Raw genomic sequence first — 64,928 nt, 5'->3', positions numbered from 1 at the left:
AAAGTTATTTACTTCATACACATAGACAAGGTTTGAGGGAAACACACACACACACAGGCAGGAAGGCACACACACAAACAGACAGATGCACCACGTGAGAGCGGTGGGATCCTTCCCAGGCTCATAGACTCCCCTCCTGTTTCAGCATCTGAAGGCTACCAGTAGATTGGACAGAGAGGATGTTTATGCAGTATTTAAATGTAACCAACTGTGTTTTTCAATCTATATCTACCCCTGTAGTTATCCTCTTACTTCAATGATAAGCACCTCTAGTGCCCATTTATGTCACTGTCATACCTAAAGATGTACACTGTAATTGTGGCAAACTTTGTAAAAACCTTCAACATGACATGTTTACTCAATCTGTGACCTTTAAGAGACATTCAGCGAGCCATCTGTGTGACATTTCAAGGAAGAAGTTGAGTGCTTCAGGTGTGGCATATCAAGAAGCTGATTAAACAGCATGATCATTACACAGGTGCACCTTGTGCTGGGGGTCAAAAGGCCACTCTAAAATGTGTAGTTTTTTCACACAACACAATGCCACAGATGTCTCAAGTTTTCAAGGAGGGTGCAATTGGCATGTTGACTGCAGGAATGTCCACCAGAGCTGTTGCCAGAGAATGTAATGTTAATTTCTCTACCATAGTCATTTTAGATCATTTGACAGGACATCCAACTGGCCTCACAACCGCAGACCACGTGTATGGTGTTGTGTCGACAAGCGGTTTGCTGATGTCAACGTTGTGAACAGAGTACCCCATGTTGGCAATTTGGTTATGGTATGGGCAGGCATAAACTATAGACAACAAACACAATTGCACTTTATCGATGACAATTTGAATGCACAAAAATACCGTAACGAGAGCCTGAGGCCCATTGTTTTGTAAAGTTATCTATGACCAACAGATGCATATCTGTATTCCCAGCTATGTGGCATCAATAGAATAGTGAATTTATAAATATGTCTTGCTCTTGCTGTCTATCACATTAGCTGGCTGTCAATGGTTGTTGCAGTCAACTGTGGGCCACACCCTCTCCTCGCTCACTTTCTGCTTTGTGCACCAAAACACCACTCTTCTCCGTATTGTTAGTCTGGCTATTTCAGCTTGAATGTACGATAGCTAGCCACAACTATTGACATTGCTAGCTAGCTAACCACGTACTGCACTTGTGATTAGCTAAAATAGTAGCTAGCTAGCTTGAAAAAACATAATCAGTTTCCAGAATTGCCATAGAGCACATGCAGATGGGTATCAACCTGTAAATTCCACCAATGTGTGCAGACGAAGTTAGAATAGTGCCAGAGTTGACTTCTCTAAACAGGCTACCCATCCTGAGGTCTATGAGGTAAATAAGCAATAAAGCCCGAGGAGGTGTGGTATATGACCAATATACCACTGCTAAGGGCTGTTCTTATGCACGACTCTTAGGTGTGGTATATTGGCCATCTATCACAAACCCCCGAGGAGCCTTATTGTTATTATAAACTGGTTACCAATGTAATTAGAGCAGTAAAACTAAATGTTTTGTCATACCTGTGGTATACAGTCTGATATACCACGGCTGTAGGCCAATCAGCATTCAGGGCTCGAACCACCCAGTTTCTAATAAAAAATATATCACAAATGCATAAATCTGTTAATTTTACAAGATTTCTTATAATATGGAATATGATGCTCCATCATGGCAAGTAAACATGACAACAGATTTATAGATCACTGAAACAAATGCAAGTTTCAGAAGGAGCGCACCTTTGATGAAGGCAATAGCATCTACTATTGGCTAATAAGAAGTACATGAACGAATATGATTCGCTCTTTGAAACGTTTTTCAAAATAGTGTTTATTTTGTCATTGTGTGCTAAATTATATTGTTTTATACACATATGCGTATGTTATATTATTCTGTTTTTATTGTAATGTATACATGGCTCTCTTGTAAAATAGATGTTTAATCTCAATATGACTCCGTTTAAATAAAAATACAATTGTTCCGTTTCGCCGTGGAGGCAAACGTGCAGCACGTTAGTATTTGTTTTATTTGACCTTTATTTGACTTGGTAAGTCATGAACAAATTCTTATTTTCAATGACGGCCTATGAACAGTGGGTTAACTGATTTCAGTTAGTAGTCCAACGCTCTATAACCACCAGGCTCCCTGCCGTCCCAGTATGTATTACAGGAGCGCAGTGGGACAGTCTCCTCCTTGTACAGTAGACTGTCGATAGACTAGTGACGAGCGGTATAGTAATCAACCTTCCTGCGATTTATGAAAATCTATGTTTGAATAGTGGAATTATTATAAATGCGAGGAAAACCTATTTTGAGAGCATGTATTTCATATGTATTTAGACAATGAAATAGGCAGTGCTATAATACAATTATGGGTAGCCAATACAGCCTAATTATGAGAGGCATCGCCATTGTTTAAAAAAATTATAATAATAAATAAAAAAATGTGCACTGTGGCCTACTACAAAACGAAACGTCATCGTGGGTGGAGTTATCACATGATATGAGTAACCACAAAAACTTTCCTGCAACGATTTACCTTGTCGCACCTGTCAAACAACTCAACCTTACTCGAGTTTCACATTACGACACAAATCTGAAAAACACTTCCTGGGCCAATTCCATGTTTTTACTATTTTAATCTTATGGAGCAGCATGCAGCCTAGACGTCGGGTAAGTCAGTCTAACTACGACTAACTAAGTACATCAGTTCAAAGTCCCTTATGTCATGGATTTAATGGCAGTGGATAGGTAGGATAAGGTCCAGTATCTGGAGACCAGAGACCCACAAAAACGTTTTTGCGATATGGACATAGTGCGGAAACGGAGAACGCAATGTTGTCGCAAAATCAGATACTCTAAACCAGACCCACAAAACAAGTTATTGCGACATTGCTTATTTTTAAAGTAATCCGTTTCCGTACTACGCCTATATTAAAGTAGGAATAGGTTTTTCATTATTAAAGAACTGCATCTCATTGGTAGGCTACTAGTAGTAGACTATAAATCAATGTCTCTCGTGCGTGCAGTGGGCTTTAGAATGTTGATAAATCGCATTCCGTAGAGGAAGGTACACTTCATCCATTTTAAAGATCCAAAGTTCAATGCTCACTGATGACTCTCAGCTCATTAACTTATCAAATGGATTGTTTTACTGTGTGCCTGCAAACCATTGTTTTATCACTCCTCCCTTTCAGGTGAATGAATAGAACTTGACCTTATGAGAATGAGGTTTGGCACCAACTTGTTTTATGGAATATAATTGTAAATCTTGAAAAAGAAAAGTAAATAGTCACTTTGCAGGAAGACACACTGGCCAATAATTGCACACACAACACAGCCCAGACAGGAATATCATACAGATAAAGACAGGTGAGAAGCAGTGATGTCCGTGCACCTGACTTTAAATCCAGATGAAGACAGAGCCGGAGGGCCTTCTAAAACTAGTGGGTCTACTGCTGCAGGACCTCAAACACCTGGAACGGAACAACAGGGCCTAGAGCACAGGGGGATGGAAAAAGAGAAGGGGGAAGAGGAGCAAGAGAAGAAGCAAGAGGCGAAAAAGGAAACCAGCTCCGCTGCCTTGGAGCCTAGCACTTTGCTGTGGCTGGGAGACGGAGAGGGGGAGAAAGGAGGTGTGGTGTCCGAGAGCGAGGGAGCTGAAGATGAGGAGGAGGAGTGGGAGGCAGAGAGAATAGGAGGGAGCACAGAGCTTCTGGAGGGACAGGAGAGCCAGCCAGAGAGTGAGCAAAAGGCCAAATGGAGAGAGAGCATGCCAGAGGGAGAGAGATGGAGAGATGATGAGTTGGAGGGAGGCCAAGGTGAGGAAATGGATGGTTCGCTTGCAGATGATGAAGAAGAGGGGGAGGAAGGCCCAGTGAATTGGATGCCAGAGAAGGTTGCGCAGGTCTTCACTCCGACAGTGATAGTGCGTCCATCTAGCAACCGGGAGGAATTCCCACTCGAAAATAGCAAATATGGAGAGATGGATACTGAGAAGAGACCTTTCTTAGAGCCCCAGACACCAACGGCCCCACCAGTACTCTACTACCCACAGTGGACAGAGGAGCCGGACAACTACACACGTATGTACCAGTGCTGGACCAATACCATTAATACTAATTGGGGTCAGTTCCATTTAAGTTCTAATCAGTGTAGGGATTCAAGTACATTCCTATGAAGAAAAAAAACATTTGTCATCATGTAAAATGTTCAATAAACGGTATATCAACACAACTGGATTCTAAAAAAATGTAGGTTACATAATCATTTTATCTCATCTTTTCCCCTCTGATTAGACATGTGTTTAGCTCTAATGACACCCTAATGGTGGAACCAGCTTCCCCCTGAAGCTAGGACAACAGAGTTCCTGCCCATCTCCCGAAAACATCTGAAAAACTAACTCTTCAAAAGAGTATCTGAAATATTCCCACAGCACCCTCTCCTCACCCCTGATAGCTACTTTATTGTGGGAAAAAGTACTTACTGTGATATGTGGTTGTCCCACCTTGCTATCTTAAGATGAAAGTCGCTCTGGATATGAGTGTCAGCTAAGTGAATAAAATGTAAAAATGAATCTCTTTCCTGTTGTGAGAAATTGGTATGAAAATTGTCATGTAAAATTTGAGGCAGCATAATAAGAAATCTACATATACTTCCTATCGTCATCGACCAAAAAGATGGCTGTTTAATTTTTTTAATTAATACTTTGAGTTATTGTATTTTACAAACACAATTTTCCCCAGGTTTGGCTGTAGTTTTATTGAACCCAGATTTCTCTGTTATTTAGATATGTGTGGTGGTAGTTGTGGGGATGTTCTGAAACTTGGCCTAGGCATTGGTGCTGCAGCTGTTCTCTTCCCTCTACTTGTGTGGGGCGGCTATGCCCTTTTGCCGTTTGATGCCCCACCCTGGACAGCGCCCCTCTCAGGCTGGTATACACACTGCGCTGCTCCTTCTTTGCTGTCATACCCATTATGCTAGGTAAGACTGTGGACTATTAGGGTTGGGCTGTGATATGTTATCACCTATTAGAGATTAATGAATAAACTAAATGTGTGTTACTACTTTGCTCTGGGCAATGCTAATGTTTGTATCACTTTTTTTGGTACTCTCCCAATCTTCCTCTTTCTTGGTCCCCCCCCCCCTGCACTGTCTTCCTCTTCCCTCCACCCATCTCTTCTCCTCCCTCCCCTTCCACCCCCTCTCCCAGGTGTGCTGGTGCAGGGGTTGGCGCGGCTGCGCTACGGCGCCCTAACACCCCTCTATGAGGCCAAGGTGGGGGAGGAGAGCCGGGAGGTGGCAGTCCACCGGCACTACGTGGGCGACTCGCTCTCCCTCTTCCTACTCTACTTCCTGCAGCTGGCCGTCATGGCCACCTACATCAGCCAGGACCTGCTCAAGATGGTGCCCCTGCTCACCATCGTCTTTGCCTTCGAGTGCCTGTGACTGCCTGTGTGTGTGTGTGTGTGTGTGTGTGTGTGTGTGTGTGTGTGTGTGTGTGTGTGTGTGTGTGTGTGTGTGTGTGTGTGTGTGTGTGTGTGTGTGTGTGTGTGTGTGTGTGTGTGTGTGTTCACTACTTAGTCTCAGTGGTAGCAGTGCGTTCTGCGTTGTATGTTTATTACAATGAAATCTCTTGCAAAGTTTTTTGTTTCAGTATGTTGCATTGAAAGTGGCTAATATTCCGTTGATTAGATCACAACTACCACAGTAAAGGGAAACGTTGATAGTGTTAACAGGGAAAACTCTAGAACAGTGGTCACCAAACTTTTCTGAGTCGAGATCACTTTCTGAGTCAAAATGCCACTCAGATAATTTTTTACACATGACTTAAATGTACGCCTGTGTAACATTAACCAATTAAAAAGAGTACTGAAGCAATGAGTTGCCCTGCCAATGCATTGTTGTTCAGGCCATTTAAAAAATATAAAAAAGTATATTTTAAAATTTGAGGTAGGCTATATGATAACACCTGTAATAGATCTGTTGTATTACTTGTAAGGCACAACTAAATAATTAGCTTTTTATTTGTATTTTACTGGGCTTGATTGTGCCTACGTCTGATGGTCAGCAGAGGGAGAGCGCAGCAGACTGAGGGTCCGCCTGTCAACATCCCTCTGCTCTCCCTTTCCTCCACTGACACTGACCAAAAAGGGACACCTTCTTCTAGCTGATGGCAAAGCTCGAGTCGCACCGCATAATTTTTGCCTCATGCATAAATTCATGTTACTCCTATGAACAGAGAAAGTGAGATATTTCTCGATACTAAAAATGACCCAATCCGCTAATTATAATAACAACAACGCAAGTCTATAGGTACACTTTCCTACTCATTCATTGCTGCTGTGGTGCTTGTTGGAGCACTGAGTGGAAATGGGAAGAATGTGCATTTTATGGCTTACAAGTGTTGACGGTGCTGAGTAAGAATTTAAACATGAACTCACTCATAAAAAAACAGCAGCTCTATGTGTTGAGTCTCTCTCTAGTCATGGTTTTACACATTTCTTTAAAATCCCACAGTATAAACTTTGTGGTAGCTTTCTTTTTTTGCCTGCTACGTTACTGCAGAATCTGTAATCTGAGCCATCCGATTGGCCAGCGGTAGGCCTATAGTGCAATTGATTTGCTCTCGGGGCCCGCCAGGAAGGCAGAGTTTGTACCTTTAGACACCATGAAATGGTGCGGTTGTTTTTTTTTTCCTGAAATGTTTGACTAGGAATGCCTTGGATTGACCAGTAGGTGACCACTACTCTAGAGTGAAGTTCAATCTCATGCTTCTCTCTGTGGGCTAATATTTATTCTGGGTGCCAGTCCCAGAGGGAACATTGCTTATCACCGATCCATACTTTCACCCGACATTGTTATCCTTGTCTTTTCTAACCTAATGATGTTTGTAAACACTTACAGTGCCAGTCAAAGTTTGGACACACCTACTTATTCCAGGGTTTTCCTTTATTTTTTACTGTTTTATACATTGTAGAATAATAGTGAAGACATCCAAACGATCTAATAACACATGGAATCATGTAGTAACCAAAGAAGCGTTAAACAAATAAAAATATGAGATTCTTCAAAGTAGCCACCCTTTGCCTTGACAGCTTTGCACACTATTGGCATTATCTCAACCTGCTTCATGAGGTAGTCACCTGGAATGCATTTCAATTAACAGGTGTGCCTTGTTAAGTTAATTTGTGGAATTTCTTTCCTTAATGAGTTTGAGCCAATCAGTTGTGTTGTGACAAGACAGTCATATTTGTTAAAAGATAAAGTCCATATTGGGGCAAGAACAGCTCAAATAAGCAAAGAGAATCAACAGTCCATCATTACTTGAAGACCTGAAGGTCAGTCAATCCTGAACATTTCAAGAACTTTGAAAGTTTCTTCAAGTGCCTTCGCAAAAACCATCAAGCGCTATGATGAAACTGGCTCTCATGAGGACAGCCACAGGAAAGGAAGACCCCAGAGTTACCTCTGCTGCAGAGGATGAGATTAACTGCACCTCAGATTGTAGCCCAAATAAATGCTTCACAGAGTTCAAGTAACAGACACATCTCAACATCAACAGTTCAGAGGAGATGGCGTGACTCAGGCCATTATTATTGAATTTCTGCAAAGAAACCACTACTAAAGGACACCAATAAGAAGAGACTTGCTTAGGCTAACAATCATGAGCAATGGACATTAGACAGGTGGAAATTTGTCCTTTGGTCTGATGAGTCCAAATTTGAGACGCAGAGCAGGTGAACAGATGATCTCTGCAAATGTGGTTCCCACCGTGAAGCATGGAGGCGTGATGGTGTTTTGCTGGTGACACCCTGATTTATTTAGAATTCAAGGCACACTTATACCAGCATGGCTACCACAGCATTCTGTAGTGATACGCCTTCCCGTTTGTGTTTAGTGGGACTATCATTCATTTTTAACAGGACAATGATGTGAAACACACCTCCAGGCTATGTAAGGGCTATTTGACCAAGGAGAGTGATGGAGTGCTGCATCCGATGACCCTGCCTCCACAATCACCCGACATCAACCCAATTGAGATGGTTTGGGATGAGTTGGACTGCAGAGTGAAGGAAAAGCAGCCAACAAGTGCTCCACATATGTGGGAACTCCTTCAAGACTGTTGGAAAAGCATTCCTCATGAAGTTGGTTGAGAGAATGCCTAGCGTGTGCAAAGCTGTCAAGGCAACGGGTGGCTACTTACACTATTTTTTTATTTTTTTTAACACTTTTGTTGTTGTTGGTTACAACATGATTCCATATGTGTTCTTTCATAGTTTTGATGTCTTCACTATTCTACAATGTAGAAAATAGTAAAAATAAAGAAATCCTTGAATGAGTAGGTGTGTCCAAACCTTTAACTGGTTCTATACGTGTTCACATACCTTCTCCGTATATTATCTCCATGGACCATGCAAAACAAACTCGCCCAATGTCACTTCTTCTATAGGCTGATCTCCTGGGTTTGTGTGACCCAATTGGCTGATCTTGTTGTGATCTCTCACCCTACAGGCTGATCTACTGGGTGTGTGTGACCCTAGGCAGCACCGTGAGAGGTTTGGGCTTCGGCCTCTCCTTCCTGCCCATACTGGTCATGTTGGGTGCCAACCTCTACTTTGTGTGCTCGTCAGTCAGTGAAGGGGCTGTCTTTGATGTGGCCCCGCCCACCACCACCCCACCTCCCAGGCAGAGTTGGTGGGGCTAGGAGGAAGAGGAGTCGATACGCCCAATCCTGAAGATTAAATGCACCCCTAGACACGTAGACCTGAAAGGATTAGATATTACCATGTAACTTATACAGTATCATATGCACACTTTGCCTTCTGAAAGATCAGAGGCACGTTCCTTAGGCAAACGTTGTGCAACCTTGCAGATAGAAATGTATTCCTTACTTTACATGCTGAGATGCAAGTCTGTTCTCAACAATATAACACACGAGTTCCTCAGTGTTTTGCCCTACTGAATCATTTGAGTGAATAGTTAAATTGTTGGCACCCACTCATTGTCATGATGTTTGTTTGGAAGGAGCGAGGGAGAAGAATTAAGTTCCTCAGTTTGGATTTCATGTCCTTCATCTGGAACATATTGGATCACATTGAACAATGGTTTATGGAGAGCTGGACAATGCATTAAGATGACGTGGGGCTAGTAACAGTTAGCCACCCCAATGAAGTTACCTGTAGTAGAATGATTGTGATATAAAGTGTCTTATGCCGTACATACGCCAAAGAGGAATGGACCATCCATAAAATAAGACATTTAAGGCCTGGGTTGTGTTCATTAGGCACAAAATGTTTTTAAAAAGTTAACGTATCAAAGGAAAATTAGCGTTAAAAAAATATTATTGGACAAGCCCAGGTTGTTCTTCCCTGTCTGTTTTCCTCCGTTTGTTGCCTAAAACACAACTTTGTGCAGTATATCCTTACTAACTAGAATTGTGTTTTATTCTAATCTCATGGCTTTGGTGAAGGATGGTCCAGAGCTTCACTGGAAGGTTTCATAATGAGCTATGACGACATGACTAGTCAGCACTATACAGTACATCCTGAAGGGGGTGGTCTTCCCCAAGTTATTAAAATGTATGAAGACTTAAGTGCCAACATTGAAGTATAAACCTAGGGCGGAGTTGACTTATTTGAATGCATATAACATAAAATCAATGTGGATATTTTATTTCTGCAACTGTGCCATGTTTACATTTATTTCCTTTCTACAATAGTACAACATTTACTACCACAATGAATGGGAATGAAGAATATGTTGATAATTGACAGCTATTTAAGAATGCGTTATGTTAATTATGTCTGTACAGTACCATAACCAATGCACATACATTGTCCTGTTTGTATATGGCAGACAGCTCATAATCGTTGTATTTCTTTTGGGCATTCTTTTTCAATGTTTACACTATCTTAATGGAATGATGTGATTCACATAATAAAGTAGCTACTAATCTTGCATTTTGTCATGACATCATGAAGCCAAAGGATTGCCAGTAACTAGTTCAAAAGCAGTGGTGTGTATTCTTGGATGCCAAGGGAAGCCAGGCTTCCCCAAGGAATTAACCAAGAAAAACATACAAAATGACATGTCTTTAGTGTCAGTGTTTCATACATTTCCTTCGATTTGCAAGAGGCTGAATGTATGTCACTGGAGAAAGCGTACGAAACAGCACCCCTCTCAGTATGCGTAGCATATGATGCTGTCTGGTCAAACAGAGCATGACATTGTTGCAGCCCATAGCACTGAATGCAAGGGAAGTCAACAAGCATTTGCCCCCCCCTTGATAAAAGTATAAAATAATAGCCAATCAGTGTTGAGCTAAACTGAGTGAGCTCAGCAGTGAATGCTCCTTGCACGCCAAAACAAAAGTGTTAAGGGAAGCCAGTTTGGATTTGGCTTCAGACCAATCACATCAGAAAACAAACGTCATTGACAAAAGTCAAACTTGAATTTTTGCATCTCGTTGTCCTCCGATGGCTATCTAGATAAAATTGGCCCTTTCCTTAATTATCCATGGATGGAGATGGGGATTTGGACTTGTGGTTTTACTTAATTCTCAATACTGGCCAATGATAATAGTGATTCTGATCCAACCATAAATCAATACATTGTACCCCTGGCCTGAGAGGATGGAAGTTCAACATTTTTATTTATTTAACCTTTAAGATGGTTAAGAACAAATTCTTATTTACAACGACGTCCTACCAAAAGGCAAAAGTCCTTTTACAGGGACGGGAGCTGGGAATAAAAAAATTAAAAACTACCGTTCAAAAGTTAGGGGTCACTTAGAAATGTCCTTGTTTTTTGAAGAAATGCAACTTTTTTGTCCATCAAATTGATCCGAAATACAGTGTAGACAATGTTGTAAATGACTATTGTAGCTGGAAACAGCTGAATGTTTTTTTTTCTACATCGGGATAGAGGCCCATTATCGGCAACCATCAATCCTGTGTTCCAATGGCACGTTGTGTTAGCTAATCCAAGTTTATCATTTTAAAAGGCTAATTGATCATTAGAAAACCCTTTGCAATTGTTAGCACAGCTGAAAACTGTTGTCCTGATGAATGAAGCAATAAAACTGACTAGTTGAGTATCTGGAGCATCAGCATTTGTGGGTTCGATTACAGGCTCAAAATGGCCAGAAACAAAGACCTTCTGAAACGTATCAGTCTATTCTTGTTCTGAGAAATTAAGGCTATTCCATGCGAGAAATTTCCAAGAACCTGAAGATCTCGTAAAACGCTGTGTACTATTCCCTTCACAGAACAGCGCAAACTGTCTCTAACCAGAATAGAAAGAGTGGAAGGCACCGGTGCACAACTGAGCAAGAGGACAAGTGCATTAGTGACACCTCACAAGTCCTCAACTGGCAGCTTCATTAAATAGTACCCGCAAAACACAAGTCTCAACGTCAACAGTGAAAAGGCGACTCCGGGATGCTGGCCTTCTAGGCAGAGTTGCAAAGAAAAAAAAAACATATCACAGACTGGCCAATAAAATCAAATATTAAGATGGGCAAAAGAACACAGACACTGGACAGAGGAACTCTGCCTAGAATGCCAGCGTCCCGGAGTCGCTTCTTCACTGTTGACGTTGAGACTGGTGTTTTGCGGTTATTTTTGCCTAAAATTATATACCTAAATCTAACTGCCTGTAGCTCGGTTCCTGAAGCAAAGAAATGCATATTCTTGGTACCATTTGAAAGGAAACACTTTGAAGTTTGTGGAAATGTGAAAGAAATGTAGGTGAATAACACAGATCTGGTAAAAGATAATACAAAGACAAAAACAACCGTTCTTTTGTATTTGTTGTACCATCATCTTTAAAATGAAAGAGAAAGGCCATAATGTATCATTCCATCCCAGGTGCAATTTAGATTTTGATGTATTTGATTAGATTTTGGTGTATTTTCAAAGTTTTAGACTGATCCAATAAACCATTTAATTTCTGTTCAAAATGTTGTATTATCAAGACTGCCCAAATGTGCCTAAATGGTTTATTAATGACTTTACATGTTCAAAATTGTGCACTGGTATTCTTTCACTAATACATACTGGAAATTGAACAGTACAGTTAGATGAAGAATTTAAGCTTTCTGACAATATCAGATGGGTCTATGTCCTGGGAAATTTTATTGTGACTTACAACCTTATGCTAATACCATTAGCCAACATTAGCTCAACCATCCCGTGGAAAGGACACGGATCGAGAAGAAGTTAATGAAGCTGCCAGTTGAGGACTTGTGAGGTGTCTGTTTCTCAAACTAGACACTAATGTACTTGTCCTCTTGCGCAGTTGTGCACCGGGGCCTCCCACTCCTTTCTATTCTGGTTAGAGTCCGTTTACACTGTTCTGTGAAGGGAGTAGTACACAGCATAGTACGAGATCCTCAGTTTCTTGGCAATTTCTCGCATGGGATAGCCTTCATTTCTCAGAACAAGAATAAACTGACAAGTTTCAGATGAAAGTTCTTTGTTTCTGGTCATTTTGAGCATGTAATCGAACACAAATGCTGATGCTCCAGATACTCAACTAGTCAGTTTTATTGCTTCTTTCATCAGGACAACAGTTTTCAGCTGTGCTAACAATTGCAAAGGGTTTTCTATTGAGCCTTTTAAAATTATAAACTAACACAACGTGCCCTTGGAACACAGCAATGATGGTTGCTGATAATGGGCCCCTGTACGTCTATGTAGATATTCCATTAAAAAATCTGCCGTTTCCAGCTACAATAGTCATTTACAACATTAAATGTCTACACTGTATTTCTGATAAATTTGTTATTTTAAAATGGACAAAAAGTTGCTTTTCTTTCAAAAACAAAGACATTTCTAAGTGACCCCAAACTTTTGAACGGTAGTGTGTATATATATACAGTTGAAGTCAGAAGTTTACATATACCTTAGCCAAAAACATTTAAACTCAGTTTTTCACAATTCCTGACATTTAATCCTAGTAAAAATTCCCCATCTTAGGTCAGTGAGGATCACCACTTTGTTTTAAGAATATGAAATGTCAGAATAGAGTGATTTATTTCATCACTTTCCCAGTGGGTCAGAAGTTTACATACACTCAATTAGTATTTGGTAGCATTAACTTTAAAACTTGTGTCAAACATTTTGGCTAGCCTTCCACAAACTTCCCACAATAAGTTGGGTGAATTTTGGCCTATTCCTCCTGACAGAGCTGGTGTAACTGCATCAGGTTTGCAGGCCTCCTTGCTTGCACATGCTTTTTCAGTTCTGCCCACAAATCTTATGGGATTTAGGTCAGGGATTTGTGATGGCTACTACAATACCTTGATTTTGATGTCCTTAAGCCATTTTGCAACAACTTTGGCAAAATGGTTGGGGTCATTGTCCATTTGGAAGACCCATTTGCGACCAAGCTTTAACTTCCCGACTGATGTCTTGAGATGTTGCTTCAATATATCCACATCATTTTCCTACCTCATGATGCCATCTATTTTGTGAAGTGCACCAGTCCCTCCTGCAGCAAAGCACCCCCACAACATCATGCTGCCACCCCCGTGCTTCACGGTTGGGATGGTGTTCTTCGGCTTGCAAGCCTCCCCCTTGTTCCTCCAAACATAACGATGTCATTATGGCCAAACAGATCTATTTTTGTTTCATCAGACCAGAGGAAATCTCTCCAAAAAGTATGATCTTTGTCCCCATGTGCAGTTGCAAACCGTAATCTGGCTTTTTTATGGCAAGTTTGGAGCAGTGGCTTCTTCCTTGCTGAGCGGCCTTTCAGGTTATGTCGATATAGGACTTGTTTTACTGTGGATATAGATACTTCTGTACCGGTTTCCTCCAGCATCTTCACTTTCTGTTGTTCTGGAATTGATTTGCACTTTTTGCACCAAAGTACATTCATCTCTAGGAGACAGAACGCGTCTCCTTCCTGAGCGGTATGACAGCTACGTGGTCCCATGGTGTTTATACTTGCGTACTGTTGTTTGTACAGATAAATGTGTTACCTTCAGGCGTTTGGAAATTGCTCCCAAGGATGAACCAGACTTGTGGTCTACAAACAAAAAAAAATTCTGAGGTTTTGTTTTTCCCATGATGTCAAGCAAAGAGGCACTACGTTTGAAGGTAGGCCTTGAAATACATCCACAGATCACATCCAATTGATGTCAATTAGCCTATCGAAGCTTCTGAAGCCATGACAATTTTCTGGAAATTTCCAAGCCATTTAAAGGCACAGTCAACTCAGTACATGTAATCATCTGACCCACTGGAATTGTGATACAGTAAAATAATCTGAACAACTGTTGGAAAAATTACTTGTCATGCACGAGGTAGATGTCCTAACCAACTTGCCAAAACTATAGTTTGTTAACAAGAAATGTGTGGAGTGGTTGAAAAATGAGTTAATGCACTACAACCTAAGTGTATGTAAACTTCCGACTTCAACTGTATATGACAAAAAACACATAGACATGTAGCATGCTAATGTTAACTAGCTGGCCTGGCACATCGTTGCCCATGAAAGAAAGTTAGGCTAGAGCTCAAGCATTTTAGCCAGGTAGCCTAGGACAAACTAGAAGCGTGTAACCGACAGACCGTTTAGGAGGATGGCATTGATGTAGGGTGAGTCAACATGTTTTTTTCTACTTGCAGACAGACACAAAAATCCATACCATTCCACAGCCACATACAGTGCCTTGCGAAAGTATTCGGCCCCCTTGAACTTTGCGACCTTTTGCCACATTTCAGGCTTCAAACAAAGATATAAAACTGTATTTTTTTGTGAAGAATCAACAACAAGAATAATTTTGCACGCCCAATTTCAGTTTTTGATTTGTTAAAAAAAAAAAAAAATATCCAATAAATGTCGTTCCACTTCATGATTGTGTCCCACTTGTTGTTGATTCTTCAAAAAATAGTTTTATATCTTAATGTTTGAAGCCTGAAATGTGGCAAAAGGTCGCAAAGTTCAAGGGGGCCGAATACTTTCGCAAGGCACTGTATGTACCTTAAGTTGATTAAACTAAATAGTTTTTGGTATATTTTTAGTTGTCACTGTATTTATCACCTAAGCTTAGTATATGTTGAAATGTTGCTTCAATAGTGGAGGCGGCTCCTGTTTTCGTTTCGACTTGCAGTAACTCAGTGGTTCCAAAATCAGTTGTCCAAAAATGTCAGAAACTTACAGTAAAAAGTCAAGCAACGGTTTGTTACAGGCAACATGTTTTGTGGACTTCACCAGATAGAGGTTGCTCTCCGGTTTTGTAATGAAACAAATGTGTGGTTGAATTTATTCTGCCACCATGTCTTGTCTCAGCGATATATCGCTATCTCAGCGTCAAGCCATATGAACTAACAGGTTATAGTACAAACAATTATCAAAGCATGTGTGATAACAGGTTGCAATTTGGCTTTTTTCCCCCTGGGTTGGCTTCCCCTTTGATTTTACCCACGCACCATTGCTGTTCAAAACAGATACGCTTTTTCACTCAATTTGTCTATTTAATATATAAAATACGGTAAAACATACACAAAAAGGATAAGGTTAAGGGACTTGGGATACTTTGGTACAACAAAACACTTGTAAAAGCGGTATAGAATGTTCATAACATATCAGTGCATACATTGCATATGAAAATATACACAAAATGTATATAATTCTCAAACAAGTCTTTACAACAAAAAACCCAAAGCAGACTAACTGAACACAATATATTATCAATCATTTTCATATATTTGACTTATGCTACATTTTTACGAGGTTGTCTTACTCATTTGTGATGCATTTTGTTAATGTTGTATGTAACATGAGCAGTTCGTATAATCCCATGCATTTACATTTTGTAATTCGTTTTAATTGCTCATCAGGTTCCCCCACATAAATATTTTAATATCTTAAAAATCAATATTGCAGCATTTAACTGGTCTTCTCCTTCATTGCATTTGCTATATCACAATAACTGAGCGTGCAATTTTAGCAAGTTGTTTCAAGAAAGGAAACCAGTTTCATATCATGTATATAAGGGCGATAAAAAAAAAAAAAAAGGTTGAATATCCTACACAAAATACCAAAAAAAATAAACGCTCCACAATACAACAATAATAAGTAACTGTCACCAGCACAAATTAACACTTGAAAAATAAGATCTAGAAAACATTTTACACAAGAAAAAAAGGATGCAGGTTTTTCATTTAACATAGATTGTCGAGACTACATTGCTAGAACATTTTATACATGAGTGACCTGCAATAGACAGGGTGTTAAAACCAATCAAAGTGTGGTGTGAAATGTCTCATAAACCAAAGAGGGACCTCTCCCTCAGACCGAGGTGGGTGTGACGACAAGTTCAGACAAAAAATGTAGTGTGTAGAAAAGAAAGCCCCTTTGAAGAACAACAGGCCCAATTCGTTGACATTCCATTTCTACGTGAAATGTTGCACCCCACTAGATAAGTCACTGGTGCCAGCCATACGCACTGAACCCTGGGATTCACCTGAGCAGGCAATGAAACTAAATCCGTGTTGCATAATGGACGGCAGTTACATTTGTAGAAATCAACACCACCTACTTACATTGTTAAATAGGACGAGTCCATTTGACCAAGCTCACGGCAGAGTGTGAAGCATATGAAAACATGATTTCATATTGGAGAAAAAGTTGTTTCAAAATCAGCAAATTACTTTATTTAAAGTCGCTTAGTGTATACTGTAGTTCAAAGTTAGATCGTTTTAAGACTGAATGCCATGATTCAATGCAAATGTCACGTTGTGCTCCTTTCAATAGTAGAATCCATTTCATTTCTATAACTTGTGTTATAGTGGTCTATCATTTGACTTTGATAATAGGGGATTGGGTTCAGAGCGTGAGGCCAAAGGACATGTTGACACTGTAGCCAAGCAGGCCTCTAAAGAGCGAGTGAGAAAACGTGCACACCATCAACACTAGCATTGTATTAGGATACTGAAACAAACTCCCCGGGCTACTGCTGCAGGACTCCTGCATCGTAGCTCGAAATTACAATCACACTCATATGCAAACAGATCCACTGAGAGAATGACCACATTGTTTGTTTTAGGGATACCTAGCAAAGTCTATGCAAATATATTCATATTTACACACATCGTCCGTATTGAAAAGCCAACTGAAGCTATAGAAATATAGAATATGTGTTTTTGAATTCTGCTGTAACAGCTCTTTTGAAACATTGCAAAGAGTTGCAGAAAGCTAAGGGAACATCTAACGCTTTTGTATAATGGCTGATTTTATACAAAGTTTAACTCGTCATCCCCCAAAACGATCTACAGTTAAAACAGTTTTAACCTTTAACAGCAGGTCTAAAATGCCAACATACCAAATACTTCCCTAAAGAGAGCAACCAGAAGTCCAAAATAAAAAACATAAAATGTGCATTGCATTGGGGTCTTCTACTAGTAGAATGAGCCTTTAGAAGTCCTCTGATGCGTATCCCTGCATCTAACCTCATTTCTGGAGCAACAAAGATTTCAACAATTCCTTCAATATCAGAATGGAAACAGGTGATGATGACTCCAAATGCATCTGAGCAGAGAGAGGGCAGACAAAGGCTATGAGTGTTTACTGTTGTTTCATAGAGGCTGTCAGTCATAACTGAACAATATTCTTCAGTGTCCCTCTACCCGCGTCCGAGGCATTTTAGGAGAAGAGGTTGATATCGGCACTCTGGCAAGGGGCTCATTTTGGCCTTGGCTGACAGTGCCAGTTGACCGCAGAGTGCCACCACCTGAGGCTTGGGCGTTGGAAATTGGTGGCAGCGGTAGGATCCATTCCTGTGTATCCCTGACCGACCGGACATCCTGTTTTTGCCCGTCTGGGTCTCTTCTCTCAGTGCCACCGATGAAGCGAGCCAGCAATCGTCGCAAACAGCGCTCGTCAAAACAGAGTCATTCCCAAAGTGCATTTTGAAGGGGGAGGAGGGGGGTGGGGGCTTCCTGGAAAACAGACTAACTGCTAATTATATCTAACAGAACTGAACAATCAATATGGCAGTAAGTCCCACGGTGAAAACAACCAACACTTGTTGAGCAAACACAGCATAAAGCCATCCATCATACTGTTACCGATACAGTCGTGCTCAAACTAAATACGTGACGTGTCGACTGTCGTCCAACGAATCTAGTCCCTTTTACAAGTGGCATAAAACAGCAACGAGCAGTAGAAACGTTTGAGAATGTTCCATTTTAAATCCATCCACTTTCCTCAAATCCCGATTGTTTTTTTCATGGGAATTGACACTTGCGCAAAACTCAGTTTGAGCAAGACTGCGTGGAGATTCTTTGAGCCCCCATATTCATTGCGCCGCCCCATACAGAATCCAACACACTACACCATCCTCCCTTCAGGTGGAACGCAAGCCCATACCGTTCTCTCTGCTGAGTCCTGGGCAGCTGGGTAAGTGGTTGGATAGGAGCCAGGGAAGGTGTGGTGGTGGGTGGCAAATGTCAGTGGGGGGGTTCAGTGTGTGTTGGGGGAGGGGGTCTGTGTTCGGGGTGCTTCAGGGGGTCGATGACATTGGCGGCGTGGCCTCTATGTGACCCACGCATCGAGTCTCATGCGTTTGCTGTTGGCTCCCTCCTGCTCCACCTCATTCTGGCCCCGCAGGAGCTCCACCGAAGGGCTGAAGTCAGGAGGCAGGGAACGGCCACGGTTGCCCGCTGCACTGCCGCCGCCTGCCCCAGGGTCATCCCGGTCATTGCCCTCATAGGAGCTGCCGTTGCTGCTGAGGCTGTGGGCGGGGGAACGGCCGGTTGGTGGCTCCAGGCACAGTAGGGAACCAGGGTACTGTGGCGGGGGCACGGTCGTCTGGATGCCCCCTCCAGAGGAGGACGGCGGGGGGCACGGTGAGCGACGGTCTCGGCCGGGCGAGATGGGTTCAGACTTGATGCTCACATTGGAGTTGGTGTTGACAGTCAGCATGGCGCCCTGAGGTATGTGGCCCACCGGCCTGAGCATCAGAGAGAGAAGTGCAGGAGATGGGAGGGGAAACATGGACAATGAGCCACAGCACAGAGATGGAAATTAAGAAAGAGAAGGAAGACAAGATGGATGAGAGTCAGTGTCAGCTGACAATCAATTGCAAAACAAGCATAGTGACAGGCTTCTGATGTGAAGTTTCAGACACAAAGAGCACCAACAAGGCATAGTGGTAGCAACACCATTTGAGTCAATGATCAAATCCATTCCAAGCAATTGACAAGCAAAATTCAACTTCAAGCTCCCAAAATCCATACAAAAACAAGCAACAGCATTAAAAAAAAGCATGAAATTGCCTGTGTATGAAGGCAGGTGATTTGGCAAAGGGATCGTGGCGGCTATCGAAAATTATCATCCAGAAACTGGGTTTTTCAGAAATTCCGGTTGGAGGATTCCCGATTCCAGAATTTCTGAAAAACCTGGGAACTGTGGTAAAGTTTCCAGACTTTTGTAACCTTACACCAGTTTAAGAAAAAGGTGGAAACCACCATCACAGAAATGACATGCCGGGGCAGCCAAAAGCGCACAGACATTACACAGTACGGACAAATACAGTACCGGCCCAACCACTCATCTCTACCCAAGAGGAGGTTGGACTGCGAGGCGCTGTGGGGAGAAAGAAACATTGGAGACACTTGCAAAAGGAAATGACAGTATGTAGCTATGCATGTGAAAGGTGTGCAAGGGGTGTATGGCTATTCACCAATCTACCTATCCATCTATACAGCAATTTAAACAAGCATAGATGGATAATACATTTATGGAGAGATCATAAATAGATTGAAGTTGAGCCCAATCCCATTTCTTCAAATATAGGAGCATGAAAAACATTTGCAGGTGCAGAAAATTACATTTCATGATTTTCACAAGTGGTCTCTGGACAGTGTTGCCAGATTCAATGTTGGACAGTCCTATGGTTAAAGCTAATATGCCAATATGTCACCCTGTGGAAAAGGCAACTCCCCTCCCTTTATAATACCAGACTTTGTGCACAGTATAATTGACATTGTCCTGAAAAGGGATTGTGTGAAAACATAGAATAGAGAACAGTCCCCAACCACCCGAAGGTACACATTCACCTCAGATTGGCTGCCAGACTGGAGATCTGGCTAGACAATTCCCCACTCTGTTTGTCCATGCCCCACATGCTGTGGACAAGAGAGAACACTCAGTCACACAGGCTACTGAGGCTGAGTGTGTGTGTGTGTGTGTGTGTGTGCGCGGCTGGGCTGGGCTATTGGTTCTAGCAGCGGGATCCATTTTCACCTCTGCCGTTTGGGACAAACCGTGACTTCTCTCCTTAAGGCCTGGAAGACGCGCCCGTTAACAGCTTTGCAGGTTCTAAGGAAATACGCTTTCCTGTATGCTGCCATCGTAAAGCGGTGTGTGGAGTAAGAACGCAGCACAATAGGACAGTCCATATCGGTGCCCCGTCAGAGGAAAGGAATACAGTGCATTTGGAAAGTATTCAGACCTTGACTTTTTCCACATTTTGTTACGTTAAAGCCTTGTTCTAAAATGGATTCAATTGTTTTTTCCCCCTCATCAATCTACACACAATAACCCATAATGACGAAGAAAAAACAGTTTATATACGTTTGCAATTTTATTAAAAGACTAAAACAGAAATACCTCATTTACATAAGTATTCAGACCCTTTGCTATGAGACTAAATTGAGCTCAGGTGCATCTGGTTTCCATTGATCATCCTTGAGATGTTTCTACAACTTTGAGTCCATCGGTGGTAAATTCAATTGATTGGACATGATTTGGAAATGCACACCTGTCTATATAAAACAGTTGACAGTGCATGTCAGAGCAAAAACCAAGCCATAAGGTCGAAGGAATTGTCCGTAGAGCGCAGAGACAGGATTGTGTAGAGGCACCGATCTGGGGAAGGATTCCAAAACATTTCTGTAGCATTGAAGGTCCCCAAGAACACAGTGGCCTCTATCGTTCTTAAAATGGAAGAAGTTTGGAACCACCAAGACTCTTCCTAGAAAAACTGAGAAATCGGGGGAGAAGGGCCTTGGGTCAGGAAGGTGACCAAGAACCCAATGGTCACTGACAGACAGAGCTCCAGAGTTTCTCTGGAGCAAAGTAGAGAGAGAGATCCTTGATGAACGTACTCCAGAGTGCTCAGGACATCCGACTGGAGCGCAGGATCACCTTCCGATAGGACAACAACCCTAATCACACAGCCAAGACAGCGCAGGAATGGCTTTGGGACAAGTCTCTGAATGTCCCTGAGTGGCCCAGCCAGAGCCTATACTTGAACCCGATCGAACATTCCTGGAGAAGAAATGGGAGAAACTCCCCAAATACAGGTGTGCCCATCGTCATATCCAAGAAGACTCCAGGCTATAACCGCTGCTAAAGGGGCTTCAACAAAGTACTGAGTAAAAACTTGTAAAATGTGATATCCCATAATGACAAAAAAAACTGACACTGTAAATTGTTGAGGGGAAAAAAAACAATCCATTTTAGAATAAGATATAATAATAATAAGATGTGGAAAAAGTCCGGGAAAAAAGTCAAGACCAATTCACAGACCCCTTCCAAAGAATGTGAATTGCTTGCAGCTACAAATGACACGGGGACACTTGCTACATGACAGGAATGGTCAGTTATAGTGTTTTTGATGTACAGGTCGACAGTCGTCATTTGGTTTGTAGAGAACGGAGGAGGGCTTCATGGTTGCTTTGTGACGTGGCAATGCAAGGATGGACTTACACCAAGTTGCTAAGCGACGCCAGACTAAGTTGTTGCTGTTGTTGCTGCTGGGATAAAGACTGTTGCCATGGCGCGTTGCCTTGCAGCAGGCCGCCTGGTGACGCCAGGGCGTGGAGAGCGGTGATGTCAGCGCTCGTCAGCTGGTATTCTGAGGGAAGCGGAAAACAGAGGGAAAACTGTTGCACATTTCCGTACATGTGCTGTCATTTTTTTATTAAATCAAACTTAATCTACTGTATATAGGAACTCAAACTCTCTGTGCAGCTGTGGTGCATTCTGCAGCTCGTTGTTACTCGCTCTTTGCTACTCTGAAACTACTGATCTTCTATAACATCAAATGTCAGGGAGAAATGAAAAACAGAAGGACTGTGTACAGAGTTGTGCAATCCTGACCTACAGTGTGTGTGCAGTATATATCAGTGGAGGCTGCCGAGGGGAGGACGGCTCATAATAATGTCTGGAATGGAGTCAATGGAATTATATCAACCACATGGGTTTGATGCCATTCCATTGACTGCATTCCAGACATTATGAGCCGTCCTCCGCTGGTATATACACAATACAAGCATGTATAAGCATTTGTAGCTATCTGCTCATGCTTCAGGTAACCTGTGTTGTAAGCTGTCGGCATGGCAGAGAAGGGCATCCCCTGCGCCAGGAGGCTGGGCGTTGTCACGGAGACCACCGGTGTGGTGAGCATCTGGGTCACTTGTGCACCGGCCAAACGCTGGGCATTCTGGGATGAAAGGAGATGAGAGAGAGACTGTTAGACCAACTAAACAAAGAATTTCAACCTTGGTGTTGGACAGAACTGAGCGACATGTTTAAAACCCCTGTGTATTCAATGAATGGAACTATTGACATGCTTGAATGTCAACACGGTGGGATTCATGACAAGCTACGACTTTCAAAATGTCTCTCGTATTAGGTAGATGTGGTGTTGGGAGACATCTTGTGACATCATGCATCAACACACATAATAGTAGTGGTGGCATTGCCAGGTGAACGCGAGCCTTAACGTTATAGTTCACTTAACATTTCTAGCTGGAAATAAGCAAACTTCAAAAAGTGAACTATCCCTTTCAATGTGTGCCATTCATCGTTTGGGTAACCCAATGCAGTTTCCAGATGGACAGGGAACGTGCTGCGAGGTGGTGGCAAACTGCCAAGGGAAATGACACCCGTCATGCTACCCAATGGTGTCAGGGTTTGACGGAAGAAAATGGGCCTACAAACAATGTCGATGAGCCGAATGATGTGTGCGGCGAAAAATCGTCCAAAGTTGCTGCTAACATTCCCACTGATAGATGCTAGCGTTGCTTGAAAGCTACCTTGATTTCCCCCCTTAAAATACACAAACTGATCATAGTTGAATGACGATATGCAGTCCTGCTGGAATCCCATAACCTCGACCCTAAAGCCACATGCAGTCAGATGGCAACCATAAACTCACGACCATACCGCCACATGCCATTGGACTAAAGACAGAGACCATCTATACTTTGGGCTTAAATGACGAGTTGCGTTGCACACTTGTGACCATGTGAATGGAGGGGGGGTCAACAGTCATCGACACATGCGAGTGACGGGAGAGAAAGATTCACCTCGCTCACCATCTCCAGCTCATCATCTGTCTGCAAAGGGACGGGAGCGGAGATAATTACACCACTGACCTTTCTCTGAACTCAAAACACAGTCATCTCTAGTTTAGACCGACCGCTGACTAAAAAGTCATGCTGGAGAGAAGACATTATTCATAGAGAAGAAAAGGTTCTGTTTGTCAATGATAATATATATATATATTACAGATATACTATAGTGTATAATACAATTTTATATATTATATATATATATATTTATATATTTTTATTTTATATAACCTTTGCTTAATCTAGATTGCACAGGTTGTGTTTTGGCAATCTGGAACTTCCATGCTAGATTTCACTTGTTACGAAACTGAGATAAACCTGTGCATAATAAGTGTCAAAGTTTATAGAAGGGGAATATTCACAACCTCTGTAAATTATTATTTTGATGCAATTTTTAAAAAGGTGTCCAAACACAGACTGGTCCCATTTAGTCTGGTAAAGCCTGGTTGGCCCTGGTTAGACCTGGTTCGGCATGGTTGAGCTCACCATCTGCATCAGGCTCTTCCCACCCTGAGTGGTGATTACCCGGATGTCTGGCTTGCGGCTGTTGACCATCTGTGGGCTCTGAGGCGGAGGTGGGGACTTGGCCGGAACTACTTTCCCCAGGCTGTTGCCGTTGGACACCGAGAGGAGCCCCGGGGAGGCCCTGGCACTGATGTATCCGTTAGCTGAAGGGGGGAAAGGAAGAGAGAAAACAGCTTGTAGGTAAATCAACACCTAGGCACAGCAATAATTGTTTAGTGTACTTAGAAGATGGAACCTCTGACAGATGTTAAGTATTTTCTTTCATGATCACCAATCTCAAAAGGACCTTATATATGACATACAGCAAAGAGCCTATATAGTCTCTGAGGAAATTAGATGGAGGATCAGACCTCGTGGTTTGTGCAATGCGATCATCTAAATGAGCAATAATCACTTAAAAGCGGGCCAGATGCGACATAACAGCCGCAGACAGAAAATCCTACAAGTGGTTGCTAAAATGGCAGTCCTCAAAACAGTTTGTTTTGGACTTGGGGCTCGGGTAAGCTACGACGCAATTAATAAACTTGCCCTACTGTCCAAGTGTGTCTTGCAAGATCACATAGGCCTAATGATTAGTTTGTATTTTACATAATAGAACCAAATATAATAGCATAGTAAGCCTACAGAATACTTTACACCAAAAACACTTTCTTAAGAGCTTTTAGGATAGTTCGCTCACTGATCATGCTGGACAAAACTCAACAGTGTGTGCCACCAGGCAGGATAGAGTCTATGCTTGGATTGAAAATAAAATACAAGACTAATAGTTTGACCACCGTGTGCTCTGATTCGCTCACCAAACATTCACTCAAGAAGATCCGAAATGCACATTCCCATGAAACTGATTGAGATCAAATGATTGGCTTGCAGATGCAGTGATGCCCATCTTCGTTCAAAATACAACATTTTCTTGAGACAATGTGGTGGGTATAGGCCGACGTTGCAATTGGAGGATGTATTTCATGCATATTCTATAATGATATTCAATTGACTACATACAGTATGTCGGTACAAACTGAGAAATTATGACCATAAAAAATATATATATTTTTTTTAAATAGCTCCTGCACCTAAAAATAAAATAAATAGCACTACATCACTGGATGTACTCCCAAACACACGACTCGATGACAAACAATGCTTTGATTATAATTGTTTTTCATATATATATATATATATATATATATATATATATATGGCTCGTGAGCTGTGAACAATCCACGGCAAAAAGTACATTGATTACACAGAAAAACATGTGACACGCACATCAACTTGACAAAATGTCTTTACATCACATCCTCAGCTATCCCTGGACTGCATGCTTCAGCCATAACACTAGGCAACCCCCCTCTGTCCAAAAGCCTGGGGCTAGATTTGATTTCTCCCCGAGGGAGGGGAGTGACACCTGAACCTTCTGGGTCTCCCTCTCCATCTGCCACCCTCCTGCATTGCTCCGGTGTCGATCCAGGAAAGTGCCGGGGATTCCAGGCACGCCAGCTGACGTCAACATTCTCAGATGATTCGGGGCAGTCTCGGTAGTTAAAGTGACGGAAATGACAGAGAAGGGAGGGAGAGGAACTGCTAAGGACCTGGGTGGAGTATATGAGTACTCTTGGCAATGTGTCAAGCATCAAATGTTTTTCACTTTCCTTTCCATTTTCTAGTCTTTTAGCAGGCCCTTTGCTTAAATTTTTTTATTTTTAAAGCAACATCCGCATTTCCAAAATCCTGATATTTATTGAGACTTTTGTAAGCGTTTTTCTGTCATTTGAGCATCTCAATCAATAATTGTGGGAGCAAAATCAGAGTACGGGCATTTTTGTGTCTAGCGCCTAAGATATTGGATTCATTTGTTGTTTTTCACTGGGTACGCAGATTTCTTAGAGAGTAGTATTGTCAGTAGCAGTGGTATTGTAGAGTAGTCTGTCAAGGTTACTCACGGACTGGACTTGGGCATCCGCCATTTGAGTTGTCCAAGTCACCGCCGAGCATAGCACCTGTTGAAATGATGAACACTGGCTGAGCAAGGAAAATATGAACATTCCTACTAGTAGGACACAGAATGTAAATGTTTATTACTTTCACCTGCATTACAAGTATTCAGATATTTTCGATTTGAAAATACAAGTAGTTGAATATTGGAATGTATTGGCAAGTCCTAGGAGTATTTGAAATAAATGTATTTAGAAGAAAAGTATCCAAATATTTTCAAATGCTAAGCTATTTATAAAAGTTTTTTTATTTTTTTATGTAAACTTTCAAATACTTCCAATGAGCGATATTCACTTAAAAGCGGGCCAGATGCGACAGAACAGCCACAGACAGAAAATCCTACAAGTGGTTGCTAAAATAGCAGTCCTCAAAACAGTTTTATGGATTTGGGGCTCGGATAAGCTACGACGAAATTAATAAACTTGCCCTACAGTCCAAGTGTGTCTTGCAAGATCACATAGGCCTAATTATTAGGTGTATTTTGCGTAATAGAAGCGAATATAATAGCATAGTAAGCAGTACATTACTTTACACCAACGTTTTCCATTGCATGTCATGATGAACATGACCCTGGTTATGGCAGAGCACAGAGTCTGTGTGGAGAGAAAAGATGACAACCTAATTTCCTCCACATGCCACAGTAGAAGGCCCTCCCGCTCTTCCGCTCACCTGCGCTGGCCGGTCGCTGTGGCAACACGGGAGATCCTGTGCTTCTCTGTAGCGCCGGTGGCTGGGGTGACAGGTGGTGGTTGTCAGAGAGCGATGACGACGTCACGTAGGAGGTGGTCACCATGGCGTTCCCGGGGTTACTGAACTGCAATGCGTTCTGATTAGAGGCCTGGACGGTGACGGGCACAGAAAATGTGGGGGGCGGGACCGAAGACTGAAAGAGATGAGAGAATTGACAGTTAGCACTTTTCAACCATGTTTCAGGCCTCTTGATATTTGATAGACAGACAATGGAAGAATAGCAGTTTGATACTGCTCTAGGTGAAAGGGAGCTACCACCGGTGTTCCTCAAACCTCTATTTGAGTACCACCAGCCAGTGCACTTATTTGACCTATCCCAGTACTAGCAGCCGTACTAGGGGATAGTGGCAAGCTAAGGGCAAGGGGTTTTAGATTGGGTGAGATGGTGAGAGGGGGAGATACTTACACTGACACCGTAGCGCTTGAAGAGGATGTCTAGGTCTTCGGTGGTCTTGCGGTATTTGTCGTCGTTCAGGGGGCTCTGGTCGATGGAGTCCTCTCCGTCCGGCTCGGGACTTTCGCAACCGCTGAAGCCTTTCTTTCGCAACGTCTGTGATGACAGGGTGAAAAAGAGCAGAGGGAGACAAGAGGAAAAGATGACACGGAAGGTGGAGGTTAGTCTGGCTGAATATGAACTAGTGCACACGAGAGTTTCAGACTTCCGGATCTGGCAAGAAGACACGCAGCTCAGTTCTGAGACAAAATTCCCATTCCCTCTCTGGCTGCCATTTGCGTTCCACAACACTGGAGGCTACAGAAAGTCGACACCACATTGTGGCTGCAAATACGGTTCGTTGTTCTGCCAAGAACTGGGTTCAAAGCTGTTAACTGTGCGTGATTGAGCTTGCCTGGCGCAGTGGAACCAAAAGGAATAGTCACAAAAGCGCAAATCCTGCCCACATGGCATTCCAGGCAGGCTCAAACAAAAGTGGTACGGTTAGAGATGGCTCTTTGTGATTGCTTTACCTCGATGATGTCAGCGTTGGTCCGGCTCTCGTGGGGCTCGTTGTACTCTGTGTATTTGAGCAGGACCTTGTCCATGTCAGTGCTGGCGTACTGGAACAGCTTGTTGGAGTGGTTGAAGATGATGAGGGCGATCTCACAGTCGCACAGCACGCTCAGCTCGTACGCCTTCTTCATGAGGCCAAACTTCCTCTTGGTGAACGTCACCTGGATGGGAGATTAATTTATTCTCTATTACATTTATTAATATAAGCACTTTTGCCATCAGCATTGTCACAAAGTCCTTTATGCAATAACATAATGGAGGGTGATGGGAAGAGCTTGCAGAGGTTGCGGAAAGGAAGGCGTGAAAATGAGTTGTGGTGTGTCTGTAGAGGGTACATTCATGTCATTAACACGTCCGGCGGCGTGACAAATCTGAGTGAACCGGCAGCGCGGGTTTCATTTACCTGCTATTCATTTCAAATTGGTGCCACCGTCAGGTTCTTCAGTGACGTTTTCATTAGGGCACACTGTAGCAAAATGCTTCAAAACATTGTGCCACAAAAAACATCTCCCTCCATTTCAGACTGTTTTCTTCAGTTTTGTGCCGAATGAACATGTCCCAACTTTGCCAACTAATTACAGTCCCCCCCATTTCTCAGATCCATGAACATACAAATGAGATGATTTGATGATAAAACTGATAAGGGCCTTTAATAACCTATATCTTCTCACACATACGACAAAACGCACACGCAAGCAAGTGCGCACAAGCACACGGAAGAGCAATAGAGGACAAGGAAGGGTGTAACATCTACTGGGGTTATGCTCTTGTAATACGCTATTATGCAACGCCACTGTAGTGATACGTGACCTTTGGTCAGCAATTCTGGATTTGATTTGAACGTTTCGTGTATCCATGTTGTGTGTGTACATTTCTGACTTACTGGAGGCAATCACCGTTGTTATTGGGGAGGAATGTAGGAATGTGAATGAGGAACATCTGTCACTGAATAACTGACGTAAACCAACCATAGCCCTTGTACCGGTTTTATGTATTTTGCTTATGTACAACCAGGAAGATTATTTTCATGTTTAACCATTTATGACTAACAAATTCATCTAAAAATCGGAACATCAGTCCAATAGCAGGGTAGTGGTTGTTAACTCTATACCTATTTGTGAACAAGAACCGTAACAGATGACTCCTTGACAAATGAGAAACTCACTCGCACATACTGTACAATTGCACATTTTTCCCAAAACAGTAGCACAGAGACACCCCTGCACTCAGCCACAATCTCACTCACACACTTTAACCATTTCAAAACACACAGAGATCAGTAACTTCTATCCCAGATATGACTGTGTCCACTGGCCTGCAGCTGCTGTGGGTGGATTGATTTATCTGGAGCAGCTGTCCGCAGAGCTGTGTGTGCGATCTGGTTGACTCCATGCTGGTTTAAACTCTGTGCCTGCTCGGCCTGAAACACTATGCACTCTCAGAAAGGGCCATGGGTGCACGAGCGCTCCATTCATGTCAAACACAAAAACACCCTCAAACAATCCACGATACACTCTGCACAAACCCAGAAAACAGAAACATTACACTACAACACTGATACAATGTTCGTTAAATGGGCACAGTGACACTAACATAGAGAAAGGTATACATTTGCACTTGGGTTGGGCAGTAGCCAAATTTTCATGTCATATAATCCTTCATACAACCCAAGATTTAAGGTATTACCGGCTTTGTACAGTAGGGGGTGCCAAAACACAAAAAAAGCCCATTGGGCATCAACTACCACAATGCTATCAAAATTAGCCCAAATAATAGCGAATTTCCATAGAGGCTGCTAGCTAAACAGGATAACGAGAGCAAAAAAAAAATGTAATTGCAAAAGACAGGCAGTCCGTGCTTCTACACCTGCATTGCTTGCTGTTTGGGGTTTTAGGCTGGGTTTCTGTACAGCACTTTGAGATATCAGCTGATGTACGAAGGGCTATATAAATAAATTTGATTTGATTTGAGTCCAACTCATAAAGTGATACATACATAAGTAGGAGCTACCAAATGTCATTTTTGGTGAGTTTGGACATTTACAAGTGACATTGTGCAAATGAACAGTACTGGCTCTAGAGCAGCACACCTGTGTGTGTGTGTGTGAAGTCTGGAGTTGCAAGGGCAACAGGCCTGCCTGCTCTGCTCAGAGAAGATGGGGGAGGAGCAGAAATCAAAAGATATCAAGATGTTTTAAGCAGACCACCATAGTCCCTGTGCCGGAAAAACTAAGTAACCTGCCTAAAACTTACAACCTGTAGCACTCACGTCTGTGGCCATGGAAGTGTGTATCTCACGGGTCACCCTCAAAGCAAATTCCTCCTTTGGCCGCCTTTCCTTCCAGTTCTCTGCTGCCAATGACGAACGAACTGCAAAAATCACTGAAGCTGGAGAACCATATCTCCCTTACTAGCTTTAAACACCAGCTGTCAGAGCAGCTCACAGATTACTGCAGCTGTACATAGCCCACCTGTAATTAGCCCATCAAACTACCTCATCCCCATACTGTATTTATTTATTTATCTTGCTCCTTTGCACCCCAGTATCTCTATTTGCACATTTATCTTCTGCCGATCTACCATTCCAGTGTTTAATTGCTATATTGTAATTACTTCACCACCATGGCCTATTTATTGCCTTACCTCCCTTATCTTACCTCATTGGCACTCACTGTATATAGATATTTCTACAGTATTATTGACTGCATGTTTTTTTTATTCAATGTGTAACCCTGTGTTGTTGTATGTGTCAAACTGCTTTGCTTTATCTTGGCACGGTCGCAGTTGTAAATGAGAACTTGTTCTCAACTAGCCTACCTGGTTAAATAAAGGTTAAATAAAAATTTAAAACATGTAAAAGTGCTTTGAAAGGCTGGTCATGGCTCACATCAACACCATTATCCCAGAAACCCTAGACCCACTCCAATTTGCATACCACCCTAACAGATCCACAGATGATGCAATCTCTATTGCACTCCACACTGCCCTTTCCCACCTGGACAAAAGGAACACCCATGGGAGAATGCTATTCATTGACGACAGCTCAGCATTCAACACCATAGTTCCCTCAAAGCTCATCACTAAGCTAAGGACCCTGGAACACCTCCCTCTGCAACTGAATACTGGACTTCCTGACAAGCCGCCCCCCAGTTGGTGAGGGTAGGTAACACGTCCGCCACGCTGATCCTCAACACAGGGGCCCCTCAGGGTGTGTGCTCTGTCCCCTCCTGTTCTCCTTGTTCACTCATGACTGCATGGCCAGATACGACTCCAACAGCATCATTAAGTTTGCTGATGACAACAGTGGTAGGCCTGATCACCGACGAGACAGGCTATAGGGAGGAGGTCAGAGACCTGGCAGTGCGGTGCGGTGCCAGGACAGCAAACTCTCCCTCAATGTGATCAAGACAAAGGAGGTAACTACAGGAAAAAGAGGACCGAGCACACCCCATTCTTCTCATCGACAGGGCTGTAGTGGAGCAGGTTGAGCGCTTCAAGTTCCTTGGTGTCCACATCACCAACAAAAAAACATTTTCCAAGCACACCAAGACAGTTGTGAAGAGGGCACGACAAAACCTATTCCCCTCAGGAGACTGAAAAGATGTGGAATGAGTCCTCAGATCCTCAAAAGGTTCTACAGCTGCACCATCGAGAGCATCCTGACCAGTTGCATCACTGCCTGGTATGGCAACTGCTCGGCCTCGGCTTCTAAACAGCTTCTAACCCCAAGCCATAAGACTCCTGAACATCTAATAAAATGGCTACCCGGACTATTTGCCCCACCGTTCCTTTTTCCAAAAATATTATTTTTGTAGGCGAAATAGCTCCGTTTGGCTGAGAAATCGACCGGAAAATGCGGTCACTAAAACACCAAACTTTTTCCAAAATTAGCTCCATAATATCAACAGAAACATGGCAAACGTTGTTTAGAATCAATCTTCAAGGTGTTTTTCACATATCTATTCGATAATATATCCACCGGGAAAATTGGTTTCTCATTAGAAGCGATTGGAATAATGGCTACCTCTGTACTTTACACAAGATTTTCTGAGGGAGCCATCATGTGACCACTTGCTCAATGTAGTCCCTTACGGCTATTCTTCAACATAAATGCGTAAAAATACGTCACAATACTGTAGACACCTTGGGGAATATGTAGAAAGCGTAAGCTCAGTCATCGCCCATTCACAGCCATATAAGGAGTTATTGGCATGCAGCACTTTCAAAATATGGGGCACTTCCTGATTGGATTTGTATCTGGGTTTCGCCTGTAACATCAGTTCTGTTACACTCACAGACAATATCTTTGCAGTTTTGGAAACGTTAGAGTGTTTTCTATCCAAAGCTGTCAATTATATGCATAGTCGAGCATCTTGTTGTGACAAAATGTCCCGTTTAAAACGGGAACGTTTTTTTATCCAAAAATGAAATACCGCCCCCAGAGTTAAGAGGCCGTAAGCTCTTTTTCCTTCTCAGCAGTTATATTTGACCGTTTTTGGTCAATTAATTTCAACAGGTATGTATTTTGCACCGGTACAAACAATGAACCTAGCCCATGGTGACAAATGGGCCTTGGTGGGCTAACACATTCCTGGGTCAACCTGGGTATAACTTTTTTTTTCAGTATTCAAAGAAACAAGGCCCCATCTTTCTCGACTATAATAACAACAACAATAACGTTGGTACAGACTTTGGAGACACGGCCACATCTGTCTCACCTGTCTGTTCCTCTCATCGGTGATCCGTTGGATCTGAATCTTCTTCCTCCCCATGCTTCCTGGTGGTGGTGGTGACTGTTGGCTGGGGTCAGTCAAACAGGGTCAAAGGTCAGAAGGGCCTCCTCTCAGGTGAGGGGGGAGGTTAGCCTATTAGCTCTTTCTGGAGCACGGGCAGCCTCAGAAAACACACGCAGTCGCTAGAGTTGCTAGAGCTGGTGGAGAGGGGGTGGGGGAGGGGGTAGGGGTGGGGTGGGGGGGTGGTTGCCCTCAGTTCATTGTTCACTCAGGTCACCAGTTTCTCGACCGTTGTTGAGGTGAGGACGATGTCACTCCTGGAAAGGGAGGGGAGAGAGAGTTACTTCTACATTCCTTAGGTACACACAGGAAACAACCCTTATGGTGCGTTTTCATAGAACAGATGCCGTGTTTCAGCTGTATGTGACCAAAATGCCTCAGAAACTGTGGTCTACGCTACACTGTGGGGGGAGGGAATAAAACTAACTGAAAGACAACTAAAGTAACCGCAGGATAGAAAATATAAAATGTATTCATTGGACTGATTCAACAAAGCAGATTTGCTCCTAATACTACAACTTACTGTTAACATGTCTGTAAGTACTGTGGACCCAGTTACATGAGAGAAACATGTCATTTTTCAAAACCTATGGCTCAAGGACAATAGCCCAGGTAATGCAGTCTGACCTGTCTGAGCGCGCGCGCACACACACACACACACACACACACACACACACACACACACACACACACACACTATTATGCTTCTCCAGTCAGTCAGTTTAGGCACGCACAGAGAAAGACAAGTAAAACACTCCCTGCAGCTCAATGGCAGAAAGGCTCTGATGTCACCCTGCCATTGTCACTCCTCCCCGTCAGAGCGTGATCCCGCAGCCTCACACTGAGGAAAGGCATGCTAACCGCCGCCAGCGCTTCCATCCTATTAGCGACAGCCTTCAATTCATCAAGGCTGGTCTAACAACAGGGTGGGGCACTAAGCGCTAGCTGCCCAGTAGAGGAAATCCCAAGCACAAGGACGTCAGAGGGAAAGACGGACGGATTACGGCAAGCGTCTAAAAAAATAACTGTGTTCAGACTACACACACACGGGGGGGGGGGGGGGGGGGTATTTGGATTGCTTATACTTCCAGGTGAGCCTGATAGATTAGAAGTCTGTAGAAGTCTGTAGCATATTAGCGTGTAGCGTGATGTTTCATAGACTAAAGTGAAATGACCAGATGAGAAGAAGCAACAAGGCCAATTTCCTACTCAGGAGTCAAACCTTGTTCCTTGGGGCCTGAGACTGGTGGGTGAAGCGATGTGGTTCGAAAACATTCCGCAGTGATTTCAAGCGTTGAATACTGAAGAGGGACCTAAAATGACTAAACAAATATCAGAATCACCTTCATTCGCCAAGAACATTTATGCATGCCCGGTATTAGCCATCCCCCTTAACATTAGGCACTTCCTGCCAAAGCCCAAAGCCATTGAACCTGGAACAAAGCGGATTCTTCTTCACCATAGTCCACACAATGTGTTTACTCTTTTAGCAGGAGTTCCTTTCCATTCAGCATACATTTTCATTACATTAATTACATCCTCATATTCCTCTCATAAGACTCTGTTGTAAGTTAGGCCCACATCTCGAGAGGGTCTTACGGGGCTCTTTGTAAAACTGTGTTCAATTAGCTGTTCGATGAACAACCTCTGTTATTTGGCACTGGTTTTTACCGTCCATATATTTCTGGTGTTTAGGCTTCTATGAATACATGAGTGGTTTTAATAGGCTATAGCCTAGTGCCCTCCCTACGCTGGGATCAGAAGCATAAGGGAAAGCGTCTCTATCCCAATCGTATTACATGTGTCGTACAGTATTGCAGCTTCCCTAGATGCTAAGTGCATTGAGTCCAATTAATGCTCAGCCAGAGGGAAATCCTGCATAACACAGTGGGTCCCCAGGATCGATGTTGAGGTTAATCTGCACTAAAACCAATGACCGAAAGGGAACCAGGTACATTTGCACAGACCATGGTAACCCCCACCTCAGTCAGAACCCACCTGTGTCCTTTAGTACACAGGTCTGTGCCATCCACCTTCATACTCACAAGTCGCATATTTCACTGCTTCTAAAGACAGTTTCAATGAGGGGGAAACGTGTTCAGAATTCACACTCTTCTGCCAGGTCTCTTGACAGCCATGCAAGGTTGTCATGGCCCCTCACTGTGTGCTCACAGTGCTATAGCCACACTTGTTTGATGGTTTGGACTGATATGACAAACTTGGCATGATGTAGCCAAGCTAAAGCTTACTTCAGCAACCAACCAAGTACTCCAGGATAATATGGAATCATGTAACACAAACACATGGGTTTAACATGCTAAGTGACCACATATCGTTGAATATGGAACTATTCGGTTACACTGAATGATCGGCCTGTCTGTCATTCAATGTGATGGTGTCTGTTACGCCAAATGACAGGCGACTGTCATTGTACTGTCCAATAATGCCACCGCAACTTATCTACACATGAACACAGCCTTGTGGCTGTTATGTAAATGCCAAAAGCGTTTCCCCTTCAAGCGCTGACCCTTCAAGCCCCTAGCTTTTCAGTGGGATCATTGTGAGGCCAGATGGAAAATATGCAAAGCCATCTCTGTAGCTGGTGGAGAGCACTCAGGTCCACCACAAAACCAGCTTTATTTCATCATTAAAGGCCTTGGGAAAGTGAGGACTGGGCGGGAAATGAGCTGCCAATGTACAGTACCAGTCAAGTTTGGACACACCTACTCATTCCAGGTTTTTTTGTTATTTTCTACACTATAGAATGATAGTGAAGACATCAAAACTATTAAATAACACAACACTGTTTAACACAAAATAGTGTTAAACAAATCAAAATATATGTATATTTGAGACTCTTCAAAGTAGCCACCCTTTGCCTTGATGACAACTTTGCAAAATACATTCATGTGAACACAAACACATTTACAGTAAATTAAACATGACCTAATTTGCCCAAACAACCCATCAGAAATGATAAATAAGCCAAAGCTCTCCATTCCAATATCACGACTAAAAAAACTAACTTAAATTGTGTGTTTATATGATGGCAAGTGCCGTTAAAAGTCCGTGTTAGAGCAGGGCTTTGCCTATGTAGGTCTCAGACACTTAACAGTCTGAAGACACTGGCCATGACAGGACAATTAACTCCAAAAGCACCCAAGTGTTCCTCCATGTGATCATTTCCATTATCAAACATGACATTCGCTCCAGAGTGTTTCATCTAAATGAAAGCACAATGTGACACTCCATCGAGGGAAACTGCATGTAGGTGACTATATCCATATTGGGCAAGAAAATGGCTTTTTTTTATGTAGCGTCACCATATTGATGGGAATCCTAGACAGTAGAACTCACGTTCTACCCTCTCCTGAAAATGAGATCAGTCCTTGATTCCAATGTCTGTTCACTCACTTTTCCAGGTTAATATTTTTTGGGATAAATATATTACAATTTAGCCTCTGCACTTGCCCCCTTTCTCGACAGAACAATAGTAAACAGCTGCTGGTGAGGTCAGGGAATAAGTTGTGGATGTGCCGAACCCCAACAGTATACCACAGAACAAAATCCAAATTTAAAAAAATATAACCACGAGTCAGCTACAAAAGCTTTTACAACCCAAAACCTCCACACAAAAATATTCTCAACCCAATTGTCCAAAATTGAGACTGAGACAAATTGTAGCTGGTTGAGAGGCTGACCCTGCATAAATACCTCAACATGAGGTATTGCTGCAAAGGCCCAGCAGCATGGGGGGGGGGGGGGGAATGAATGACACACGAGGAGTAAAAACTCCGCAACCTCACAAGTTCTTGACTTTGCTGACATATTCAGCTATAGTTGGTCTATTGGATTGGCCGTAGAATGAACCAGAACAAGGATTCTGCTCTGCAAGGCATGTCCTCCCTGTGCTGCACTTGGTATGGCTACTCCAACTCGTTACTCTAATTGACACATCCATCCTCGCCCTTAAGCCGCTGATGGCTCAATTAAGAGCTGGCTGGAGGACTGATTAGACCCAAAGATAATGAGGCCGCTGCTCGACACACGCTGAGCCAGAGCAGAACCGAGCTCACTCTGACAGTGACATTACAGGAACCTCCGAGCTAAAGGAGAGATGTGGCTTTCAACTTGAGCCCAGACTCAGGAGACACAGGATGGGCTCGGGCAGAAAAATATGTTAGTCTGAAATGGACCTTACAGAGAACGCCTCATCTGTCAAGGGCAGGCCTTCAGTCACCTTGGTTCTATCGACCTGCCTGGACACCCCCTTGAAACTGCTTTTGCAACCCGTGAAAATGTCCTCTGATTAAAAGAGAGAGCACAATCAAGCCAGGCGAGGCATCTGTCGGTTTGAATGGTGTACAGTAATTAGTGGCACAGACCTTTCAGCAGATTACGCATTGGTCAATGAAATGTGGGCAAAGCCCTAGAATGAAGACCAAGCCTTGAAGTGGGCAGCTTATAGTACTCATCGTACTCTATCTCTATCGGACTCCAGCTAATGGAGGGATCTGTCGTCATTACTTCACAGTGGAGGAAAGGTTGAGAAAATGACAGTTCAGTCTTTTTTCGTGAGTCTAGGTTTAGTGGTTTGCAAAGACTTTGCTGGGTTACATGCAGAGAGGTAGGTTTTTTTTAAGATACAGCTTCACCTGCTTGATCGCTCACCCTTTATCCCACCAGGACACTCACCTAGGCCTACTGGGTTCCCTCTATAACCGCTCATGTTCATTTCATTATGGCTCTCTTGAATTTCAGATTTTTCCTTGGTCGCCTCACATCCCTCTCCTCTGACCTTTTCTATTGATGGCGATGACCTCCGATACCTTCAATCTCACACGCCAGAAGTCTCACACACCAGGGCTACATGGAGTCTCTTTACAATGAATCCTGTCACATTGGCTTCCCATAGCAAACTCTTGAGGGAAGAGCGTTCACAGACCCTGTCAAGGGTACGGCAGTCAGGTCTTAACACAATAGCGGAACATGACAGGTGCGAACTAAATTGTGTCAATAAGTGAGTTCCTGGTGTGTCAGCGTGTGACCATAAGAGCACATGGCGAGCAGTATTACAAAAGGGATTTGTCTACCATTGAATCCTTGGGCGGGTCACCTAAAACCCAAACAGTAAAATATATACATTTTATGTTAAAAATCGGGATGGAAAAACCTTTCAGTGTAAACCTAAAATGACTACAACCAGAAAGTATGTAGAAAAGATAAATGACCTACTCTATTTTTAAATAATATTTGGAGAACTAACAAAATCACCTAAATAAAAGCTAGACAGGCAGGGAAAAAAGAAACAATTCCAAAAACAATTTAGCAGAATAGATTCTGGTCTTATGTTTGAGCAAAATAATATATCATTAGCCATGGCAACGCGTAGAATTGTAGGAAATAAGCTTTAAAAACGGCAACAATTCCTCACAACTCCATGGCGATATGTAGAATGATGGTCCTTGGAAGACTTGCTGCAAAACAAGTTGGAGACTAGGTTGAGTTTTTTTAAATGTAAACATGAGCTGGTGCACACCCAGAATAATAGTTTGTATGGAGATGCTGACTACCCGTGAATAAACTATAAACTATTGAAATTAATAAAGTCGCACACTACGAGTATAATCTCCCAGCAATTTAATGGGTATTGACCAACATTTCGGGTATATACCCATTAAATTGCTGGGAGATTATACTCTGAGTGTGCGACATTTATTTTGATAGTTTATAGACAAGGTTGAGTTGACAAATACTCCCCTAGAGTCATGCCCACTGATTGAAAGGATGGTGATTATTGCACGAGTGAGCCAATAGGTTAAATCAGCAATCGTGGTGGAATTTCCTTAGAGTGACATGCTCATAGGCTGAAGTTTAATAGGTGAATGACATTCCGCGCACTTGGTAATAGGAGAGGAAGTGATGCTAAGCTGAAGAGGTAACATTTTGACACCACCCTATAAATACCTGCCATACTGATCAGTGAGAGGAAGAGATGTGAATGAGTTTATTAGAAACTAATGAAAAGTGACAATGCATTCAGAAGAGCCTTACTGGTTGAACTGTGGTAACTACATGACTAAAATTAAATCCTACTCCATCTCTCGTAAACTATCACGGATTAAAGGGAAACCCATCTGTGAGCTGCCCAGTGATGCCAGCCTACCAGACAAGCTGAATGCCGTCTACACATACATACAGTTGAAGTCAGAAGTTTACATACATCTTAGCCAAATAAATGGAAACTCAGTTTCACAATTCCTGACATTTAATCCTAGTAAAAATGACATGTTTTAAGTCAGTTAGGATCACCAATTCATTTTAAGAATGTGAAATGTCAGAATAATAGTAAAGAAAATGATTTTTCAGCTTTAATTTCTTTCGTCACATTCCCAGTGGGTCAGACATTTACATACACCCAATTAGTATTTGGTAGCATTGCCTCTAAATTGTTTAACTTGGGTCGAAAGTGACGGGTAGCGTTCCACAAACTTCCCACAATAAGTTGGCCAAAATTCACCCCAGTCCTCCTGACAGAAGTGGTGTAATTGAGTCAGGTTTCTAGGCCTCCTTGCTCGCACACGTTTTCTCAATTCTGCTCACAAATGTTCTATAGTTTTGAGGTCAGGGCTATGTGATGGCCACTCCATTAACTTGACTTTGTTGTCCTTTAGCCACAACGTTGAAAGTATGCTTGGGGTCATTGTCCATTTGGAAGACCCATTTGCAACAAAGTCTTCAGATGTTGCTTCAATATATCCACATAATTTTCCTTTCTCATGATGCCATCTATTTTGAAGTGCACCAGTCTCTCCTGCAACAAAGCACCCCTACAATATGATGCTGCCACCCCTGTGCTTCACGGTTGGAATGGTGTTCTTTGGCTTACAAGCCTCCCCCTTTTTCCTCCAAACATAATGATGGTCATTATGGCCAAACAGTTCCATTTTTGTTTCATCAAACCAGAGGGCATTTCTCCAAAAAGTACAATCTTTGTCCCCATGTGCAGTTGCAAACCGTAGGCTAGCTTTTTTAAATAGCGGGTTTGGAGCAGTGGCTTCTTCCTTGCTGAGCGGCCTTTCAGATTATGTCGATATAGGACTCTTACTGTGGATAAAGATACTTTTGTAGCCGTTTCCTCCAGCGTCTTCACAAGGTCCTTTGCTGTTGTTCTGGGATGTGCACTTTTTGCACCAAAGTGCGTTCATCTCCAGGAGACAGAACGAGTCTCCTTCCTGAGCAGTATGACAGCTGCGTGGTCCCATGGTGTTTATACTTGCGTACTATTGTTTGTACAGATGAACGTGGTACTTTCAGGTGTTTGGAAATTGCTCCCATAGATGAACCAGACATGTGAAGGTCTACAATTTATTTTCTGAAGTCTTGGCTGATTTCTTTTGATTTTCCCATAATGTCAAGCAATGAGGCACTGAGTTTGAAGGTAGGCCTTGAAATATATCCACAGGTACACCTCCAAATGACTCAAATGATGTCAATAAGCCTATCAGCAGCTTCTAAAGCCATGACATTTTCTGCCCCCCCCCCCCAAGCTGTTTAAAGGCACAGTCAAACTTATGTATGTAATCTTCTGACCCACTGGAATTGTGATACAGTGAATTATAAGTGAAATAATCTGCCTGCAAACAATTGTTGGAAAAATTGTGTCATGCACAAAGTAGAGGTCCTAACCGACTTGCCATATTAAAAATACATTTTTGGAGTGGTTGAAAATTTAGTTTGAATGACTCCAACCTAAGGGTATGTAAACTTCCGACTACAGCTGGACATGCATACCAGGCAGTGTCTGTGTAAGACTCCAGCCACCCCAGTCGTAGACTTCTCTCTGCTACCACACGGCAAGTGGTACCGGAGTGCCATGTCTGGGACCAAAAGGCTCCTGAACAGTTAATCAAGCGGCTACCAGGACTATTTGCATTAACAGCCTTGTATTGTTTTTTTTCCACTGACTCTTGCACTGGCTCTAGGCACACTCACTGAACTGTACACACAATTACCTCGTATCCCTGCATCTTGTTATTTTATTGTGTTACTATTTCCTTTTATTTAGCACATTTCTTATTTTTTTAACACTGCATTGTTGGGAATGGGTTTGTACTTAAGCATTCCTTGGTCAAGTCCACACCCGTTGTATTTGGCACATTTGACAACAAAAAAATTGATTTGACCATCCAAAAAGCACGGCTGCCAACATTCAGGTCACGTGATATTGAAATGATTAATGTTCCACTATGAATCTAAAAATCAAGGCCCGGAATCTAATATTAATGTCTGCTGATGGGTCAATGGCAGTGCTCACAGAGATCTGAGCAAATTCCCCCCCATGTGAGGTAAAATCTGTAATATTTTAATGGTGCTCAAATGCCTTCCAGATACTTTCAAAAGACCCATCTCTGCATAAGAGGCTTCATGCAACAACTTCTCCTTCAAAATGTAATCATAGAATGTATTAAAGTAATGTTGTATGTGGTACAGAGTGCACATGGCACATGATCGATCTCCAAAACCCCAGTATCACAAATGAGAGATTTGTTGCTTGTTTTAAGAATAACATCCATAACAAAGTTCAGCAAAGTGCAATAATGACATGAGATTTGAGGTATAGTGATTTTAAAATGCAAATAAAAATGTCAAACTTCATGTATCAGCATGCTCTGACATCTATGTTTTGCTATTGATAGCTAGCCTACCTGCGTACTTCGTCACTGACAGCTACATTGAAAATCAAAGTATTGCTGTTAATCCTGGGGAAATATATGGCCTACTGTTTGTAGCCTGAAGTGTAACCTATTATTTTCTTAGAAAAATAATTGGAAAACAATTCCGAGTTGGATGACCGTTTAAACGATTTTTCCAGTCGGAGCTCGTTTTTTCCCCGAGTTCCCAGTCGCCTTGAACGCACTGGAAGTCGGAGATTTCCGAGTTCCCAGTTGCTTGAACGAGGCAAGTGTTCCCAGTTGTTTTGAAACCAACGGAGAGTTCCGAACTCGGAATTCTCGGACTTCTGAGCGTTGAAAACAACTGGGAACTCGGAAAAAAACGAGCTCCGACTGGGAAAAATAAATTTCAACGGTCATCCAAATCTGCCCTCTTTCTAGAACTCAGTCTTAACGACCTGGAGATCACTAAATGTCATGATTTGACCTCGTATTTTTCAGAGTTGATGTTAACGCAGCAACTGATAGGCAGAAAATGTATCCGCTGGTGACAGCTCGCTCTAGCTCTTATTTTGGTTGTGGCCCTGTTGTCAACGTGCACGCACCTCTTCCGTTCTAAACCGAGAGCTTTCACTGTTCACACCATCATGGAGGAACGGTTCATCTGTCGTCTAGCGAAGGTGCTCTTTAGGCCATTTCACGATCTCTGACGAACTCCGCCCGACAGCCATTAGTCTACCTTGCATGAAAACCTAAACTCTTCCGACAAATACAACCCAACCATCTAGTCAGCTATGAATTCGACTACTGGGCCGACAAATTATAATCAAAATACAATTTAGGTTAATCATGTTGTCAATACAAATTAGCCTATTATAAACTATCCGTCTGACAACAATTGTTTGATTAAAACAAGCATTCGTTTTCTTACAAGGAAAAATACGCAGAAAGCAAATGTATCATTCCACTTACCCTGAAATATCACATCAACAATGGTGTGAAAAGATATAGGAATTGCTTAAAATAGAGATGTAATGAAAAGACAAAGCGCTATAATCATGATCGATGTCTCTTTAGAGAAATCCACTCTAACCTTTTCCGTTTAACGTAAAATGTAACTATTCAGTTCAGCCAAACGATACAGTGTACCTAGTGCACAATTTACGTCATCGACACCAGTGCATGAGTGACTTGTAAGAAGCCAATAGGGAAGCTAATACTATAGCTTCAACGCCATTAGTGACTTGTAAAAAGCCAATAAGAAGCTAATACTATAACGTCAAGGCCAATCACAGTAGAAGTTACTGTACATGGGCAGGGCATGAAGGAGATAAGATGACGGCCAAGTTCTACAAGGGTGTTTGTATCCCTCCGCTTTGGTATTTACCTTTTCCAAATGTCACTGTGTGGCCTACGGTCGAATGGCCTTTACCACCCTGTTTTCCTGGAGAAGACCCATTAGCTGTTTTACAATTATGTGCTCTGCAGATAGGACGTTAGTATATCTTCAGATTATTGGGAGAATCTCAATTGCATACTCTTCGGCTCCTTCTCAAAACCCATTGGATAAAAAGCCAGAGGTCCCGCCTATTTGACTTTCTCCTCCAATGGGTGTTGAGAAGGAGGCGAGGAGAGAAGACGCAAAGAGTATCAGAAGGAGATTCTCCCCTAGTTTTAGAGTTTACGCCAAATAAAGTGGATATGTGACCTGTAAAATAAATACAAATCTGTGCCGTCTCCTCCATGATCAGGAGAGGGAGCAATTTCAACAGTATAGGCCTATTCTTTAGGCAGCAGGATTTGTGTTCTAATTGTCTTAATTAACAAATTGCTTTTCAATTGCATTCACGCAGATCCCTTTTTCCAAGATGGTCATCGCCTTTCAAAGTGTGTTGCAATCTGTTGATAAATATATTTCAATTTGTGCCTACTTGTCGACTGCATGAAATGTACACAAATCGTGGGATGGAAGGTCATGAAGTTTTGACTGCAGTCAACTGCAAATTTCGGCAGTTGCTCTTCGCCATCTTAATCCTGCAACCATCAAACCTGTATTGTGGGAGGCTCTACTGTAACTAAGTATTAGGGTGTTATTGTTTCGCCCACGTGAACGTGACCAAAGACATGCCTGAAACAGGAAAAAACAATTAAAATGCCTGAAACAGGAACCAACTTTGCCGCAATTCATGTATACAGTGGATATATACAAATTAATGTGACATTTGAGTCTCCCACCAATTGACTGTACAATGTACATACAAAGTATATTTAAAGTTTATTAGTATAGGTATGGGGGTTGAGTACATCTTTATTTCGGCATTACAAATAACAACTTATATAAACAATGGCAACATTGCCATGTTGCACTGAGCCTTTCTGTTGGAAAACCACATCAGTCTCTTGACTTTCGGCTGTTGCAGATGCTCCTCTCCTGGCATCACACCTTGGATTTTGTCTTCAGTTGGTTGCTTTATAGGTAAACTCACACACTGCAGACTGAAGGTACGGAGCAGAGTTACGATGTAGTTTTTAGTCACACAGGGGCGGCTCCTTGTAAGAGTAGCCTATTTTGTATTAATAACCAACCAAATATAATCTCAGTGACTGTTCAAACAGTAAACCAAACAACAAGAATCTGCCCAAAAAGGTGTTTTGTTTAGAAGCAATAAGGAGTGATACCGGGCTATAGTGAAATGGTAGAACCTTCTGTTGCCAGCTAGCTAGCCATGGGCTTTTTTTTCCCTCTGTGACCAAACATGATGACGTTCTACTTTTAGCTGATATCAGAATGATTATTTCACATGGAGATGTGGGAAGCTAAAAAGACTAGCTAGCTTGCTATGATTTTCGCCAGACTAAAGCCTGCAGCCAGGCTCTTTCCATGACATATACTGGCCAGGTGAATCCAGGTGAAAGCTATGATCCCTTATTGATGTCAGTTGTTAAATCCACTTCAATCAGTGTAGATGATGGGGAGGAGACAGGTTAAAAAAAAAAGGATTCTCTATCCTTGAGACAATTTGACATTGATTGTGTATGTGTGCTATTCAGAGAGTGACAAAAGGCAAGACAAAAGTTTTAAGTGGCTTTGAACTGGGTATGGTAGTAGGTGCCAGGCGCACCAGTTTTGTGTAAAGAACTGCAACGCTGCTGGGTTCTTCACGCTCAACAGTTTCCCATGTGTATCAAGAATGGCTCACCACCCAAAGAACATTCAGCTAATTTGACACAATTGAAGGAAGAATTGGAGTCAACATGGGCCAGCATCCATGTGGAATGCTTCTGACACCTTGTAGTGTAACATTCATTTTTGTAGCGCCCCTTGTGTGTACACCCCCGTATGGTAAAGAAATGGTATGATGGTATGAAAATCTGGATACCACCCAACTCTAGTGACCACCCTCCTGAAGCGTCTCTACCTGTCCGAAGAAGTCTGTGCAAGGGGCGACATTTCAGACTCAAGAGTGAGTTTCACAGATCCCCATCTGCGACACTTCCATTGATGTCAAGGGCAGAAGCACCTTGATTGTCTGATTCTAAAGATGCCACAATAATTTATATTCTTCTAAATCAGACTACAGTTGAGGAAGGTCGTAGATATTACAGTAGAATGAAAAGACAATTGTATGACGGAAAAGTATTGAATTCAGAGTGAATCGGGGTACGCTGGGTCTGTAACTTATAGACCACAAGGTTTTTAAGAACACATGACAGTGCATGTATTTTGATGAGGTTTTATGAAGCATTTGCAAATCAACTTCTGTCAGGATGAACGATCTTGGAGAGACAAATTGCCATCTTTAAACCATTTGCAGGCATAGATCCACTCACAGTTTATTGTGCTTAAACTCTTGGTTTATGACCATGACCTTTTGTGGATTGTCCTGTGACAATAACCTAGTAAAAACCTGTCATGAAAATACATAGTGTACAAAACATTAGGAACACCTTCCTATTATTGAGTTGCACCCCCTTTTGCCCTCAGAACAGCCTCTATTCATCGGGGCATGGACTCTACAACTTGTCGAAAGTGTTCCACAGGGATGCTGGCCCATGCTGACTCCAATGCTTCCCACAGTTGTGTCAAGTTGACTGGATGTCCTTTGGGTGGTGGACCATTCTTGATACCCACAGGATACCCAACTGTTGAGCGTGGGAACCTGTTGAATGTGAAAAACCCAGAAGCATTTGCAGTTATTGACATACACCATTCACCATTCAAAGGCACTTAAATATGTTGTCTTGCCCAGTCACCCTCTGATTGACACACATAAACAATCCATGTCTCAATTGTCTCAAGACTTACACATCCTTCTTTAAGCTGTCTTCATATACACTGATTAGATTTAACAAGTGGTATCAATAAGAGATCATAGCTTTCACCTGGATTCACCTGGACAGTCTATTAATGCAAACATTAGGTGTTCCTAATGTTGTGTACACTCAGTAATTGAATATGGAGGGAGCAGTGTAGAGGAGAGAGAGCGATAAAGTTGAGATAGAGTGGTGTCTGTTCGTGTGTGTGTGTGTGTGTGTGTGTGTGTGTGTGTGTGTGTGTGTGTGTGTGTGTGTGTGTGTGTGTGTGTGTGTGTGTGTGTGTGTGTGTGTGTGTGTGTGTGTGTGTGTGTGTGTGTGTGTGTGTGTGTGTGTGTGTGTGTGTGTGTGTGTGTGTGTGTGTGTGTGTGTGTGTGTGTGTGAGAGAGAGCAGGAGAGAGAGAGAGAGAGTGAGTCCGGGGGTGGGGGAGAAGATTACTGTGTGTTGTAAGTAAGAAGCTTATGTAGGCTACAGGGGAAATACACTGCAAACAGATGGGTCCCCTTCTGCCAACATGTAACCCCTCTGTCAGATTGGACAGAGGTCTTTACACATTCAGAATAAACATGGAAACAAATATTAGTATTTGGTACACTTATTACAGGAAACCTATATCATGGCTGTATTGTGGGACCAGAAGATTCACCTTCATAACTGAATTGATGAGTCAATGGATTTAATAGTGATGATATTCCAATCTTACCTTGTTTTAGCATCATGGGGTTTCAAGGAATATTAACTAAATTCCCAGATAAACCAGCTGTGTTGGTGGATTGCCCTCCTTAAATGCTTTTATAAACCTTATGTAACATGTTGAACGGATTACTTGTTTCACATTTCCTGTCATATTTATTGGGTTTATGACTGGGAACATCATTTCATAATGTAAACAGACATAATCTGTGATTTAATTTGATCTGTGAAAAAGCGGGGAGGAAATATCTACATTTGTTCTAAAGCTTCGACTGCCTCTTTGCCTTTAAATGTCACATCAAGTCACCATCCGTCACGACTTCCTGGTTCGGGCGACGTTCGGCGGTCGACGTCACCGTCTTTCTAGCCACCGCAAATCCACTTTTTATTTTCCATTTGTTCTGTCTGTCTTTTCACACCTGGTTTCACTCAACTAATTACTTGTTTATTATTTAACCCTCTGTTCCCTATGTGGTATTTTGTGAGTGATTGTTTATTGTATTTTCGGTCTGTCATGGTGTGCGTGTATTTGTTACTTTGTATATTTGACATTTTGAGTAAAAGTACGTTGCTTACTCATATCTGCTGTCCTGCGCCTGACTCTCCACACCAGCTACACCTAGGACCCATTACACCATCAATATGTATCAAGCATACAGTGGCAGACAAATGTTGCACCTTAGAAATGTTCTTATTTCTTATAAAATAAGTTTAATTTGAAAAAAACTTTGGTCTCCACACGTTGCTTGTATATTGTCAACATTGCATAACCAATTTTGTTTTGGAAAACTTAAGATTACAATGACAAAATGATTGGCACCCAGGCGCTAATACTTGGTTAAACAGCCTTTGGTGAAGGTAACTGCAAAAAAATGCCTATTGTAGCTATCGATGAGCTTGCTGCACCTTTCTACGGGTAATATATCCCACTCTTCAGCTCAAACTGCTCCAATTCTTCAATGTTTGAGTGGTGCCTTCCATCAACTGCGGAATTCAGATATGGACTTATTGCTAGCCACTCCAAAACAGTCCAGTGTTTATTCTTGAACCATTCCTGGGTGCTTTCCTGGGTGCCTCACTTCCTCTATCCATTTTTCCTCTGAAGTATGTGTGTGTGTGTGTATGTATGTGTGGGCGGAGAACCCTTAGTGTGCGGTGACCCGCTGCTCCCAAGGGCCATCGCATCCCGCTTGCTGCCTGGCAACACACTGTCACCATGGCAACAAAACCAACAAAAGCACCCACCCAGAGCCCACTTCCACATTACCAGCACATAGGGATGGGAATGTGTAATGTGTGTGTGTGTGTGACAGGCAGGCAAATGAGGCAGTCAGACAGAGGAAATGAGAGCAACAATAATGGGGATGTAAAAAAGTACAGGGTTCAACATAATTTTTCTATAGTACTACTAACTACATAGATGGCATGACAGAAGATTGAAATACAGTACTTATTTAATGATATTGTAGGATGTAGACTGGGGGTATTGTGATAATACTGTAAGTAACTCACTGGCAACACCGCTATTGAAGCTCTGCTGCTCTTTCTTATCTATTTTTATACTATGACATACAGTTGAAGTCGGAAGTTTACATCCACCTTAGCCAAATACATCTAAACTCAGTTTTTCACAATTCCTGACATTTAATCTTAGTAAACATTCTCTGTCTTACGTCAGTTAGGATCACGACTTTATTTTAAGAATGTGAAATGTCAGAATACTAATAGAGAGAATCATTTATTTCAGTTTTTATTTCTTTCATCACATGGGTCAGAAGTTTACATACACTCGATTAGTATTTGCTGGTATTGCCTTAAAATTGTTTAACTTGGGTCAAAAGTTTCGGGTAGCCTTCCACATGCTTCCCCCAATAATTTGGGTGAATTTTGGCCCATTCTTCCTGACAGAGCTGGTGTAACTGAGTCAGGTTTGTAGGCCTCCTTGCTCGCACACGTTTTTTCAGTTCTGCCCACAAATTTTCTATAGAGGTCAGGGCTATGTGATGGCCACTCCAATACCTTGACTTTGTTGTCCTTAAGCCATTTTGCCACAACTTTGGAAGTATGCTTGGAGTCATTGTCCATTTGGAAGACCCATTTGTGACCAAGTCTTGAGATGTTGCTTCAATATATCCACATAATTTTCCTCCCTCGTGATGCCATCTATTTTGTGAAGTGCACCAGTCCCTCCTGCAGTAAAGCACCCTCACCACATGATGCTGCCACCCCCGTGCTTCACGGTTGGGATGTTGTTCTTCGGCTTGCAAGCCTCCCCCTTTTTCCTCTAAACCACCAAACAGTTATATTTTTGTTTCATCAGACCAGAGGACAGTTCTCCAAAAAGTACAATCTTTGTCCCCATGTGCAGTTGCAAACCGTAATCTGGCTTTTTTATAGCGGTTTTGGAGCAGAGGCTTCTTCCTTGCTGAGCGGCCTTTCAGGTTATGTCGATATAGGACTCGTTTTACTGTGGATATAGATACTTTTGTACCTGTTTCCTCCAGCATCTTCACAAGGTCTGATTTGCACTTTTCGCACCAAAGTACGTTTATCTCTAGGAGACAGAACGCGTCTCCTTCCTGAGCGTTATGACGGCTGCGTGGTCCCATGGGGTTTATACTTTCGAAATATTGTTTGTACAGATGAACGTGGTACCACCTTCAGGCGTTTGGAAATTGCTCCCAAGAATGAACCAGACTTGTGGAGATCTACAATTTATTTTCTGAGATCTTGGCTGATTTCTTTTGATTTTCCCATGATGTCAAGCAAAGAGGCACTGAGTTTGAAGGTAGGCCTTGAAATACATCCACAGATACACTTCCAATTGACTCAAATTATGTCATGAGCCATGACATCATGGAAAAATCATGGCATAATTTTCTGGAATTTTCCAAGCTGTTTAAAGGCACAGTCAATTTAGTGTATGTAAAATTTTGACCCATTGGAATTGTGATACAATGGATTATAAGTGAAATAATCGTGTACAAGTCGATGTCCTAACCGACTTGCCAAAACTATAGTTGGTTAACAAGAAATTTGTGGTGGTTGAAAAACGAGTTTTAATGACTCAAACCTAAATGTATATAAACTTCCGACTTAAACTGTAGATTGACATTACTGCATTTGGCCTCAGCAGTCACAATTGGCTAATGCTCTTTCGATTGTACGTTTTTTCGCCGAATGAGCCATTACCATTGAAAATTCTGTAAATATTGCAGATTATAGGCTACCTTTACAGATCGACACATTAGAATTCCCCACCCAACAGATAAATATTGACTCTTGATTTTTATAAAGAGAGAACGTCTCAATTCTAAATATGTGTAGTGCAACTTCGGAAACAGCTGGGGGACGCAGAATCCTATCTTATTGTCAGCCTCCAGCATAAGTAAAGCAGGTGGCATGTGAAATACACAAAAACACCACATGATGGAAGCATAGTCTTTAGAATGGTGATTATCTTTATTCCGTCTCCACAGATAATAATTGCATACAGTGGAGGCGTTTCACAATTGTTCCTTCATCAAATAGTCATTAGTGCAAGCAAATTAGCAGTGACAGTTGTAGTGGCTTAACAGTTCTGTAACAGTTACAGAAGAATTGACTGAATTGAGGTTACCTCTTTTACCAAATGTATTAGACTTTATTTAGCCTACCTCATTTGAGATTCAATAAATAAATAAAAACAACAAGAAGAGTTATTTCAAATAAGAAAAAAAATCATATTTAGGCGAATTTTTTAATACACAAAATGAATGCACAATAAGGAATTAATGATATATTCATACTATTGGTTTAAACCAGGGTTGGGGTCAATTAGTTTCAATTGAAGGGATAGTTCAGCTATTTTAAATATTTAGATATTTGTTTCCCTACCTTTTAAAGCAGTCTATGGAGTGACTGCAATCCACACTTTAGTTTTGTTATACTAGCCACTGCCAAAATTGTATTGGCATTTTCGGGTTCCACTGAAGCATGTATTTGCATAGTCATCTCCTAAATTGATTATATTACTCATTAACAATACACTTGTTTTAAAACTACTTTCAATTCTTAAACTTGAATGTCAATTTATTTCCTGAAATGAAACGGAATTAACCCCAATTCTAGTTTAAACCAGATATTATATATTAACAAAATACATGGCTCAAATGTATCTAATTTCAAGTGATAAGATCTTGTGTTGACAGGATAGTAAAAATAACATGCCTTGTATTGGACATATAGCATTTGATTAATAGTAAAATAGTGAGAACGCATGTTTCCTATAATCTCTATCTGAAATAATGTCGAAAATAAATCGAATCTCATTGATGTATGTAAATACCAAATTGTTTGCAAGAAAGGGATATGACACATATGGGTAGACCTACTGTACATATTAAAAATACAACAGAGAAAGACTGGAACGCCCACTCGGGCTGAAAACTATAGTAATCTTTGCTTGCTCAATAGCAAAGCGATGTCGCAGAGTATGCAACTACAGTTCAGATTTCACCAACTTTAGTCCCACCCCGTTCATGCTTCCTCGCACATACTTGCATCACCCAATTGTCCCCCTGCCCAACGGTCCCCTGCCCACTAAGCTCCCCTTCATTGAAGATGAAAAAGACTGTTGTTTCATCGCCCCCAAAATGCTAGATAAGCGTTTCCCAAACGAGTGGTCGCATTTTTTGAAAATGGGGTTGCTAGAGAAACTCTCAAATTAAACGAAATATCAATTGGTTCGTAGAGCCGTGGTTATTTAGTAGGTTACGGCTAGATGTGGTTGTAATAAACACAACAGATCTTTCCACTTTTCTGGCTCGGGGATTCGAACCAGCAACCTTTCTGTTATTTAACCTTTGGACTACCTGCCACACATTTACATGGTGGTTTTGCAAAATACACTACATGTACAAAAGTATGCATGTCGAACATCTAATTCCAAAATCATGGGCATTAATATGGGGTTTAGTTCCCCCTTTGCTGCTATAACAGCCTTCTGGGAAGGCTTTCCACTAGATGTTGGAACATTGCTGCGGGGACTTACTTCCATTTAGCCACAAGAGCATTAGTGACGTCGGACACTGATGTTGGGCGATTAGGCCTGGCTCGCAGTAGGCATTCCAATTCTGTGTGGTTGAGGTCAGGTCTCTGTGCAAGTGTAACCGATGTGAAATGGCTAGCTAGTTAGCGGTGGCGCGCGCTAATAGCGTTTCAATCGGTGACGTCACTCGCTCTGAGGCCTTGAAGTAGTTCTTCCCCTTGCTCTGCATTTTCATACTGGGAAGACCTAACGTTCGTGATCTCCCCCTATCTGCAAGCGGGGCCAATCACAACACACCTTATTGTCATCAGAGTTGAACCAACCAATAAGAATGCTTGAACATTAAATACAAATTTCTTTAGAGGCAAGTGGAAACATAACCAACCCTGTTACACATGCAAGTCAAGTTCTTCCACACCAATCTCGACAAACCATTTCTGTATGGACCTTGCTTTGTGAACAAGGACATTGTCATGCTGAAACATGAAAGGGCCTTCCCCAAACTGTTGGCACAAAGTTGGAAGCACAGAATCATCTAGAATGTAATTGTGTAGAGTTAAGATTGCCCTTCACTGGAACTAAGGGGCCTAGCCTGAACCATGAAAAACAGCCCCAGACCATTATTCCACCTCCACCAAACTTTACAGTTGACACTATGCATTCGGGCAGGTAGTGTTCTCATTGCATCTAACAAACCCAGATTTGTCCGTCAGACTGCCAGATGGTGAAGCGTGAATCCTCACTCTAGAGAATGCGTTTCCACTGCTCCAGAGTCCACTTCCTGGCTGAGCCGTTGCTCTAGCAGGGCATAAATTTGACCAGCTGACTTGTTGGAAAGTTGGCATCCTATGAAGGTGCCACATTGAAAGTCACTAAGCAAGGCCATTCAGTAAGGCCATTCTACTGCCAATGTTTGTCTATGGAGATTGCATGGCTGTGTGCTCGATTTTATACACCTGTCAGCAACCGGTGTGGCTGAAATAGCCGAATCCGTTAATTTGAAGGGTCCACATACATTTGTATATATGGTGTTTATAATCCGTTGTTACGTTTTCCAAAGGAATCACTGGAATTCTTATAATTTCCACCATAAAGGATTGTCAAATATGCCACCGTAATATCAAATCAAATCAAATGGATTTATATAGTCCTTCTTACATCAGCTGATATACCAAAGTGCTGTACAGAAACCCAGCCTAAAACCCCAAACAGCAAGTAATGCAGGAAAGGCCAAAACCTAGGAAGAAACTTAAGAGAGGAACCAGGCTAATTTGTTTTAATTCTCAGTAGACAAATGAACTAAAATCGAATAGATCGAATTAACGAACCGTAGCCTACCAATACATTTCTGATATGAACAGAAAGTGAATAAAAAAATAGACAATGTCACGCTTACAGTGATACAAAGGTCTATAAAGGATTCAACATGGGATGAAAATGTAAGTGATTTTTATTTGCGTTTTGGAACATTGACAGAAAAAGTTAGTAGCCTATTAGTCTAGATACAAATAGGTAATTTATGAGGTTGTAAAATACCACAGACCAAAAAAAATAACTTGAAACGGAATTCATTTTAAATTGACTATATTAAATAAACCAGCGTTTGCTTAGTGGTTAGTTGTGTAGCCTATAGGCGATATTCTATTTTACAGACTCTCTGTTACAATTAAAGATTTTAAACTTTTTTTTTCGTCGAGTAACACAATGCAATGTTAGTTCCATTGCAACTTTTTTGTTAGGCTAATTGGCACTGTGTAACCTACTTCGAAATATATGTGCTTATAAACATGAGAACATGCTGGTTCTGTTCAATTCACCAAACATTATGAATGTTTTATCCGGGTTTATTATAATAAGGCTATTGTTATTAGGCTATTATTATCACGAGCCTAAATATTCTCCCGCAAATGATTTATTGGCCAATTTCATCATAATAATGAGGTCATTTCAATCATTATATGAGTGAGAGGTGTATATGCTAGGCATTCGAAATCTATAGTTACCGTAAGAATAATATAACCAATGTATTAAGCGTATTAATATCATAATCTCGTCAACGGGCACCTGTTTTTCACCTTTCAATCAGAAATTACGAGAGGGACGCCAAATCTAATTTCCTAGTGCGGGACGCCATTTGAACAGGGGAACAAAGCAATAGATTCTCACAGCCAACTCAATCACCGAGGTTAGATGCCTTCAGACCGTCTTCTTTGACCTCTATAGCCTGCCCTATACCCTGTAATTTCGCCTTCCAGTACTGATATTATTTTTTGCCATAACAAGGAACTGGCATTTCTTTCGTGTCCTTATTATCTGAATGGAGACTTGTCAGTGAGATAATGGACAGAACAGAGAGAGAGAGAGAGAGAGAGAGGTGAAGGTAGAGAGAGAGGTGAAGGTAGAGAGAGAGGTGAAGGTATGCCAGTCAGTCAAATTGAGGTTAATCTTTTGATATTATGTCTTTTTTACACAGTACCTGAGAAATAATGGATGTATGCACACCACTGTGTCATTTATTTTCATGATGAATGACATGACAGGGGACAACAACTCACAATGCCATAAAAACAATGTGTGTGTAGGGGGGACCTTTTACTCAATACCAACAGTTGCATAATAAAAAGTGTAATAAGCATGTATAAACTCAACCTGGTCTCAGAGCATTTTGTATTATTCTGTACATAAATCCAAGACACTCCATTTAGTATGCTATGTTACATTTCATATGGTATCTATTAATTTGTGGATGTCCATCACCCATTTTGTAATATATGTAATGAATGTGCCAAATGTACAATATGTTAAATATTTCTAAATGTACAAAATGTTACGAATTAGCAAAACATTTGATATGTTACGAATTCTAGCTAGCTGCCTGATGTTAGCTAGGCTATGGGTTTTTTTAAATATTTTTTTTTATTTCACCTTTATTTAACCAGGTAGGCTAGTTGAGAACAAGTTCTCATTTGCAACTGCGACCTGGCCAAGATAAAGCATAGCAGTGTGAACAGACAACACAGAGTTACACATGGAATAAACAATTAACAAGTCAATAACACAGTAGAAAAAATGGGCAGTCTATATACAATGTGTGCAAAAGGCATGAGGAGGTAGGCGAATAATACAATTTTGCAGATTAACACTGTCATGTTTTGTCATTGGTTATCATGTCTTGTCTCTGTGCTTCCCTTCTATTCGTTTCCCTCTGCTGGTCTTATTAGGTTCTTTCCCTCTTTCTATCCCTCTCTTCCCCTCCCTCTCTCCCTCTCTCGCTCTCTCTCCTTATCGTTCCGTTCCTGCTCCCAACTGTTCCTCATTTACTCTTTTCACACCTGTCCCCTATTTTGCCCTCTGATTCGAGCCACTATTTCTCCCTCTGTTTTCCGCTTCTGTCCTTGTCGGATCCTTGTATGATGTTCGCTGTTCTGTGTCCTTGTCTCGCCCTGTCGTGTTTTATCTTCTTCAGATGCTGCGTATGAGCAGGTGTCTTAGTCTGCTACGGTCGGTGCCTTCCCGAAGCAACCTGCAGTCTATGGTCGAGTCTCCAGTCAGTCCTCGCAACTACGAGTGGATTTCAGTTTTTCCTGTTTTTGTTTTCTCCTTGATATATCCAGGATTATTACTTTTGTCATATACTGGAATAAAGACTCTGTTTTCGTTAGGTCTGTCATGTTTTGTCTTAGATTGTCTTGTCATTATGCTTTCCCTTCTGTTCATTTTCCCCCTGCTGGTCTTTTTAGGTTCGTTCCCCTTTTTCTCTCTCCCTTCCTCTCTCTCTTCTCTCTATCGTTCCGTTCCTGCTCCCAGCTGTTCCTATTCCCCTAATCAATCATTTAGTCTTCCCACACCTGTTCCTTATCTTTTCCCCTGATTAGAGTCCCTATTTCTTCCCTTGTTTTCCGTTCCTGTCCTGTCGGATCCTTGTCTATTGTTCACCGTGCTGTGTCTGTGTATCGCCCTGTCGTGTCGTGTTTCCCTCAGATGCTGCGTGGAGAGCAGGTGTCTGAGTCTGCTAGGTTCAAGTGCCTTCCCGAGGCAACCTGCAGTTCTTGATCGAGTCTCCAGTCTGTTCTCGTCATTACGAGTGGAATTATGTCTTATGTTTGTAGAAATACTTTACTGGATTAAAGACTCTGTTTTCGCCAAGTCGCTTTTGGGTCCTCATTCACCTGCATGACAGAAGGATCCGACCAAAGAATGGACCCAGCGACTACAGACGTTCGTAATACTGCCGTCGAGATCCAAGGAGCCATGCTCGGCAGACACGAGCAGGAATTGTCTGCTGCTCGCCATGCCGTGGAGAACCTGTCCGCTCAGGTTTCCGACCTCTCTGGACAGTTCCAGAGTCTTCGTGTCGTGCCACCTGTTACTTCCTGGCCTGCCGAGCCTCCGGAACCTAGGGTTAATAACCCACCTTGCTACTCCGGGCAGCCCACGGAGTGCCGCTCCTTTCTCACCCAGTGTGATATTGTGTTCTCTCTCCAACCCAACACATACTCTAGCGAGAGAGCTCGGGTTGCTTACGTCATTTCACTCCTTACTGGCCGGGCTCGAGAGTGGGGCACAGCTATTTGGGAGGCAAGGGCTGATTGTTCAAACAATTACCAGAACTTTAAAGAGGAGATGATTCGGGTTTTTGACCGTTCAGTTTTTGGTAGGGAGGCTTCTAGGGCCCTGGCTTCCCTATGCCAAGGTGATCGATCCATAACGGATTACTCTATAGAGTTTCGCACTCTTGCTGCCTCTAGTGACTGGAACGAGCCGGCGCTGCTCGCTCGTTTTCTGGAGGGACTCCACGCAGTGGTCAAAGATGAGATTCTCTCTCGGGAGGTTCCCTCCAGTGTGGACTCTTTGATTGCTCTCGCCATCCTCATAGAACGACGGGTAGATCTTTGTCACCAAGCTCGTGGAAGAGAGCTCGCGTCAACGGTGTTTCCCTGCTCCGCATCGCAACCATCTCCCTCCTCTGGCTCAGAGACTGAGCCCATGCAGCTGGGAGGTATTCGCATCTCGACTAAGGAGAGGGAACGGAGGATCACCAACCGCCTGTGCCTCTATTGCGGATTTGATGGACATTTTGTCAATTCATGTCCAGTAAAAGGCCAGAGCTCATCAGTAAGCGGAGGGCTACTGGTGAGCGCTACTACTCAGGTCTCTTCATCTAGATCCTGTACTACTATGTCGGTCCATCTACGCTGGACCGGTTCGGGTGCTACATGCAGTGCCTTGATTGACTCGGGGGCTGAGGGTTGTTTCATGGACAAAGCATGGGCTCGGAAACATGACATTCCTTTCAGACAGTTAGACAAGCCTACGCCCATGTTTGCCTTAGATGGTAGTCATCTTCCCAGTATCAGATTTGAGACACTACCTTTAACTCTCACAGTATCTGGTAACCACAGTGAGACTATTTCTTTTTTGATTTTTCGTTCACCTTTTACACCTGTTGTTTTGGGTCATCCCTGGCTAGTATGTCATAATCCTTCTATTAATTGGTCTAGTAATTCTATCCTATCCTGGAACGTTTCTTGTCATGTGAAGTGTTTAATGTCTGCCATCCCTCCCGTTTCTTCTGTCCCCACTTCTCAGGAGGAACCTGGTGATTTGACAGGAGTGCCGGAGGAATATCATGATCTGCGCACGGTCTTCAGTCGGTCCAGAGCCAACTCCCTTCCTCCACACCGGTCGTATGATTGTAGTATTGATCTCCTTCCGGGGACCACTCCCCCTCGGGGTAGACTATACTCTCTGTCGGCTCCCGAACGTAAGGCTCTCGAGGATTATTTATCTGTGTCTCTTGACGCCGGTACCATAGTGCCTTCTTCCTCTCCGGCCGGGGCGGGGTTCTTTTTTGTTAAGAAGAAGGACGGTACTCTGCGCCCCTGCGTGGATTATCGAGGGCTGAATGACATAACGGTTAAGAATCGTTATCCGCTTCCCCTTATGTCATCAGCCTTCGAGATTCTGCAGGGAGCCAGGTGCTTTACTAAGTTGGACCTTCGTAACGCTTACCATCTCGTGCGCATCAGAGAGGGGGACGAGTGGAAAACGGCGTTTAACACTCCGTTAGGGCATTTTGAGTACCGGGTTCTGCCGTTTGGTCTCGCCAATGCGCCAGCTGTTTTTCAGGCATTAGTTAATGATGTTCTGAGAGACATGCTGAACATCTTTGTTTTTGTCTATCTTGACGATATCCTGATTTTTTCACCGTCACTCGAGATTCATGTTCAGCACGTTCGACGTGTTCTACAGCGCCTTTTAGAGAATTGTCTCTACGTGAAGGCTGAGAAGTGCTCTTTTCATGTCTCCTCCGTTACTTTTCTCGGTTCCGTTATTTCCGCTGAAGGCATTCAGATGGATTCCGCTAAGGTCCAAGCTGTCAGTGATTGGCCCGTTCCAAGGTCACGTGTCGAGTTGCAGCGCTTTTTAGGTTTCGCTAATTTCTATCGGCGTTTCATTCGTAATTTCGGTCAAGTTGCTGCCCCTCTCACAGCTCTTACTTCTGTCAAGACGTGTTTTAAGTGGTCCGGTTCCGCCCAGGGAGCTTTTGATCTTCTAAAAAGAACGTTTTACGTCCGCTCCTATCCTCGTTACTCCTGACGTCACTAGACAATTCATTGTCGAGGTTGACGCTTCAGAGGTGGCGTGGGAGCCATTCTATCCCAGCGCTTCCAGTCTGACGATAAGGTTCATCCTTGCGCTTATTTTTCTCATCGCCTGTCGCCATCTGAACGCAACTATGATGTGGGTAACCGCGAACTGCTCGCCATCCGCTTAGCCCTAGGCGAATGGCGACAGTGGTTGGAGGGGGCGACCGTTCCTTTTGTCGTTTGGACAGACCATAAGAACCTTGAGTACATCCGTTCTGCCAAACGACTTAATGCCCGTCAAGCTCGTTGGGCGTTGTTTTTCGCTCGTTTCGAGTTTGTGATTTCTTACCGTCCGGGTAGCAAAAACACCAAGCCTGATGCCTTATCCCGTCTGTTTAGTTCTTCTGTGGCTTCTACTGATCCCGAGGGGATTCTTCCTTATGGGCGTGTTGTCGGGTTGACAGTCTGGGGAATTGAAAGACAGGTTAAGCAAGCACTCACGCACACTGCGTCGCCGCGCGCTTGTCCTAGTAACCTCCTTTTCGTTCCTGTTTCCACTCGTCTGGCTGTTCTTCAGTGGGCTCACTCTGCCAAGTTAGCTGGCCACCCCGGCGTTCGAGGCACTCTTGCGTCTATTCGCCAGCGGTTTTGGTGGCCTACTCAGGAGCGTGACACGCGCCGTTTCGTGGCTGCTTGTTCGGACTGCGCGCAGACTAAGTCAGGTAACTCTCCTCCTGCCGGTCGTCTCAGACCGCTCCCCATTCCTTCTCGACCATGGTCTCACATCGCCTTAGACTTCATTACCGGTCTGCCTTCGTCTGCGGGGAAGACTGTGATTCTTACGGTTGTCGATAGGTTCTCTAAGGCGGCACATTTCATTCCCCTCGCTAAGCTTCCTTCCGCTAAGGAGACGGCACAAATCATCATTGAGAATGTGTTCAGAATTCATGGCCTCCCGTTAGACGCCGTTTCAGACAGAGGTCCGCAATTCACGTCACAGTTTTGGAGGGAGTTCTGTCGTTTGATTGGTGCGTCCGTCAGTCTCTCTTCCGGTTTTCATCCCCAGTCTAACGGTCAAGCAGAAAGGGCCAATCAGACGATTGGTCGCATATTACGCAGCCTTTCTTTCAGAAAACCTGCGTCTTGGGCAGAACAGCTCCCCTGGGCAGAATACGCTCACAACTCGCTTCCTTCGTCTGCTACCGGGTTATCTCCGTTTCAGAGTAGTCTGGGGTACCAGCCTCCTCTGTTCTCGTCCCAGCTCGCCGAGTCCAGCGTTCCCTCCGCTCAGGCGTTTGTCCAACGTTGTGAGCGCACCTGGAGGAGGGTGAGGTCTGCACTTTGCCGTTACAGGGCGCAGACTGTGAGAGCCGCCAATAAACGTAGGATTAAGAGTCCTAGGTATTGTCGCGGCCAGAGAGTGTGGCTTTCCACTCGTAACCTTCCCCTTACGACAGCTTCTCGCAAGTTGACTCCGCGGTTCATTGGTCCGTTCCGTGTCTCCCAGGTCGTCAATCCTGTCGCTGTGCGACTGCTTCTTCCGCGACCACCCTGTCTTCCATGTCTCCTGTGTCAAGCCCTTTCTTCGCGCCCCCGTTCATCTTCCCTCCCCCCCCCCGTCCTTGTCGAGGTTGCACCTATTTACAAGGTACGAAAGATCATGGACATGCATTCTCGGGGACGTGGTCACCAGTACTTAGTGGATTGGGAGGGTTACGGTCCTGAGGAGAGGAGTTGGGTTCCATCTCGGGACGTGCTGGACCGTTCGCTGATTGATGATTTCCTCCGTTGCCGCCAGGGTTCCTCCTCGAGTGCGCCAGGAGGCGCTCGGTGAGTGGGGGGGTACTGTCATGTTTTGTCATTGTTTATCATGTCTTGTCTCTGTGCTTCCCTTCTATTCGTTTCCCTCTGCTGGTCTTATTAGGTTCTTTCCCTCTTTCTATCCCTCTCTTCCCCTCCCTCTCTCCCTCTCTCGCTCTCTCTCCTTATCGTTCCGTTCCTGCTCCCAGCTGTTCCTCATTTACTCTTTTCACACCTGTCCCCTATTTTGCCCTCTGATTCGAGCCACTATTTCTCCCTCTGTTTTCCGCTTCTGTCCTTGTCGGATCCTTGTATGATGTTCGCTGTTCTGTGTCCTTGTCTCGCCCTGTCGTGTTTTATCTTCTTCAGATGCTGCGTATGAGCAGGTGTCTTAGTCTGCTACGGTCGGTGCCTTCCCGAAGCAACCTGCAGTCTATGGTCGAGTCTCCAGTCATTCCTCGCAACTACGAGTGGATTTCAGTTTTTCCTGTTTTTGTTTTCTCCTTGATATATCCAGGATTATTACTTTTGTCATATACTGGAATAAAGACTCTGTTTTCGTTAAGTCGCTTTTGGGTCCTCATTCACCAGCATAACAAACACTGGAGTGATAAATGATCAGATGGTCATGTACAGGTAGAGATATTGGTGTGCAAAAGAGCAGAAAAGTAAATAAATAAAAAAAGTATGGGAATGAGGTAGGTGAAAATGGGTGGGCTATTTTCCTATAGACTATGTACAGCTGCAGCGATCGGTTAGCTGCTCGGATAGCTGATGTTTGAAGTTGGTGAGGGAGATAAAAGTCTCCAACTTCAGCGATTTTTGCAATTCGTTCCAGTCACAGGCAGCAGAGTACTGGAACGAAAGGCGGCCAAATGAGGTGTTGGCTTTAGGGATGATCAGTGAGATACACCTGCTGGAGCGCGTGCTACGGATGGGTGTTGCCATCGTGACCAGTGAACTGAGATAAGGCGGAGCTTTACCTAGCATGGACTTGTAGATGATCTGGAGCCAGTGGGTCTGGCGACGAATATGTAGTGAGGGCCAGCCGACTAGAGCATACAAGTCGCAGTGGTGGGTGGTATAAGGTGCTTTAGTGACAAAACGGATGGCACTGTGATAGACTGCATCCAGTTTGCTGAGTAGGGTGTTGGAAGCCATTTTGTAGATGACATCGCCGAAGTCGAGGATCGGTAGGATAGTCAGTTTTACTAGGGTAAGCTTGGCAGCGTGAGTGAAGGAGGCTTTGTTGCGGAATAGAAAGCCGACTCTTGATTTTATTTTCGATTGGAGATGTTTGATGTGAGTCTGGAAGGAGAGTTTGCAGTCTAGCCAGACACCTAGGTACTTATAGATGTCCACATATTCAAGGTCGGAACCATCCAGGGTGGTGATGCTAGTCGGGCATGCGGATGCAGGCAGCGATCGGTTGAAAAGCATGCATTTGGTTTTACTCGCGTTTAAGAGCAGTTGAAGGCCACGGAAGGAGTGCTGTATGGCATTGAAGCTCGTTTGGAGGTTAGATAGCACAGTGTCCAATGACGGGCCGAAAAGATAAAGAATGGTGTTGTCTGCGTAGAGGTGGATCAGGGAATCGCCCGCAGCAAGAGCAACATCATTGATATATACAGAGAAAAGAGTCGGCCCGAGAATTGAACCCTGTGGCACCCCCATAGAGTCTGCCAGAGGACCGGACAGCATGCCCTCCGATTTGACACACTGAACTCTGTCTGCAAAGTAATTGGTGAACCAGGCAAGGCAGTCATCCGAAAAACCGAGGCTGTTGAGTCTGCCGATAAGAATATGGTGATTGACAGAGTCGAAAGCCTTGGCGAGGTCGATGAAGACGGCTGCACAGTACTGTCTTTTATCGATGGTGGTTATGATATCGTTTAGTACCTTGAGTGTGGCTGAGGTGCACCCGTGACCGGCTCGGAAACCAGATTGCACAGCGGAGAAGGTACGGTGGGATTCGAGATGGTCAGTGACCTGTTTGTTGACTTGGCTTTCGAAGACCTTAGATAGGCAGGGCAGGACGGATATAGGTCTGTAACAGTTTGGGTCCAGGGTGTCTCCCCCTTTGAAGAGGGGGATGACTGCGGCAGCTTTCCAATCCTTGGGGATCTCAGACGATATGAAAGAGAGGTTGAACAGGCTGGTAATAGGGGTTGCGACAATGGCGGCAGATAGTTTCAGAAATAGCGGGTCCAGATTGTCAAGCCCAGCTGATTTGTACGGGTCCAGGTTTTGCAGCTCTTTCAGAACATCTGCTATCTGGATTTGGGTAAAGGAGAACCTGGAGAGGCTTGGGTGAGGAGCTACGGGGGGCGGAGCTGTTGGCCGAGGTTGGAGTAGCCAGGCGGAAGGCATGGCCAGCCGTTGAGAAGTGCTTATTGAAGTTTTCGATAATCATGGATTTATCGGTGGAGACCGTGTTTCCTAGCCTCAGTGCAGTGGGCAGCTGGGAGGAGGTGCTCTTGTTCTCCATGGACTTCACAGTGTCCCAGAACTTTTTGGAGTTGGAGCTACAGGATGCAAACTTCTGCCTGAAGAAGCTGGCCATAGCATTCCTGACTGACTGCGTGTATTGGTTCCTGACTTCCCTGAACAGTTGCATATCACGGGGGCTATTCGATGCTATTGCAGTCCGCCACAGGATGTTTTTGTGCTGGTCGAGGGCAGTCAGGTCTGGAGTGAACCAATCTGTTCTTGGTTCTGCATTTTTTGAACGGAGCATGCTTATCTAAAATGGTGTGGAAGTTACTTTTAAAGAATGACCATGCATCCTCAACTGACGGGATGAGGTCAATGTCCTTCCAGGATACCCGGGCCAGGTCGATTAGAAAGGCCTGCTCACAGAAGTGTTTTAGGGAGCGTTTGACAGTGATGAGGGGTGGTCGTTTGACTGCGGCTCCGTGGCGGATACAGGCGATGAGGCAGTGATCGCTGAGATCCTGGTTGAAGACAGCAGAGGTATATTTGGAGGGCCAGTTGGTCAGGATGACGTCTATGAGGGTGCCCTTGTTTACAGAGTTAGGGTTGTACCTGGTGGGTTCATTGATGATTTGAGTGAGATTGAGGGCATCTAGCTTAGATTGTAGGACTGCCGGGGTGTTAAGCATATCCCAGTTTAGGTCACCTAACAGAACAAACTCTGAAGCTAGATGGGGGGCGATCAATTCACAAATGGTGTCCAGGGCACAGCTGGGAGCTGAGGGGGGTCGGTAGCAGGCGGCAACAGTGAGAGACTTGTTTCTGGAGAGAGTAATTTTCAAAATTAGTAGTTCAAACTGTTTGGGTATGGACCTGGAAAGTATGACATTACTTTGCAGGCTATCTCTGCAGTAGACTGCGACTCCGCCCCCTTTGGCAGTTCTATCTTGACGGAAGATGTTATAGTTGGGTATGGAAATCTCTGAATTTTTGGTGGCCTTCCTGAGCCAGGATTCAGACACGGCAAGGACATCAGGGTTAGCAGAGTTAGAGTTAGGGTTACGTTTAGGAGTTAAGTTAAAGGGTTAAGGTAAGGGTTAGGGGAAGGGTTAGCTACTAGGGTTAAGGTTAGGGTTAGGGTTAGCTAAAAGGGTTAAGGTTAGCGTTAGCTAACATGCTAAGTAGTTGCAAAGTACCTAAAAAGTAGTAAGTATTTGAAAAGTTTCTCATTAGCTAAAGATGCCCGTGATGAGATTCAAACTTGCATCCATTTGTTTGCTAGCCATTCGTGTTATACGCCCACCATCTACCCCGACTAAGTAACCATCTGTCTTATATAACCATACCAAATGTAACATCATACTAATTTGAGTGTCCCAGATTTACACTTACTATGTTATGTCTAGTCTATGAGGCTAATAAACCCTTCTAATGGCCTCTCAACATTTCATTTAAATGTTTCAAGAAATTAAAACGGTCTCTCATGTGTTACCCCCACACCCCTGTAATTCACAGGCTGTCACACCTCACTTCTCTGGGAAGCATGTTTTATGGGACTTTGGGTCCCTGTGCTCATAGCAAAAGCCACTTCTCACTGAAGCCTATTTGGTTGCTACTGTTCTTATCTGACTACGTCATCGACTATGATTATGCCTGTTCCTAGTCGTCTTTTGTTGTGCACTTGCCAAGGACCCTCTCCTTTTGCATTGCTAGTAATGACAGCCTACTCCTTCAAAATATTGTATTTGACTAATATGATTCAAAATGGTTTGACCTGGGTTTGTCTTTTTTCATTCACCATGAGGATAACGTTGTGCCACAAGTAGGAGTAGTAACACTACTGATGATAACACCGATGATACATTTTAGGTATATTAGAACGTTCTAAAATGGAGGCCACAGATGCTCAAATCTAAGGTCATTAACCCATTAGAAAGTATTTACTAAAGTGATATGATTCATAATTTTGCTCACAATGTATTTTCCTTTCATTTAGTGTTAGGTGGGCAGTTGCCGTACCAGGCGGCAATACAGCCCGACAGGATGCTCTCAATTGTGCATCTGTAAAAGTTTGTGAGGGTCTTAGTGGCCAAGACAAATTTCTTCAACCTTGTGAGGTTGAAGAGGCGCTGTTGCACCTTCTTCACCACACTGTCTGTGTGGGTGGACCATTTCAGATCGTCAGTGATCCGAGAAACTTGAAGCTTTCCACCTTCTCCACTGCAGTCCTGTCAATGTGGATAGGGGCTACTCCCTCTGCTTTTTTCTGAAGTCCATGATCAGCTCCTTCATTTAGTTGACATTGAGGGAGAGGTTATTTTTCTGGCACCACTCATCCAGGGCCCTCCCTGTAGGCTGTCTCGTCATTGTTGGTAATCAGGCCTACTATGGTTGTGTTGTCTGCAAACTTGATGATTGAGTTGGAGGCGTGTGTCGCCACGCAGTCATGGGTGAACAGGGAGTACAGGAGGGGGCTAAGCATGCACCCTTGTGGGGCCCCTGTGTTGAGGATCAGTGAAGTGGAGGTGTTGTTTCCTTCCTTCATCACCAGGGGGCAGCCCGTCAGGAAGTCCAGGACCCAGTTGCACAGGGCAGTGTTCTGACCCAAGGCCCCGAGCTTGATGATGAGCTTGAAGGGTACTATGGTGTTGAAGGCTGAGCTATAGTCAATGAACAGAATTCTTATATAGGTATTCCTCTTGTCCAGATGGGATAGGGCAGTGTATAGTGCAATAGCGATTGCATCGTCTTTGGATCTATTGGGGCGATAAGCAAATTGAAGTGGGTCTAGAGTATCAGGTAAGGTAGAAGAGATATGATCCTTAACTAGTCTCTCAAAGCACTTAATGATGACAAAAGTGAGTGCTACGGGGCGATAGTAATTTACTTCAGTTACCTTTGCTTTCTTGGGTACAGGAACAATGGTGGACATATTGAAG

At 43.1% G+C, this 64,928-nt stretch overlaps 2 protein-coding genes across 9 annotated transcripts; one reads left to right on the top strand and one right to left on the bottom strand.

Annotated features, from left to right (window-relative positions):
- Positions 1-4,805: 4,805 nt before the first annotated feature.
- LOC124012215 (transmembrane protein 79-like) lies at positions 4,806-9,974 on the top strand. Its single transcript, XM_046325691.1, is given in 4 exon segments — positions 4,806-4,923; positions 4,926-4,997; positions 5,227-5,451; positions 8,525-9,974. Coding segments are annotated over 4 exon segments (612 nt in total). The 3' UTR covers positions 8,722-9,974.
- A 5,849-nt stretch (positions 9,975-15,823) lies between these two features.
- Positions 15,824-42,281, bottom strand: LOC124012095 (myocyte-specific enhancer factor 2D homolog). Of its 8 annotated transcripts, none has more exons than XM_046325497.1 (13): positions 42,102-42,281; positions 32,380-32,711; positions 27,620-27,823; positions 27,060-27,203; positions 26,573-26,786; positions 25,852-25,908; positions 23,873-24,054; positions 23,342-23,371; positions 22,347-22,473; positions 21,738-21,885; positions 20,084-20,152; positions 19,563-19,610; positions 15,824-18,975 (listed from the first exon to the last, which is right to left on the bottom strand). In XM_046325497.1, exons 2-13 carry the CDS (start codon positions 32,431-32,433, stop codon positions 18,558-18,560), a joined length of 1,695 nt encoding a protein of 564 aa, XP_046181453.1. In that variant the 5' UTR covers positions 32,434-32,711; positions 42,102-42,281; the 3' UTR covers positions 15,824-18,557. The 8 variants fall into 8 exon arrangements, with proteins under 8 accessions (XP_046181453.1, XP_046181454.1, XP_046181456.1 ...); XM_046325498.1 differs by having other exon boundaries at positions 23,351-23,371; XM_046325500.1 differs by lacking the exon at positions 19,563-19,610 and having other exon boundaries at positions 42,102-42,280.
- Positions 42,282-64,928: the final 22,647 nt, after the last annotated feature.

This window comes from Oncorhynchus gorbuscha, linkage group LG24 (assembly GCF_021184085.1).
Source record: "Oncorhynchus gorbuscha isolate QuinsamMale2020 ecotype Even-year linkage group LG24, OgorEven_v1.0, whole genome shotgun sequence".
Lineage (NCBI taxonomy): Eukaryota > Metazoa > Chordata > Actinopteri > Salmoniformes > Salmonidae > Oncorhynchus > Oncorhynchus gorbuscha.
The sequence above is the reverse complement of the archived record's forward strand: the minus strand, read 5'-3'. Positions and strand labels throughout refer to the sequence as shown.

Coding starts and splice junctions, on each gene's coding strand:
- LOC124012095 (XM_046325497.1), bottom strand. CDS start 32,433: ATGGGGAGGAAGAAGATTCAGATCCAACGGATCACCGATGAGAGGAAC. Junction 22,474..23,341: donor AGCTGGAGATGGTGAGCGAG/GTGAATCTTTCT, acceptor CTTTCATCCCAG/AATGCCCAGCGTTTGGCCGG. Junction 21,886..22,346: donor GCCGACAGCTTACAACACAG/GTTACCTGAAGC, acceptor CGCTTCCCTCAG/AATACCAGCTGACGAGCGCT.